Raw genomic sequence first — 72089 nt, 5'->3', positions numbered from 1 at the left:
ATAGTAAACCTTATGGCCCCTATGGCTAGAACTGGCTTACTTAGGAATGATCACGACATGAATAATCAGATAGGAGCTAGCCAAAATGCAGCAGAGTAAAATATAAGCAATCAGGGTTTTACTAGCCAGATTGGGCAAGTTGGAGGTAGCCTTGTTGGAGTTGACCAAATCAGCTAAGTTAGAGAAGGGAAAAATATAGCTGGCCAAAATGGAAATAGCCAAAGCACAAATGGTCAGAACATTAGAAATAGTAATGGCCAAAGTCACAGCAACTACGGTCAGAACAATAATGGCCAGGGGTTCGACCAGAATAGCTATGGTCAAAATCTCGATCAGAATAATTATGACCAGGGTCTTGGTTAGAATTACTATGGTCAAGGAATTGGTGAAAATCCCTATGGTCAATGTAATTACGGTCCTAGGATCGATCAGAACAATTATGGTCAAAATTTTGGCCGAAATAACTATGGCCTAAATAACAATGGCCAGAGGTATGGTCAAGGGTATGGTCAAGCTAACAATGCCCAAGGTTTTAATGGTGCAAATATTCGTTCAATTAACGTAGGAAATCAAAATCAGAGCATACCAGTAGTACCCGTAGGTATCTCATACCCTCAAGATAATATTAGAGAACAAGTAACCAAAATTCTACAGGAACAGATCGGCCGAGGATTGAGACCCACCCTTAGGCCTTCATATAGGAAACCATATCCTGATTGGATCGGCCAAGCATATCCTTTTCCTAGGGGTTTTTAAATACATGAGTTTACCCTATATAATGGATCAAAGGAGGTTTTTACGATAGAATATGTACGACGATTTACATTGCAATGTGGCGAAGTAAATGTTTATTATAAAGTTAGAATGTTTCATAGTTCACTATCAGGGGTTACATTTTCATGGTATATAAATCTGCCTGCGAATTCGGTCCAAAATTGGTCGCAGATGGAACAGTTGTTCCACACTCAGTTTTATAGGGCAGAATTAGAAGTCACATTGGCAGATTTAGCTAACCTTAGACAACTGCCAGGAGAATGGGCTGAAGCCTTTTTACAAAGGTTTAGGACAGTTAGATCCAAATGTTTCGTCCCCTTGCCCGTGTCACGACCCAAAATGAGGACACGTGACCGACGCATGACCTTAATGAACCTAGGGCACACTGAGGCCAAGCAAGCCTCTGGACAGGTGGTCTGGCAATAATATAATCAAAGAAACAAAATATACGTGACATGGAAATAACTACAACACCGTCCGTCTGGCCCATGGCCTTACATATCATTATATCTTATCTGTAGTTAACAGAGCATCTAGAGACGGTAAAATAATGGTAATACATGAGTCCAAAATAATACATAATCACACCCGCACTATATGTGCTAGGCTCACTAGAATAAGGAGGTTGAAAGTCTATCTGGCTGTAGGCAGACCTGACTCTACTGGATGAACTATATCTGAAAAAAAATATCAGCAACACAGGCGTGTGTCACTAGACTCAATGGATGAATAGTAACTCAATCAATACAGAGGGGGGGTCAAGCATGCTAGAAAAGATACGGGATATCGATAACATTAAACATGCGTAACATGATGAATAAACCAGTAGATATCTGGGAACAGTGATCAGGCGGGAGGACTTCCACATAGAATAAATAGGCAGCACAATCAGTAACGAATCAGGCAACACACTCAGTGCCGAATCATGCTTGGCACTAAGGCTAACGAATACTGTTGTTAGCACACAATATCTTGACCAATGTCGCTCCGGGAACAAACATGTGACCAAGAATCGAATAGACTAGTACAGTGTCAGACTGGAAATAAGGAACATAATAAGGAACCATAAAACATGCTTGTCCCATAACATACGAGAGAACGATGCCATCATATATCAATCACGGTAACATAACCAAAAATGTTGGATTCATCAATAAAGTCATATTGGATGCAAATCTGGAAGAAAGTGCAGGGCCATAAGAGAAAAGGAATCCAATGTATCGAACAAGTTGTCTATTCACTCACCTGATATTAGTAACCAAAACACAATCTACTTCCTCCATTACTTGCATAATTCACCGGTCAACTAGTCACCTAAACAAAACACAATTTACCTACATAGAATCTCCCAATGTGTCCCATTATTAATGACATGTTAAAAAAAATCCGACAGCATAATGGCACACCAATGCGAATCCCAAAAATTATATAACACAACCAGTTCAAGAAAAATCCAATACTTCAATAATTCCCAATCATGTCAAACTCATATCCACATCTCCAACATCCAAATCCAAAACAATTATTTTTCACAACTCAAAGGCTTATAAGATATGCTTGATCCATAAATCACACTTACCCTTGAAAGCTTTATTACTTTCCTTGCCTCCTTGATGATTTTTTTAATTCACCGGATTCACTACAAAAGATTCACATCTAACCTCATTAGGCTCCAATAAGTTCCATTTATCATTTTAAATAATAAAATCTCACATTTAGCACCACTTGGTACTTACCCGTGCGTATTTCCACCAAATCTCCAACTTCAACAAAAGTTCTAGTAGCTCATATATCTGGAATAATCTCATACTAGCTCCCACATTAAATCTCAAATTCAAATTTACAATGCTATTAAAGCCCTTACCTTAGTAAACACAAATCTTCAATTTCCCTTCAAGAACATTCTTGAGCATGGCCCTAGTCTCTATTCTTGGTAATCACAACATCACAAGCAAGAGATATCTCCATTAAAACCATCTACTTCGCCCAGAAATTTAAATCAAAAGATCAAAGATCAAAGTCTTACCTTAAAGAGTTTCTCAAACCCTCATACTTCAAATCGTCCTTCCAACACTTCATAAGAGTAAACCCAGTTGTAGATACAACATTATAAGCTTCAAACTATTTTAACCAAGCCGGATTCACTACCCAAACCACCCATCATCCACTGCTCATCTTCTCACTTGTTCTAGAAAAATCTCAAAGAAAATGGTTCTTTGATGTGGCTTACACGGGAAGCCACATCTGATTGTTAGCTAATAATAAAATTTTTTTCCAAAAGACCCTTCTACCCTCAGCACTTATCAAAATGTACCACTCCCATATTTATGATTTTGCCGTTGTTCTAATAGACTATTTAGGTTCATTTTTCATTTTTTTTAAAGTGGGTAATACAGCCCGAGAGAGAATTCGTTTAGATCGCGCAGAGTTGCTTGAACTTTGATTTAAAAAAGAAATTCCAAGATCGAGAATTCCCTGATCTTTTTCAACTTTTGCACGAATGTCATTAGATATGAGCAATTGCTAAGAGAAAAAGAGCAAATGAAAAATTTAAGGACCCAAATTATGAAATGAATAAGGTAGATATTAAAGACGACTTAGAATATGAGAAGGCTCAGGCCGATGTATGTTTGGCTGAATTAGTGTAAGGAAAGACTTACGTTTATAAAGCTTTAATTAAGGAAGAAGATGTAGACAAAGAAGAAACACCAAAAGAAAAGAAAAATAGAACGTTTTCTTTTGACTTGTCAAAAACTGACGAGATATTCGACCAAATGTACAAAGATAAACATATTAAATTGAGCGAGAAAACATAAGCTCCTCAATCCTGAACAAATTCGCGGGAAGCGATATTGCAAATGGCATAATGCATGGTCCCACACTACTAACAGTTGTTTGGTTTTTCGTAATCTCTTACAGAATGTCATTGAGTCTTGACGAATTGCATTCGACAAAGGGAAAATGAAGGTAGACGAAGACCCCTTCCCAAAGACAATTGGGATAAATATGGTCACACCTGATTTGACCAAATTGAGTCTACCGAAGTTCAAGTTAGTACTAGACGAGGAAATGGATGAGAAACGTCCCAACGTTTTGGACAGGATTGAGGCTAAAGGAAAGACCACATATGATCCTGACAAGGCAGAAGATTTGTGCATAAGATGCAGCAACAACATAAGATTAATTCAGAAGTTGAACGATTAAATGGGACGCAAAGAAGATTATGAAAAAAACAGGCAGCCAGTCGATTGGCAGCCAGGGGTGATGCAAGAAGAAATTTTTATGCCAAGGAGGCAACCACCCATGTGGCATCCAAGAAGATATTCACCAATATTTTATGGAGAGCATTCAAACTTCGTGTAGAACGTCAGTACTTTCCGACCTCAATTACATAAGGTTGACATATGGCATTCCTACGACGCTTATACACGAAAATCAATTCCCTTCGATGAGATGATATGCACTTAACAGCGAAGATATCAGAGGAATTATGGCCAAATGATGAGGAAGAAATATGGCTATGTTCGTTCTGAAGTTAGTGGTAGGTTGGATCACTCAGGAACATATAGCGGGACAGTCACTGAAACTACTAAAAACACTGCTAAGAATCAAGAAGAAGAGACTGGTATGGAAATAGACATTCCTCAGAAGTCAACCAGCGGAAAGTCTAAGTTCTATAGAAAGAAAGATGATGAAAGCGAAGATATTACCACTCCAATCACAATACATTTCGGGACAATGCCGCCTGTAGTAGCCAACAACTACCTCTTGTCTAGCAAGTTTAAGAAGACAACATCCTTAGATGAAGACAACAATGAGAGCGAACATGAGCAAGAAAGAATCGAGGATGAAGCGACTGCTTTTGTCGTAGATCAGCACACAAAAGAAGATGATGGAATGACTGATGTTGAGGAAGAAATTGATATTGTAGTAGAAGCTTAGAAAAGGAGAATATCCATAGGTCGATTGTTAAAGGAATTGTACAAGTCAGGGAATCCTGTTGTAAGACCTTTAAGAGAATTAGGTTATGTGTTCCTCGTTCTGTATGGAACACCCAAAATCACAAGGCGGGTGCCAAGGGCTAGTGCAAGGAAGAATGCAACATCAACTAGCCAGTTAGAGCCTATAGCATGGGGAGAAATCGAAGAAGCCGCTCACACCAGAATCTTTGGATGTTATGGAGATTAGAATGGAAGCAAAAGGCTTGTAGAAGAAGAGGGGAAAATAGAAATTAACGAGGCCAAAAAAAGTGGTACTTAGCAAACCACCTAGGAAATTGACCAAACACCTACGCCCTCTTTATGTACGAGCTACGATCAATGGAGTTCCTGTAACTATGGTAATGGTGGATAACAGGGCCGTCATCAATGCCATCCCATATCACATGCTTAAGAAGTTTGCAAAGTCAGAGGTCGACCTAATTTCGACCAAAGTAATGTTAACCAGCTTTAATGGGGGAGCTTCATCGGCCAAAGGGGTAGTGCCGTTGGATATTACTATCGGAAGTGCAACTAGGATGACCATTTTCTTCATCATTGATGGACCAACCAACTATAATATATTATTGGGAAGAGATTGGATACATTGCATAGATGTATTCCATCATTATTGTATCATTGCCTGATTTTTTGGAACCAGAAGGATGAAGCTGAAGTAGTTCAAGCCAACAACAAACCCTTTACTGCTGAAGCAAACTTGGCCGAATATCACATGTATAAAGGAAACTACGGGCCTATTAGATTGACCTAAGATGGGGAAAATTTTATAGTAACAACTGTAAACGAAGATTACTCAGTGGAACAATTGACTGATTTACTCAATTCAATGAGGCCAAGTTTAGTGGCCTTTGAAAGGCCAACCAATGGCTCACAGACTGAAAATATTTTTTAATGATAAGCAACCTAGCAGCAAAACAGGCCTCAATAATGGTCACTAAAGCCAGACTAATGGCTTATCACCAGGAATGTGAAGGGAAATACGAGCTGCACAAGAAAGAAGCTTGCAATGCAAGATTTCAAAGCCAGGCTCATGGCCCATCAAATGGAAGACCATCTCGCAAACTTATGTGAAATAGATTGCTTGAAGGAAAGAAGTGTTATGGATGAGATAAATTTGGCGGGTACCATGGATGAGGCAGAGAAACAAGGATTCGCCAAAGCCCAAGACCCGCTGATGGAAGTGGGAGCTTGACAAGGGAGGAGAACATCGGCCAACTTTCGTTAGCAAGCTACTCTGTACAGAGGGTCAAATATTATTGCTTTACTTAAAGAGTATATTGATTGTTTTGCTTGGGAATATGATGAAATTCCCAGGTTAGACAGACAATTGGTAGAGCATAAGTTATCAACCAGGCCGAATTTCAAAACCTTACAAACAACCTTCTAGAAGATTTGCCCCTAACGTAATCCCAAAAATAAAAGAAAGAAATTGAACGATTATTAAAGGCCAAATTTATTAGAACTACAAGATATGTAGAATAGCTGTCTAATATTGTGCCTGTGATGAAAAAGAATGGGAAATTAAGAGTATGCATAGACTTCAAAAATCTTAATTTGGCCACACCCAAAGATGAATATCTTATGCCCACAGTAGATTCTTTAATAGATGCAACTGTAGCATATGAAATTTATTCGTTCATGGATGGATACTCTGGGTATAACCAAATTTTCATTGATGAATATGATGTGCATAAAACTGCTTTTAGATGCCCACGGTCATTAGGGTGTTTTGAATGGGTAGTTATGCCATTTGGTTTAAAAAATACTGGTGCCACATACCAAATGGCCATGAACCTAATTTAAGCTTTGAGGCCAAGGAAGAGCCAGATTGGTAATTTCATTAGGCTTGGAGGCCTTGGATTTGGGCTTTGGGGAGGTTGATTTAGGGCTTCCCATTGACCTAATGGAGGTGGTCTTCTTGTTGAGTGTCGTCGATTGGAGGTTTCTTCTGTCGGAGGGTGGTCGTCGGTCGGAGATGATCAATCACAGAAAGAGGCAATGGCAGTGGGAACGAGAGAGAAGTGAACACGTGAGAGAAGTGAAACGAGAATATGGAGAGAGAAGGAATTGTGTCAACCGTACGATTCATCTAACGGTCATTAATTGATACCGTAAATTAATACCACAATTTGATACCGCATAAGAGAACCGTTGTGTATATATATATATATATATATAATTTATATTTCATTTCAATATAACATCCACAAGATTAAACATAAAATTAATGTTGGTCGATGTTGACCAAGGATTTGCGATCTTCGTCTTCTTCGATCTCAAAAGAGACGATAAGGCAGGTAGGCACGATAAGGCAGGTAGGGTCTGCGTTTCAATTTTATTTGGTCTCTGTTTGGATTAAAATATAAGGCAGATTTAAAAAAATAAAATAACGGACAAAAAAGTGTCCATAACATGTCGCACAATTAAAAATAAAATAAAATAATCGGACTCAAATTAATGTATCCTACACGTGTGGTCACGTGTCGAACATTGACACTATCCAAAACAGAGTGTCCGTGCTTCTTAGCTTAAAACTCATCATGTCTTCTGTCTCATGTTCTTCACCAGTAATATTTTATACTTTTGTAGCAAACTAGTTTCCATTCACATGATGAATGTTATGAGTTTACAACACAGACAATATTTTCATGCTAAATTTACCATAGAAGACGCACCTCATTAGGCTGACCCCATAGTCGACGAAGATAGAAATCTGACTCAGATTCAACTATACCAGGGGTAGTCTCTCAGCCCCTCGAAGGATTTGTTGTAACCCATATCTGCATCAGAACTATGGAAATAATTGGTAGTCGAAACAGAGAGAGTCAACAAAGAGATATAAACATGTTATTGATATTAGGTTTAGAGCACAAATACCATTTAAATAAAGAGAATACCTTTGTTTCATTGTACTTGTATTGAGTAACGCTGGTTCTGTTTGCCCTTTATTGAAAGACCAAGCATTGAATAAAGCTTCGGTTGAAAGACCAGAGTACTTGTCCTCAATGTATGTGAGATCAATGGAAGGTAAAAGGTTTGATGGGAGATTCATCTGTCACATTCAGAATTTTTTTTAGATGAGAAACAAAACCTTTAGCACTCTGTGTTGAACATTGTCAAGGGAAAAAAGGAGAGAAAGATGAGCATAATAGATGCAATCGCCAGACATTTAATTCAATGTTAATACTTTAAATTATTATTAGTCATTTAATTCAATGTTAAGATTTTTCATTTGATATAAAAGATTTGGGTTGAATATTATTTAAGGAAGTTTGTTTTCTTATAATATTCTCATGTTGCTCTATTTAAATTAAACTAGTATGGTTTAAGTATGCTTATAAAGTTGAGTATATGCTTGCATATACATTATTTTTATGGCACATGTTAGACTATTAGGACATTTAATTTGAAATATGAAGCAACAACATGTGATGGATGTTATACAAAATTATGAACTTGAATTATGATCTCTGACTAGATGACTGCCACAAAAAGTATAGCCGTTGACCTAAATTAAGGGAAAATTTGATTGGTAAGAATTACGATATTTGGTATCATAAAAATCAGTATTTGCTTGAAGAAGCAAGAAATACTAAAAATTGTAACAAATCCAAAGTTCAACCTGAACATGCAACCACTTGGCAGTATAAGCGCAATATGAAACTCTATCAGACATTCAAAAGCAAAGATCACATAACTCACATACTGATGTTGAGTAGCATGCGAAACGATATGATGCTTCATTTTGAGAAACACAAATCGACTTTTGCATTGTGCAGATACAATGAAGTTGCTACTTGTACTTCTAGCATCTGATTGTGCCAGTTGACCCTTAACTTGGAAAGGTTTGTAAGGCTTTCACATACTACGATGCTACAACACCTAACCATGATGGCTAATATGATTAGCTAACTAACACAGTGTGGAAGTAAAGATCGATTGGTTAGTTAACGACTAAGTCAACATAAATTGAAATCCACCAAGAAAATTGAGAGAAACCTCAAAAATATTATTAATTCATCAATCATCTCTTTTTTTATCGAAACAGCTACAACCTTATAAATACTAAACATAAGGCAATCCTAATAAAATTAAAAATATGAATTTTCCTATTGACTACTAAAACTTCTAGTCATGCTTGGTCAACATGACAAGTGACACAAAAAGTGAAGGTGTCTCAGAGAAAATCTTCCTACAGTCAACCCAGGGTGGAGTCACCCAGGAAGTCAAGTCAATAGACAAAAAGAAGATGACAGAGAATCTACATGAATCCCAATGCCTCACGAATCCTCACATCTCAACTATCTCAACGTTAAGATAAAGAATCCTAATAGTCTCAACAACAGAAAAATCCCTTAGATATGACAATCTCAACGAACCTACCATAACCCTTATAAAAGGAACGATCAAACTCAAACAAGATATGTACCGCTTGAAATAAATCCATGAGGGGAGGGTTGGAAGTCTCTTAGAGATATGCCAAAGCAGACAATACCGTGGATGCACCATATTGTATCATTTATTAAGATAAGTTTGTAGAGTTTTGACTTCAATGTAAAGCATTATGATATCTTAAAGAAGTTTTTTTCTGGCCTTTTTATCTGATAATGAAACTTATGGTGGGTGCATACAAATGAAATGGTCTGGCGAAACTAATTTTGGAAGAGCTCAAGTTGTACATTCTTTGATTGATGGTTTAAAACTAGGGCTGTGAAAATTAATTAAAAAGATCGGACCGCCTGACCAAACCGACTGGTTGGGCGGTTCATATATTAAATCTTATTGAAAACTGATTGATTGATTTTGTTGAAATAATAAAACCGAATTTTTGGTTGGTTTAAATTTTATTGTAAAGGTCTTTCGGTTAAAACCGAACTGACCGAAATAAATAGTTTTATTTAATAAATGTTGTATATAGATTATGTATTGTTTAATCTTCTATTATATGGACTATTATCTTTATATTTTAGGCAATATCTATATTATGTATAAATATATTACAAATAATCTTCTATTATCTGGACCATTGATCTTTTATGTCAATGGCCAAGATTTTAGGTTAAACCTAAAATTAAAAGGCATCTCATCTCTGATTCTCACAGCCGCACACTCTCTCTGACTCTCAAAGTCTCTCAACCGTGTTGTCTCTGTCTATCTCTCACTGTCTCTTCCTCTCACTCTCTCTCACAGTCGCCGCATGACGCCACTTCCTATCGCTCTGGCCTCCCTCCATCTCAAAGTATCTCAACGCCTCATGGTCTCTCACAATCTCAACGCATGCAATTGCTGGTACTGGCCTTTTAGGATTCAAGAAGCTATTAGCTAAAAAAAATGTTGATGCCGATGAGGTTAGGAAGTGGAAGTGGAAGTGTGAGGGCTTCTCAAGCAGTAGCAAAAGGGATGACACTGCTAAAGCAATGGCGATTGATCAAGTTTCTCATGTGAATGTATGGATTTGATTCTATCTTTTTATGGCTAATGTCAATTTGAAATTGTTTGCTTTTGTTTTTGTGTTTTGTTGATTGGTGATAAAATTGTGTATATGAAATGCTAATTTCGCTAGTTGTTTCGTGTTGCTGATAATTATAGTAAGGAGGGTTTGTTTACTTTTTGTTGATAGTGGAAAACCGAAGCCCGAACGTAACCGACCGAAAACCGAATGTCGGTTTTACATAAGAAAAATAATTTAATGGTCGGTTGTCGATTTTCCTAATGACATAAAAATGAAATTTTGGCCTGTGTAGATTCCACTGTGATAACAAACCTTTTGACAACCTTATTTAAAACTAGGAGAGTCAAAAAACAACTAAATTTTTTTTTATATTTTTTTTGTTTTTTTTCTGTTTTGATTTTTTTTGAATCATTTTAGTTTGTCTTTTTTTTCTGTTTTGTTTCACCCAAACAAGACAAAGGCCTTATTATTAGGGTTGGCTAGATCTGTGGAGCTTTCAAGTCAGAATGTTAATCTTGAAGGGGATGCCTTAGTGGTGGTGAATGTAATTAAGCAGCCCAACTTAGTTTCGAAATGGGCTATTGAGGATTTCATTATTGAGGCCTGACGCAAGCTTGATGGGTTTCATAATTGGTCCATTACCATAATTCACAGGTGCCAGAATACCTGGGTGGATTCTCTCGCCAAATGGGCCACTATTAGAGATTTATCTAGCAGCATTCCCAATCACATGTTTTGAGAACTTCAACTTTGGTTGTATGATGGTCATGAGCCTCCTGATCATAACTTTGAGACTCATGCTTGCTCGTTGTAACCCGTTCTTTGCTTGACCAAAAAAAGTGATTTCTTATTTTTCGTGTTTTCTAAAATGGCCAACAAAAGGTGTTTTCGGGGGGTTCTTTTTTGTTTCCTGAACAATAGAAACCTAAAATGCATAGAAACCAAGTATACCCTTATATTTTCTCAATGTGAATCAATCTTGTGAGTTGTATACATGATCAGCCAAAAGTCATCCTTAAAATGATACAAAGTTGGATGCATGGACAATTTATTACACACTTGAATTAAACATATAATTTCATTTTGTATGTCGCAACCTCTGTAAAGTTTTCATATACACCTTAAAGAGATAATTCACTGTGTGTTTATGCAATTTTTCAATCCCGTTTTGGTCCAAAAGTGAAAGAATAACAAATTTTCTGGTTTTAAAATATAGAAATCAAATCAGACAAAAATTCTAGAATAAACCGATATTGGACTAGATCGAAATTTTAGATTTGATTTAATTTTTATATAACTCTTCAATTTTCCAGAATATTTTCCTGCAACTTTTCTCAAATCCTCCAGATCTGTTTGTAGGGGGAGGTGGAGATCCTTCTTTTCCACTTACTCCTCCCCTACAGTTGTTTTCGATTTCCTTCTTTATACATGTTTTTATGTTTTGAGTTTGAATAAGAGTTGATTCAGGATTTTTTCTCTCCAGCTCTAGATCTCCTCCATCCATCACGGATTTTCGATCATCAACGTTTCTAGTGTGTATCGGTGATGTATATTTGATTCATAGTGATTAGACTCCCAGATCTGAGGGAGATCAACTTCTTTTGTTGTGGTCACCTAAAGATTGTCCGTATTCCAATTTGATCACTCAAAGTCAAATTGTGCCAATTTAATCGCCCAAAGTTTAATTTGTGTCAATTTGATCATCCGGGCATAATTTGCCATTTTCGATCACTGAAGTTGTGATGTGAGAGATTGACCGTTAATGCAAGTATTTTATGTGGAAAATAATTTCCTACTTGGAAGTAACTAAATTTTTTTTAAAAAAAAAATCACTTGGACAAATCACTTTCATACATATGTAATGACAAAATAAATAAATCAAAAACCAATTTTCTAAAAATTCTAATATTTCCTCTAATTTTCTAAATCCCAGATTCGAAGACCCAATATTCCCCTAATTTACTTGTTGAGATCTTCATGGTAGACTCAAGGCACATGAGCTAGTGCTCAAGATGAGGATTCACTGCACTTACTTCAGTCACCAGAGTGCTTTCTATTCTAGATGAAGAGTATCAATCACCTTGTATCAGTGAAATTTAACGGTCAACTCGCCACATTAGTAGGTTGATCGACCGCAATTGACAAATTCTGTTAGGATGATCAAATTGACATAAATTAAACTTTATAGGTGATTAAATTGGTATAATTTGACTCTCAATGATCAAATTGAAACACAAACAATGTTTTAGTAACCACTAACTCTATTAACCCCAACTTAATATGTAGGGCTGGTACTGGTACTGGGTCGGGTCGGTTGATTATCGGTCGATAATGCAATCAACCCGACCAACCGAAGTTGTCCAAATGTCAAAACTATTATCGGCCTTACCTTTATGGATCGGGTGTCGGTTGGCAAACGACCTTTTCGGGTTGGTTGATGGGTCGGTTGCAGGTATACCTACAAATGGTTTTTGGTTCGGGTCTGGGTCTGTTGCAGGTATACCGACTTTATTATGTGTTTTTCCCCTAATTTGCCTCAAAAATTAATTAAAAAATTGCTGCAATTGGAAGAAAATTACAGGAACAGAAACACTAAAATCTACAATATAAAACTTGCATATAAAAGTATAAGAAAACCTGAATATAAAATCTGCATATAAAAGCATAAAAAACCTGCATAAGTGCATGTAAAACCTGGATAAATGATAAAACCTGCATAAAAAAGTCTAAAACCTGTATAACAAAGTCTAATACCTGTTGCATACAAAACTAAAACCTTCAGGCTACAACATCCTTACATCCCGCATGACCACATGTCACATTCAACCTTTGATGATAGAGTCACATATTCAGCAAATGACTAAAATAACTAAATAACCAAGCAACCAGAAAGCAAGTAACTAAGCAGCCAGTAAACCATCTTCAACACGTTCAAGTTCAACCAAAGACCTGAAAAAATTAGCATAACAGATAATCAATATTTCATAACATCAAATAAAATTTAAAGTTTAAACAGTATAAAGTCTTACAAAGAATCAAAAATTCAAAGATAAATGGTGGCGGTGGTCCTCGTGGAAGCTTCAAAACATAAGATAGGTGGAGTTCCACCTAGTACACACACCCATGCATACAATTGGCATTCCTTGCATACCTTCATTATGAGCAAATTCCCTAAACTTTGCTAACATTTGTGGTGATGATCTTAGCCACTTAACCGCCAATCTAATTCCTTTAATTGACTCGATTAAAATTTCCATCCTGTCTTGTACAATCAAATTAAGCACATGGCAACAACATCTCATATGCAAATGAGCTCCCCTTAACACAATTCCCTTACTTCTAGCAAGCCTTCCCTTAGAAATATCAATGGCCTTGTCATTGGCTGAGGAATTATCTAACGCAATTGTAAAAATTTTCTCAACCCCCCAATCCCCCAACAAACACTTCTCCAAAGCTTTGGATATGGTGTCACCCTTATGGTTGACAATTTGACAAAAAGAGAGAATTCTTTTGTGCAAATTCCATTCATCATCTATAAAGTGAGCAGTGACTACCATGTAATTAATATTTTAGATGGAGGTCCAAGTGTCCGTAGTTAAAGACACTCTTGTACCACCACACAAAATACTTTTTAGTTTTGCCTTCTCCTCTAAGAAACTACTCATGACAACTTTAGCAATCGTCTTGTGACAAGGCACAATAAATTGAGGGTTTAGAGCTTGACAAAAGCTCTATACCTGGTTGCCTCCACCATATTGAATGGGAGCTCGTCAATGATTACCATCTCTATCAACTTCTTCCTAGCATAATCTTTGTCATAATGCAAGGGAACAAGCTCACCTTTGGGGTTATTTGCCAACAATGGTTGCTTGGGATCACTCTTGTCCTTCCTCACCGGAGATTCAGAAAATGAATGGAACACATGATGCCTCATATTAGTTGTGCGATAATTCTTTGACCCACAAGGATACTCTTTGGTCTTGCAATAATTGCAAACCGCCACCACGGGCAAGACATAGGAGCCATCTTCATTCATCTTATACTAGAAGTGATTTCATACTTCATATTTCTTCTTTCCCGGCTTAAAACTTTGTTGTATTGGTTGAGTGACACTCACTTGAGACTAAGGAAGACCTTGAGAAGGTTGAGGTTGTGGAGTTGGAGGTGGAGGTGGAGGTGGAGGTGGAGGTGGGGGAGGAGGTGGAGGACTGGAGGTGGAGGTGGAGGTGGAGGTGTAGGTGTAGGTGGAGGTCATCGCTTCGTCATTCTATGATTGAGTCAAAATGACAACAACAAAAGAAAAATCAATGAGACCCGTGCAGCTATAAAACAGAATAACAATAACAATACAATTATTCTTGATATAAATTGCTATAAAATAGATACAATCATAAAACAATAACACAGAAAGTTATAAACATGCAGGAGAAGACATATTATTCTCTCTACGGCACAATCTACACTTACCTAATTTATTCTCCAAATTTCCATTGTTACAAGGAATAATAAATATACTAAAGTAGAATCACAAAAGAAACTCACTAGCTTGATTTGAATCTTATTAGATTTTTAGAAACTGAAAGTCTGAAAGAGAAAAGGCAAATAGAAAAGGAAACATACAACAAAAGCATTGATACGAATATACCAGGAAATTTTCAATAAAGAAAAAGAGAACCAAAAGAGTGAAAGATCCAGGAATATACCTAGAAAGAAAGGCGGCGATTTAGGGTCCGCCGTTGCTCAGCGCCTCTGGCCCTCAGAATCTTCGAAGTTCGAACACGACGACTAGTATAAGAATGAACTATGGTCAGGCCGGTGGATGCGGGAGGTGGGAGTAGCGTAGATAGGATCCGTCGTTGCTCACGTGGTCGATCGATTGACGATTTTAGGTTTAGGTCTGAGAGACTGAGATTGACTGAGTCTGAGAGAGTGTGAGAGAGACGATGTAACTGTAAAAAGTAAAATAGTAAATAATAAAAATAAGTAATAAGTAACAACTATTATTTCAATAATAATTATTATTAATTAAGTACTAATAATAAGTCTAATATTTGATACTCATTTTTTTAATTTTCTTTTAAATAGTCGGTTGACTAATATTATCGGCCAACCGACTTTATAACATTTTCAAAACCATCAACCGACCCATTTATACATGGGTCAGTTGATAGTTGAGTATCGGCCTACTGATAATGGGTCGGTTGATCGATAATGACTAATAAAACCGACCAAGTCCCAGCCCTATAAATATGAGCAACCCACACAAATCCATCCATTAATTGATTCACTATAGTTGTGGGGCATGAATTGATGCCTATCATTCCGATGGTTCCCAAATAAAGAAGAGCATCAGTAGTCCACGTGTCATACTGACCTATGGGCTCACGTTTTATCGTTTCCAATCGAAACATACGCTAAGAGCTCCCATCGGAACCCGACAACACCCCCTGAACAATTGAAGAGAACCCCCTAAAGACAACTTCATTGTCCTCTCCTCGCTTCTTTGTCTCAGTCATCGGCTTATGTAATTCGTTTGAGACACCCGGTTGTTGTGGAAGCATTGGACCAGATACGCCTCTTTTGGTTTGCCCGAATTCTTCAACAAGTGATCGCTTCCTCCTTCGAGGGTTTTTTTTTGGTATTGGGGATCCTCTGTTTTCATTTCCGTGTGAGTTGATTTCGTATGCTGAAATTTGCATCATTATATATATATATATATGTATAGATTTGTATATAAATGCGAATCGTGGCTTGGATTATACAGCTGTTGTTTACACACGAGTGTCTGTTTGTGTAGTAATTATGGTAAATTTTATGAATCGATTAGCCACTGAGAAGAATCGTATGACTAGAATTTGCGTTGTGTTGGCTGCTGAGCTGTTTTGATGTTACAAAGACGTAACAGATAACGAGCATTAATTGGGTTGAAGAGGATTGAGGAGAGCATTAATTGGGTTCATGATTGGCCTTTTTTTGGGAGGTTTTCGATAGTTTGATGGTTTAATGTTTTAGTTTTCTTACCACAAGCAGATTCAAAAAAGACAATTTGGGAGTTCCATTTTTCCAATTTGTCCAAAACAGCTGAGCTGGAGTATCATACTACGCTGCAGCACAAAGATAATAAATAATTTAAAAAATGGCAAAAATCTATATTTATGCTCATTTATTTTGCGTTTTCCACTAAATTTTATTTTCCCCTCAAATCATATAAATGCCATAACACTTGCAAAATGTTTTTCTGTCAGCTGATGTGAGATTGTTTTTTATATCATTCAGGCGGTGTAACAGAAAGATCAATGAGATACAACATAAGAGACAATTGAAACTCCAAATATAGCAAGGTTTAGAGCGCCTATCATCTTCTATAACTGGCATTTGGATCTTTTCGTCCGAGAACAGACCCAGAAGCAATGTCATCTCCAGACATCACTGCAATCTTGGAGAACTCCAGGGTACTCGATCGGATAAGGAAAGATCAAGAGGAGGTGCTAGTCGAGATCAACAAGATGCACAGGAAGCTCCAAGCAAGTAAGCCTCTCTAATATAATAGTGTCCTTATTTAGAATATGCGTATTTATACTTGTGGGTAATGATTACTCATACTGATGATTGATGTGCTGCATATTGATATATGGTTATCCTAATATTTACATATAAACAGATGCTGTTTGTGGGTAGCTGTTCGGATGCACATTTGGGATTTTTCTTCCCTAGTGTATTGAGTTCCCCCCTTTTGGAGGGCTCAATTCTCTTGTATAAGCATTATTATTAATTTTCTGAACATGAATATCAGAATATATGTACGACTGTACGTCTATGTCTGACTAATTGCAACTTGATATTTTATGCATTATTGAGGTTTGGTTACTCTTAAGATTGATTGTTAGGATGAATAAATGCTGATTTTTGTTGCCGTGCAAATGTGGGTTTTTCTGGGTTCTGTTTGTTGGATATATGGTTCTCACTTTTCTTGAGGTGAATATGCTTAAATGTAGTTTGAGTTGGAGACCTACTTGATGGATTTGTGTGATAGTGTTAATTCCTAGATTACTAAATGGTTTTCACTTTCTATTGCTTGCTACTTTGCTGTTGTTGATGGATCCAGATAATTGGGGCAGCATTGATTAGTCATTGGCTGTTCATATTACAAAAATGGCTACTGATAGACTTCTCTAGTTTGTAAAGTAAAAGCATGTGGAATTATTGCATGTATAGATAGAGAAATTAGCATATTGTGTTTACACTGGATGATTGTTATTGATATATATGTTTCTCCAGTCCTCTCTTTTTCTTTCTTTTTTCTTTTGTTTGTCCAGGGTGCTTGTACAGAGGTGCACCAGAATTTTCCTAATTCTCTGCAATTTAACAACATTTATTGTTAGGGAAAAATACTAGGCGTCTTTCTTGATAGAAACTTAATTTAGTACAGTTCATAAGAGTTTGCAAGAGATCAGCTTTATTTTAAGCTGGAATTTGTTCGTTGAAATGGTGAAAGAATTTGTGGTAGGATTGCACATGAAAGGGACTGGGATGGAATATGGTAATGGTGACGTTTCTGTCTGCTTAGTTGTCCACTTGTCCTAACTTCTGAACTGTTTTTTTTTATTGTTCAGTACTACAACTATTTGCTGACTTCTATCCCTACATGCTTGTTTGTTCAAATTGAAAGTGAATTCCTGATGCCTATTCGATTGCATGTGGTCATAATATCATATGTGGAATGGTTAATCTGCCTTGGCGTAGCATGGATATCTCCCCTGTTTTTTCGAAGCAACTTAGAATCAATTAGTCACCTATATCTACACTGCAAGTGGTCCAAGAAGATTTGGGTTGCATCAGTCAACCTTCTTAGAGCATCTTGGGTTGCTGCTGAAACTTTGGAGATGGAACTAAAAGCGCGGCGTTCGATGTACACTGCCAGCAGACTAGGCAATAGGTAATGCTGTGTAGACATGGTTATTTGTGGGCACATATTGAAGGAAAGAAAAAAACAGAGCTTTTGGTGTTGAAAGTCATTTGGATAAGATCTTAATTGATGTTTCAGCACCATAAGCACTTTATGTACTTGGATGGCTCCCCCCTGGAGCCTTTGCTTTAAAATTTATTTTGCCTCGTTAAGAAATGTAAAATTGTGTTGCAAAATTAAAAAAAAAAAAAAACTACCCGTGCACAAGGCTCCCGAAGTGGGACGGGATCGGGAACAGGTAGGATGTACGCAGACCTTACCCTCACATAATATGTGAAGAGGCTGTTTCCAAGAATTGAACCTATGGCCTCTAGGTTGCACCCTGCAACTCTACCACTAGGCCACAGGCGAGACATAATATGTGAAGAGGCTGTTTCCAAGAATTGAACCTATGGCCTCTAGGTTGCACCCTGCAATTCTACCACTAGGCCACATGCTCGCCTGCAGAAGATAAACAACTCTCGTGCATAAGGTTCCCTCAGTGGGTGAAGTTGGGGATATACAGAAGAATTGTGAAACCTTGTCCCTACATAATATGTGAAGAGATTGTTTCCAGGAATTGAACCTGTAACCTTCAGATTGCACCCTTATATCTCCACTACTGGGATACATGCTTGCCTAATGAATGAAAATTTAAACCTATGCCTTGAACAAATTCTTGAGGTAAATTTTTGTTCATAAAACCCATGACGTTGTTAGCACACATACGCTACTTGAATAATCATGAGTCACTGACGATGGAGACTTGTTTTATTCTAGATCAGGGATAGCTTTGAAGAGATGCTACTGTTCCTTGTAACGTGGGAAACCCTTGTGCATCCTTTGTCCCAATCAGAAGAGCTTTTAGTGATTTGTTTCATTGGAATAGTTGCCACAATCATCTGCTTCCCGGTCAAACATCTAGTTTTGATATATATTTTCTAATTCCATGGTGTGTCCCCTTAAGGAACTAGTGTCTTGTAGTTGTATGTTTCTATTTGGTCTGAAATTACATTTGGTCAATTATCCTTTGACCATTGGTTCTAAGTTGCTTATAAACATTTTTTTGTAGCATTATCAAACATGATGGTATTTTTACCTCAGTGATATAGAAGGAATTTATATTAATATATTTATTTTTCTGTATCCTAACAAGGCTACTGATACAGATCTTTTGGGATACATGCGCAATGAAGTTGCAATATAAATGTACAAGAAATAAGAAAGAGATCATCTACTATAAATAAAGTTTAAACAGATTAATTTGCATTTAGTGGCTTCATTTCATGGGTTTTTGACCCAGGCCGAGTGTTTGTATTGTTCCAATGCAATTTCAGTTACAACTTTTTTTCAAAAAATTCTGTCGAATATGGTGTAAAGAATTGAAAGAGAAGAAAGTTTGTTGATTTCTCACAATCAAGGTAAATTTTTTCTCTTGTCTCATAAAAGACATGGACAACAGCCAGGAGTATAATCTTAATGTCATTTTTAGGTTTTCTTTCTATGAATTGTTGTATGATATTGATAGCACATCTAGGAAGCACCGACTCGGATGCGGGGACACGGGACACTGGTGCGGGGACACAGGGATTCGTAAAATCTCAAAGAATCTTGTTTTGAGTGCGGGGGGACTCGGCAAATAAAAAATATTTAAATATATTTTATATAAAATAAATATTGAGATATAGAATAAAATAAAACAACATATGAGTTTAAATAAAGGAAATTGAGCCATTTTGACGTTTGAGTGACGTGAGAATTCATATTACAAAGAATTGAGAGGCCCACAACCAGACTTTAACACACCAAAGCCCATATGAGAAGACCCAAACACAGATCTGGTCCCACGTGAGAAATAGCACAGCTGTGTTCCTGTGGACAAATGAGGCCCTAAGTCCACTGAAGGAATAGAAGGTTCTAGAGGAATCGCGATGGAGAAGAGAAGAGGTGGGAGAAGAGCAGAGGTGGGAGAAAAGAAGAGTAGAGGTGGGAGAAGAGGAGGAGATCACGAACATACCTGAGATTCAGCTGCTTCGAGGTCGCGATTTCGGCTGAGGAGAGTTCGCGATTTCAGATGCTTCGAGGTCGCGATTTTAGCTGCTTCGAGGAGGAGTCGCGATTTAGGGCTGGAAGGAGAAGTTTGTTGTGTATGTCTGTTCGCGTGGAGACTGGTTTTAAGTCAAAATCCGAGTCCGTTGCGAGTCGACAACGAGTCAGAGGTGAGTCGATGGCCTGTTGACTGTTCAGACGCGTGATGCCCGCGTCTGAGCCGTATTTCTACGCGTCCTCCACGCGGGCGCACTGAGTGCGTATGCGACGCGGACTCGGCACCCATTTTGCCGAGTCCGTGCTTCCTAGTAGCACATGCAAGTAGCATCTCACTTTATGAAACATTAGAGTAATCAAGTTGAGCATTTTTTTTTACATCAGTTGAATTTTTCTCATAGATGGTCAATCAACTCAAGGCATTATTATAAGTTATTCTTTTTGCCATGATATTTGCTTCTTACTTTACTTGCTTGTTTGTGTTTCTTCGCCAGTATGACTTGTCTGTGGTAATTTCTTCTTCTTTTATTTATTTTTAATTGATATGCAGCTCCTGAGGTGGTTGAGAAGCCTGGTGATACTTCACTAGCAAAGCTAACGCATCTATATACTCGGGCCAAAGATCTGTCAGAAAGTGAAGTAACGTATGCTTGAGTTTGTACTTAATGGAGTTTTTAACCTTTACATTAATCCTTTTATTTATTTGTTTATTTTCAAATTCTTTGTTGTTTTTTTGTCGTATTTCAACAAATAATGAGAATAGAATTTGATGGTAGTGCTTTAAGCCGTATCAGTAACTTCTTACGAAGTACGTGCAGTAGTTTGGCTTGAACTTCTTTTAAAGTTTGTCATAGGTTGATTCACATTTTACTGATTGGACTCTGTTTACCTATTATGGTTCATAATATTGATTATTGAATTCAATACCTTTTTGCCAATTATTGTCTTAATTATTTGATGCAGTTTTTCCAGTGCATTGCTGAGTCAATTGGATGCTTTGCTGCCATCTGGGCCTCCAGGGCAACAACGAAAGAGGATAGGTATGTGCTCTAATCTATGGGTTAATGAATAAAATGAGTTTTATTTGTTGTAATCTTTGAATCTAATTTTAGCATGTAAAGTCTGTATGATGCAATTCGAGCACTAGATGGAATTGATGATGTACTTGGGTGGCACTGTCTTGGTAGATGTACTTGGGAGGCACTCTCTTGGTGCATGTATAATGTTCACACCCTAGAGTTTTTTTCTAGTTCTTTGCTGGTCAGAAAATGACTGGTATACCGAGCTGTTAGATGATGCAGAATTCATGGAGGTTGCTATCTATCTGTGCCTCCTGTTACTTAAGTAAATCTATCCTCTCCTTCATAGTGAGAAGATTCCATTGCAGCTTATTTTTTGCCTCACGGGAATTGAAACTGTGTGCTAGTATTCCACCAGACGTTGATTTTTAAATTTGGTAGTGAGTTACACATATGCTAATATCATTCACTGCCTTAGTGTCTCAAATTGCTAATTGCATGTTCCATGACTTGGTTTCGACATGCTTAGCAGTGTTGATTGATAATATGCAAGTTATTAGATAAACTGGATTATTCATGTAAGTAATTGAAAATTAAGCGGAGTATAGAATGTGGGATTAATAAACTGGGCAACAGAACCTGAATGTAAAATCTTTTGCCACGTACTCCATGTCAACAACGTGCATATGTTGAAAATAACCACACTCTATAGTCACTTGATTGTTGACGGAAGTTGCAGATGGTAATGAACAGAAAAGAAAACGAATGAAGACTGATTCAGATATCTCAAGGCTCTCTCCATCAATGAGAAGTCAACTTGAGCCCTGTGCTAACCTAAAGGGCGAACAGGTATAAGAAAAGCAATTACCAAATAATTATTGAGGTTGATGTACTAAAAGTGGCACAAACCTACTTCAATGTTTTACATTAGTTTTAAACTTTTGATTCATGAATACCGTGCAGTTTCATCAAACTGAACAGTTCATTCTGATTTATGTAGGTGGCAGCTAGAGTCACGGGAGATAATTCTGAAAAGGACGAGTGGTTCGTTGTAAAAGTGATACATTTTCACAAGGATACAAAAGAGTAAGACATAACCTGGCATGCTTCATAGAACCAGTTTGGATCAATATTTATATGGATTCTATCTTCTCAAATAGAGGTATTGAGAGATGTCTTTCGTAATAACTAATTTCTAAAATAATCAAATGGTTCAGGAATTGTGAAATTTTCCCACAAAGATGACTACAGCCATATAGATGGACTATGAAAAATTTTGATTCCTCAAAAGTTATTATATCTAATTATAGAGAAATAAATCCAGATGCAGGTGGATTTGTCTGGTCAGCATAAAATCAAATTATAAAAAAACTGAAATCGTGATTATGTCAATGTCTTCTATGCAAGTGAAAATGTATGGCAAATGTACCCATTTTCCAGCGGTAAAATTTATTACTATGTGAAAAATCTTTTACACCTAGTGTTTGCGGCAGGGTACTGGAAGTTATGACTTATGATCAGCTTCCTGACTCTAATTGTTATAGTCTTGCACTGCTCATTTGATCCTAAGTTTGCATGAGTTTTATCAGTCTGGTATGAGTTTTTTTCTTGTGTAGTTTCTTTTATTTTTTCTTTTCCCACTGAGGTCATTATTATGTACTGTAGTACTTGTTCTTGGTACTGCATGACTGCTGTCATAATTCAATCAATGTTAACTTTCTCTAGATACATCATACATCTAAACAAGTATATGGGGTGAGCTCAGGTTAAGATCTTTGCTGATATATCTTCTATTGTACTTCGTAGGTGCCTTTACAATACCTTGTGTTTTCCTCTGATGCTCCATGATCGTATTCAAGCATTATATGAACCTTATCAGAGTGTGTGTGTGTGTATATAGATATCTGTGTGTACTGTGTGGCCTTGCATGAACTTCATCAGAGTTTCAAACCCAAAGAAAGAATATTTGGTATTGACTTGCCAATTATTTGGTGGTGATTTATGCTGGCCTGCTTTTATGACTTGATGAAAAGCTTCCTAGATTAGGTATCTAGGAATATCAATTTACACTAAGGCCGTTAAAAAAAAATTGCACTAGGACCTTACAAGATTTTTTGAGTTTGATTTTAAAATTTTTTGGATGGCTTCGCGTAGCCAACCCAAACTAATTGAGACAAAGGCATTGATGATGATTATGTTTTTCCCTTTGGTTGGGAAGTGTTGGTGGAGAGGGGAACCGAACCCCTGTTCTTATGGTCAATGCGGTTGGGTGTGATCATATTTAATGCTAGAGCCTGCTTTGACTCGATTTGTCGAAGAAACAACCAGCTTATCAGCATTCTTTTTTTTTTCTTTTCCCTTCTATCATCTCGTATCGAGTATCCTAATGGTGAAGGAGAATTCAAGTTATGGGTTCTCACTAATTTCTCGTATGGATTCATGTAGCTGATCCAACATATTGTTGACGATGATGAAAGAAATTCCTTCCTTAGTGTTTTATATCGTGTACCCTAAGTTATTTTTATATGATAAAGAAATTACTTTATAAATAACTCTAAGAACATAGCTGTATTCATGTATTTTTTTTCCTGAAAGAAGCACTGGGTGTATTGTAGTGGTATTAGTGATATGGATTGTATTGTGTGACTTGGATGTCTCTGTTTTTTCTATTGTACGTGTATGTATATGAAATTTGCACTTGTTGATTATCTTATAATATGTATTGAGTACTCTAGTTTGGAATTTGGATAATGGGATGCTGTGAATTAACCTTTAGAGCATCCCTTAGAGTTGGAGCCTACATGGAGATGCTCAACAGTATTGCTTGTTTCCCTGAAGTCGTAATTTGATTTTTTTCATCTTCAATGAGTGCTTAATGAACTTGGTGGTAATAGGGTACTGTTTCAACTGGCCTTATTTTGTGTCATTTATTTGTTCTTTCCTGTAACTTGTATCTGTATGTGCAGATTTGAAGTACTTGATGAGGAGCCAGGTGATGAAGAAGAAGGCAGTGGCCAAAGGTTGGTTTCTCAATTGATGCTCTGTCATTTGTTTAAAATTGAACTAACAGTGCAGTACCCGTATTTCATCTATTATTTCCCTTGATGTTGTATGGTATTGCCAATTCCTCTTGCACGCGCTTCATGCTTGTACTTAATTAAACTCACGTGGACAATGTTCATTTATCTCACAATAACTACAGGAAATATCATCTGCCTATGTCACGCATCATACCTTTTCCTAAGCGAAATGAACCTTCTAGCGTCCCAGATTTCCCTCCAGGGAGACAAGTTTTAGCTGTTTATCCGAGGACTACTGCACTTTATAAGGCAACTGTTGTCAGTCCTCAGAGGAAGGTGATCACTTTCTCATCCACCTTTTTGTGCTCGTACTGAAAATATAGCACTATGTGGAAGTTTGTTTGTTTTCGGTTGTCAGAAATTATTAATATGTTAATGCAACTGACCTTAAAGTGTATTTGTGCATGTTGCGTTGTACGCTCACCCCCATGAAACATATGTAGAGGAAGACAGATGAGTAAGTAATATCTTCCTATCATTGTCTGTCATTTGTGCTATAATTTTATCAATGTAGTGTCTCTGGCTATGTGCATTATCTGTAGTTTGTCTAATTATTTGGTGTCGTAATCTCTGAAATGAAGACAATTTAAGTGAATGATGCTATGGTTCCCTAATGCCAAATATTCTACTACTAAGCAAAGCATGTGGAACTTTGTTGTTTTGTTTATGACATGGTATGCTTTTTGGTTGTGCAGTTATTTACTGGAATTTGACGACGACGAAGAAGATGGCAAAATGCCCCAAAGGATAGTGCCTTTTGATAGGGTCGTTGCCCTGCCTGAAGGTCATCGTCAGTGAATTCTTGCTGTTTATATTTGTGTACAAATACAAAGTTGTGCAGTATCGAGAAGACTCCCTCCTAACGAGTTAGGCTCGGGTTTGGTCTATTTATGATATACAGAATACTCTCTTTAAATTTTAAATCGATGTATATTGTTAACCTCCTTCGAACTTTCGAACCTTAACATGCTATGAAGAAAGGAAATGATTGTGGAGAAGAAGAATCATCGAGAAGTGAGAACCGAACAAGAACTCAACTCCACACCGGAGAGAGGCCTCTTTTGGTGGGTTGTTGGGTCTTCTTGGAAATGTCCAATTTACAGTTACCTGTATCTGTTGTCACCAAAAAGTGGCCCAAGGTGGTGGTGATGTGCAGGTGTGTCAAGGATTATAGTTTCCTACACTAATGCAATGAAATACACCAAATGTAAATAAGACTTCTATCTAGACAATTGAACGAACTATCTTGGGACCTCAATAGTTCTAGGTTCCCCAACTCCACTGAAGTGTGCTTTGTTGAGATTGAAATGAAGAAGACTAACTAGACACCAAGAACAATTTATACAACGATGGTTGGCATTGAAACTTGACAAGAAATAAATACAAGAAAATTTGGAATGAACAATATCATATTTGCTCGAAATTAACAAGGATTTGGAAAAGTAATTGAAATGCTAGGAAGCTTAAAAGTGCCTTTTAGCTTGAGTTTTTGTTGTTTGTTTGACTGATTGTTTGTTTGTCTATCTCTGTCTATCTACCAGCTTTTATACTATGTCTTGCACGAAATTCTCTCCCATAAATCATGATCCTACTGCAGTTATCCTTCATTTGTGTCATTTCCTGTCAGTTGGAAGCCATTATCACCTCTTCATACCTGTTTTCCTCACTTCTCTCATAAGCTGTCACCTGGTCCACCTTGTGGTAACTGTCATAACCTCCTCCACTTTACATGGGCCACTCTCAACACTACTCTTTCTTGGGCAGATATACTCATCAATTGGGCTTCTTTTCTTTAACAATATGGGCTTATGGGCTGTGATTGATGATGAGTCGTATGAGCTGCAGCTTGGGCCTTGTACATGGACTAGGCTTAGCCCATAATATTTTTAGTGCCAACAATTGCCCCCCCATCTTGAATTTCAACTGTTCAAAGTTGGATTCCAAGCTAATTTTTCGGCCATTCTCAACAATCCTTCAAAAATATCAGTTACTATCAAATAAAATCCATTTAAAATTCAAACTCTTCACTTACCTCATTTAATTTGAGCTGCTGCTGCTTCTAAGGCTTCTCCCACTCCCGCACGCCTTTTCATTCCTATGGTAGTTTGAGAAAGCTCTCACTTTTTTCTTTTGTATGGCCCGTGGCCATCTAATATTTTTATTCATAATATGCGGCCACTAAGGCCGGCTCATGATTGCGGTTAAATAGCCTGCTTTTACATTCTTTATACCATTACAGATTTAGATTCCCAAATGCTTGGTAAATATGACTTTAAGTATTTGCCATTGATAAATCTCTTATGTGGCTGACCATCTAGGTCTGCCAGCCAATACGCATTGCCTTTGAGAATTCTGTGGACCTTGAAGGGTCCTTCTCAATTTGGAGACCATTTGCCTAGCTCTCTGTCCTTGATTCCTGGTGGTAGAATCACCTTCCACACCATTTGGCCTTCATGGAACACTTTCTTCTTCACTTTCTTGTTATAGGCTTTTGCTATCTTCTTCTTTTGGACTATCATCCTGTTCAAAGCCTCCATCCTGCTTTCATCCAATTGTTCCAGCTCCATGGTCATAGCTTCTGAATATTCTTCAGCAGATAGATTATATCGCTTCATGATCCTTAAAGATGGAACTACCATCTCCATAGGTAGTACTGCATCATGCTCATAAGTGAGAGCAAAAGGGCTAGTTGCAGTGTTTGTTCTCTTGGATATACGGTAGGCCCATAATGTCTCTGGTAGTATCCTGTGCTATGCTATGGGATTATCCTCTATAATTTTCTGCAAGATAGAAATGATCACCTTATTTGAAGCCTTTGTCTGTCCATTGGCCTGAGCATAGTATGGAGTATATGTGAGCAATTTGACTCCATAGTCTGTCCATTGGGATATGTCAGATGGTTAATGATATCTTTTCTCCAATCTTTCATCAGATAGTCAAGAGCTAGGCATTCAACTGCCGTGCCTCTTTCTTTGATAGATGGATGAGATCGTCTTTCCACCGTGATGATTTGTTGTATCAAACTTTCTGGAAGTATTAAACCAGAAGCTAGTTGGGTCAATCTGTTGGCCTCATGATTTTGTTCTCGTGGAATGTACTTCAACTCCATCTCCTGGAAGTCATCAAGCAATTGCAGGGTTGTACTGTGGTATGGAGCCAATGTAAAACTAACACATTTGTATTCTCCAACCAGTTGTTTTAGCATCAATTGAGAATCTCCAACCACCAGAATATTTTTGGCTTTTAGTTCATGCAAGATCTCTAAGCCAATGATCAGTGCTTCATATTCTGCCTGGTTGTTAGTACAATCAAAATCCAAAGTAAAAGCTAAGGTGGTTTTTGTACCTCTTGGGGATTGAATGACTACTCCAGCTCCAGCAGCCATTCATCTTCATTTTCAAAGATTGGTGTAGTTTGCGCATCTATCATGCCTTGTAGGGTCTCAGGAATTTCCAGGCATGGGTGGTCAGCAAGGAAATCAGCAAGTGCTTGCCCTTTGACTGCCTGTTGTGGTCTCCATTTGAGGTTGAATTCTGTCAAGGCCAATGACCATCGACATATCATTCCTATCAGCAATGACTTGGTCAGCATGTGCTTGGTCAAATCCATCTTTGAGATCACGTACACCTTAGTTTGAAGCAAGTAGTGCCTCAACTTGGTACATGCAACATATAATGCAAGACAGAGTTTTTCCACCACGGAATACCGCCCTTCAGTATCTGTCAACAATCTACTCAGGTAGTAGACTGCTCTTTCTCTTCCAACGTCATCATCTTGGGCTAGTAGGCACCCAATGGAATCATCAATAACTGATATATACAATTTCAATGGTTTGTGCTTGTTGGGTGGCATAAGAACTGGAGGTTTGCTTAGGCAGGCCTTGATGGTTTGAAAGGCCTCTTTGTGTGTTGGCTCCCATCTGAATGCATCCTGCTTCTTTTACTTCAATAACTCTGAGAATACCTTGACCTTACCTGCAAGATTGTAATTTACCTGACCAAGAAAGCTTTGGAGTTGTTGTTTGTTCTTCGGTGGTTGAGCTTGGCATATGACTGTAGCTTTGTTTTGGTCAACCTCCATGCCTCTCTGGTGAACCAAAAACCCCAAGAAGTTTCCAGCTTTAACTCCAAATGCGCATTTCAAAGGATTGAGCTTTAGTTGGTACCGCCTCATCCTTTCAAATGCAAGTTTGAGATCGGCCATATGGTCATTGGCCTTGACTGACTTGACAATGATATCTTCAATATAAACCTCCAGTTTCCTGCCCATTCATAGGTGCCCAATGCTCCTGGACATCTAAATTCCGTTTTTGAAACATCTTCTTCTGCAATAAATATCTGGTTGTATCCAGAATAACCATCCATCATAGATAATAGCTCATGTTGAGACACACTATCTATCAGCATATCAGCAATTGACATAACATACACATCTTTAGGTGTAGCAGTGTTTACATCATGAAAATCAACACAGATACGAATTTTGCCATTTTTCTTAACTATCGGTACAATATTGGATAGCCATTCAGCATACCTGGTTGGCTGTATATAGCCAGCCTTAACCAACTTTTGTATTTCTTCTTTGACACGCAACTCCACTTCTAAAGACATTCTTCTAGATGGTTGCTGGTATGGTTCCTGGCTTGATAGGCAGTTTGTGTTCTATCACCTTTCTATTCAATCCTGGCATTTCCTGGTAATCCCAAGCAAAACAATCACGAAACTCGTGAAGTAAAGCTATTAGTTTTACCTTGATAGATGGATACAAGGTAGAACTAATGTAAGTGACTCTAGACTCTTCTTGCCCCCCCCCCCCCCCAAGTTCACTTCTTCCAAAGGATCTTGGGTTTCGGCCTTCAAATCATCTAATTTGGCTGGTGCTACCTTCAAATTATTTCAGTTCAACTCCTCTTCTTTATTAGTGGCTAAACAACCATCATCTTTTACTATCATTTCTTTTTCACTAATTTCTTCTGTTACAATTCTGTCAATGGCAGCTTGTACTATAATTTTATTTATTGCAGCCGCCACTATCTTCTCTTCTTCCTTCGACCACCTCATGGAACTTCTTCAATAATTGGTTCTGACCTCCTCGACCTATAAGGAACAATGGCCGTTGATTGCAATAATTGTCTTGCAATTTCCTGCATCTCTTCCTTTTTGTTTGCGAACCGAATTGGTCCACATTGGGCATGGTAGTAGTGAGCTTCCACCTGATCTGATGTGGTCTTGAATGGCTGGTTGTCTGGCCGAATGATTTCTACATCATTTCCTCTCCAGCACACCAAGAGTTGATGTAGTGAAGATGGAATGCACCAATTGGAATGAATCTAATCTCTTCCTAGTAGAGCTTGATATTTTGCTTGACTGTCAATGACAAAGAAAGCTGTCATGGAAGATTTTTGCCCGACAGTCAACTCCACTGGCAGTATACCAACTGCCTTAGTAACTTCTCTTGTAAAACTTGTCATAGTCAAGTCAGTTGGAATTAAATCATATTCTTTCTTACCCAGCAGCCCGAGAGCTGATCGTGGAATGGTATTGACTGCAGAACCGTCGTCCACCAAGACTCTGTCTATCGGTTTGCCATTCATCTGTGCTCTGACATACAATGGCTTGATGTGCTGTGACATTTGGATTGAAGGTTTCTCCAAGATCACCCTTTTGGGAGTCTCTTCATCCACTATTTGCATTGTTACTGAACTGAAAGGTTGATCACCTTTCCCTAGCCGATCAAGCTTTGGCATTTGATTTTCTTTTATGTACTTCTTAGCCTGCCAAGCAGCTGGCAAAACTAAAGTAGTAGTAGAACATTCATATGGTACCTCAATTGCTCCCACCATGAATTCCTTTGCAGGTGGTTGATCTTTTTTCACTTGATGATTATCCTCTTGCTTCTTCTCTTTGTGAATCCATGTCCAGCTTCTACGCTGAATCACTGGAGGTTTGTAGTAACTCCTCATATAGGCAGCATACTGCCTTTGCTTTCTCCTCAACTGAGTTCTGGTTAGAGGTGTTGGAAACTTCTTATGTTTCACCAACTGTCATATGTTGGTAATGGTGCTGGCTGGTGGTTGCACATAGCGTGGTTTACATCCCTTCTTCTCCTTGTGGACCTGAGAATTTTGAGAATTATGAGCTTTTGGTTCCTATACCTGAGATTTTTTCTTCAGTTTCCTTTTAAGCTCCAGGTAGTCACGAAGATCTACATCAATTGCATGCATAGTGGTTGCCACTAGAGGAAATGAATCTTCATCTACCAGCATCGACTCCTTATCAAGGAATCACAAGACACCCTTGTCTATTTTCTCCTGAATCATGTTCTTCAGAGTCCAGTAGTTGTTGGTGGTATGGGACCATAGGTCATGGTATTTGCAGTACTCCTTCCCTTTCGTATCCTCCTGAGATGGTATTTTGTGTCCAGCTGGAAATGTAACATTCCTACCGTAAAAATAAAAAATCTCCTCCGTTTTGGTCATATCAAAAGTGTAATTGATGTTACTATCCATGGGTTGTTTCTTTGCTGGCTCAGTTGCTTTCGGTTTGGATAATGTGGGACAAACCTACACTTTCTTTTCTGAAGTCACCTCCGCAGCAGCCATCTCCATCTCCTAATAGTAAGTTCCCATAGAAGATTTCTTTCTCCTATTTTATTCTTTCAATAATTCTTCATACTCTGCTACCTTTGTTGCCATCTCATAAAAGTCATAAAATTTCATACCTTGGAACTTTTTACGCAATTTAATGTCCAATCCTCGCTGGGCCATTTTGACAAATTCTGACTCAGGCAGATAGATGCGGCATCTATTCCTTAGCCTTTTAAAATGAGCAATATAAACATCGGTGGTTTCTCTTGCCTTCTGCACCAATCTGGATAGGTCAACCACAGACACCTCTGGTTCAGCTCTAAAGAACTGAATGTGAAATGACCGTTCCATCTCCTACCATGTGTTGATGGAATTTCTTGGTAATGTAGAATACCAAGTAAAAGCAGCTTCTGTCAAAGAGTTTGGAAATAACCTAAGACGAAGGTTGTCAAAGTTGTCATAGTTCACCAATTCGCCACATTGCACAGTGAAACGACCAATATGCTCCACGGTGGATAGCCCTTCTTCTCCAGAGAATAAAGTGAAATCAGGTACTCTAAATCCTCTTGGATAAGGATTCTCCCTATCCACAACAGCTGGATAGGGTTTGTGATACTCTAGCCGACCAACCTGTCTAAAGCCGTGGCCATATAAATCTTGGACTAACTGTCTGAGAGTCTCCAGATCAACAGGTGGTGTTTGTGGTGGAATAATAGGTTGAACCCTACGAGCAGTACCCACCTCTGCAGCGACATTGCCTCCTGGTCCAGCAGGTTCAGTGGTTGCATAGATTGGGTTGTTCATAGGATTAGTATTTCCATATGTAACAGGCCTGAAATTCTGACCATTACCAGATGGAGACTGCATTGGAGGAGGAGTGTACTTGCTGTAACCACCATCAACCTGGTAGTTTGTTCCTTTTTGTGATGGGAATTGCCCCCCCGTAGTCTTATCTTCAAACTTCTGCTCCAACTTCCGCTCCACCTGTTTCATGGCATCTTCAATTGTTTGGTTAGAACTTATCTCTAGATTTTTGATCGTTTTGACCAAATGTTCAAACAAAATGGCGGCTTCATCAAATAAGCCTGCTGGTCGTTCAATGAGCTCTTGCTTTTCTTTAGTGCTACCATCATTGGCAGCCTCTTCCATTTCTACCAGTGGGTTTTCCTCATGCGGATTCTCCCCAGCGATTGGTTCTTTTCCTGACAAGCGAGTGCGCGGTGCCATGATAGTTTTCAGATGCTTCTTCTCCAGTCCCACCAGGTATGCCAAAAAAGGTTGTTGTCACCAAAAAGTGGCCCAAGGTGGTGATGATTTGCAGTTGTGCCAAGGATTATAGTTTCCTACACTAATGAAATGAAATGCACCAAATGTAAATAAGACTTCTATCTAGACAATTGAACGAACTATCTTGAGACCTCAATAGTTCTAGGTTCCCCAACTCCATTGAAGTGCGCTTTGTTGAGATTGAAATGAAGAAGACTAACTAGACACCAATAACAATTTACACAACGATGGTTGGCATTGAAACTTGACAAGAAATAAATATAAGAAAATTTGGAATGAACAACATCATATTTGCTCGAAATTGACAAGGATTTGGAAAAATAATTGAAATGCTAGGAAGTTTAAAAGTGCCTTTGAGCTTGAGTTTTTGTTGTCTGTTTGACTGATTGTTTGTTTGTCTATCTCTGTCTGTCTACCAGCTTTTATACTCTGTCTTGCATGAAATTCTCCCCCATAAACCATGATCCTACTGCAGTTATCCTTCATTTGTGCCATTTCCTGTCAGTTGGAAGCCATTACCACCTCTTCATACCAGTTTTCCTCACTTCTCTCATAAGCTGCCACCTGGTCCACCTTGTGGTAACTGCCATAACCTCCTCCACTTTACATGGGCCACTCTCAGCACTACTCTTTCTTGGGCAGTTATACTCATCAATTGGGCTTCTATTCTTCAACAATATGGGTTGTGATTGATGATGGGCCGTATGAGTTGCAGCTTGGGCCTTGTACATGGACTAGGCTTAGCCCATAATATTTTTTGTGCCAACAATATCTTTTTAAAACACTTGTTCCTGGTTCTCTACTCATTATGTGGATTAATAAAGCAAATGTTAACAACCCATAAAAGATATTCTCCAAATAAATAGACAAAAAAAAGAAAAAGAAAAAATAACTACCCAAAACAAAAGAAAGAGTAACACAAATATAGGGAATGGAACTCAAGGTCAATGTTTTATGAGAACACTAAAAGCTAAATACACCAAGGGGTGAAACTTAAGACAATATAGTTGTAATAGAGAAATTGAAAGAATGAGGTTAGAAGAGTAGGAATGCCAACATGTCTATTGTTTTTGAGTGATCAACAAATCAGATCTAGATGGAAATACAAAGCTTGATGTAGATTGCAAAAAAATTTTGCTGGCAACAAGCCCAATAGTTGAAAGCTAGGGAACTGATCAACAAATCAGATCTAGATGAAGCTCTTTTGGCAAGGTTGAGGATCGCTATCAAATTAGAAGTCAAAAATAAGGTTGTCCACATCAATTCTAAGCTAGTAATCAAACAGGTTAAAGGAGAGTACAAAGCCAAAGGCCGTAACATGGTGAAGTACCTCTTGAAAGCTAGGGAATTGATGGCGAAAATTTCTGAAGTTGACCTGAAGAGAGTGGTTTGAGAAGAAAATCAAAAAGCGGATGTGTTAGCTCGATTAGCTTTAGCAAACAACACCGAAAAAGCTACCTTAGTAAACCTAGAAGTACTTCAAAAGTCAAGTATTTTGATTAAATCGGTTGCCGAAATACAAACAAAACATACTTGGATGGACCCAAATATGAGAATACATGTCCGAAGGAAAACTCCCCGAATATAAAAACTAAGCCAAAAATATCCGAGCAAGAGCAGCGATTTATGCTATCATTTAAAAAAGGTTATACAGGAGGTAACTTACACTTCCATAACTCAAATGCCTTGCACCTCGGGAAGCATACTATGCGTTGAGTAAAGTCCATGAAAGAATTTGCAACAGTCACGTAGGAGCAAGAACCTTAGCCAACAAGGTATTGTGCTGCGGCTGTTGTTGGCCCATAATGGAAAAGAATGCCGAGTAACTCATGCGTAAATGTGACAAATGCCAAAGACATTATGACTATAATTCAAAACCTTTGTCCTTCCACACAATGGGGATTTGACTTGCTATGACTCTTTCCTCAAGCACCACCTCAACGAAAATTTCTCATCACTACAGTTGATTATTTTACTACGTGGGTAGAAGTCGAGCCACTTACTATCATTACCGACCATAAAGTCAAACAATTCTTCTGGAAAACAATCATATGCATGTATGGGATTCTTGAGATCTTAATAACCAACAATGGGAGACAATTCGTGAACAACGCCATCAAAAAATTATGCGAAGAACTAGGCATCAACCTCTGAGTTGCCATTGTAGCTCATCACAAGCCAACAAATAAGTTTGAAGTGACAAACCGAATCATCCTTCGAGGACTGAAAGCTCGGCTTGACAAAGCTAAAGAACTTTGGGTTGAATGATTGCCACGTGTCTTACGATCCTACAGAACAACTACCCGAACCTCAACAGGAGAAAACTTTTTCTCTCTCACTTTTGAATCCAAAGTTGTTGTCCTGCTCGAGATCGGGGTTCCTCCACCTCAGATCAAAAAGTACAACAAGCTAGAATATATCGAGCTACTTCTCAACAATCTTGACTTATCAGAAGAATCACGAAGGGTAAGAATCGGAACTACTGCCCATAAACAAAGAACTAATCGATACAAAAATAAAAGTGTCTGGAAAAGGAAATTCGCTATTGGAGATTGGGTACTCAGTATGGCGAAGCTTCCATGAAACACTAAGGAAAACTCAGAGAAATTTGGGAAGTTTCCTACCGAGTAATAAAAGTTTTAGTTGATGGGACTTACAAGATAGAAGATACCGAGAAATTGGAAGAAATGAGGTCATGGAACGCTATAAACCTCTATAGATATTATATTTAAATTTTTTCAAATGCATGTTTGTTCGTTAGACGTTAACAAATTATGTGCTATTTCATATGAAACATTTTTCATAATTAAATTTTCTTGATTTGAATATTACAACTTATAAATCCTTCTACATTACAATGGCCAAGCAATCACTAATCTTTCTCGGTTTGAACAATACAACTTATAAATTCTTCTAAGTTACAAGGCAGAGGAATCATTAACTTTTCTCGATTTGAACATTACACTTAGAAATCCTTCTAAGTTGGCCGAGGAATCATTAACCTTTCTCGGTTTGAACATTACAACTTAGAAATCCTTCTTACAATGGTCGTGCAATCATTAACCTTTCTCTGTTTGATATTACAACTTAGAAATCTTTCTAAGTTACAATGGCCGAGCAATCATTAACATTTCTCGGTTTGAACATTACAACTTAGAAATATTTCTAAGTTACAATGACGATCCTTGTCAATTAATTCTCGGTTTGATCACTACAAATTAGAAATCCTTCAAAGTTACAAAACCATTAAGCTTTTCTTAGTTAAGCTCTACATCATAGGAAAACTTTTCTAAGTTATGACATCCGAGGAAGGCATGCGTACAAAAGGATAAAAGGAAAACTTCAAACGGAGCGTGTCTAGCTTCCTCAGCTACTTTGGAGTCTTCATAAGTCTCTGCCTTATGAGTTTCTTCATTGTCCATTCCTGCCAAGGTCGGGCAAAGAAAACTCATCATCTCAGCATCTAGGCTTGCTTGATTAGTACTCTCCTCGCCTATTACAAGGAAAATCGGATGCCAAAGAAGCCTTCTTATCGAATTATAAGCCCATATTCATAAGAATTCTTAAACTCTTTCACCCCGACCTTCAAGCCATCCTGGAACATTTGAGCTTCCACCCTGACTCTTCTCACCATTACCATATTTGTGAGCCACTGAAAAATATTAGCCACTGAAAATTTGCCAAAAGTCTCCATCGAGTTTATGTATGTCTTGATGCTAGTGAAGAACTCGTTTATGTTCTATGGAGGCCTCTTCGAGATGGAGTTTAAGAACCCCTATTAGCAGACTGTTTGGATAAGTACCACGGTTTCCACTAAGGCTTGTAGATTTGAGACATTCTGGCTTTCTTTGGTGAATATGGTGAGGAACTTTCAAAGTCCTTATCGTGATTGATGCTTATCAAGCTGTGATATATCTTTCTCGGCTTTCTTGTACGTGTAAAGTGGGTTACAAAGTTCTGGGATAAGTATCCAAAATTGGTGATGTTGTGGTGAGGCAAGTTTAATAATCATGTCCTCGTTTCTCTAGTAAGAGAGGTTGGAAAAGCCTTTCAGTTAGCTACATTGATCATTCCTCAAAACTCCATCATGATTTTGAAACTCATGATGTGATCGATGGGGTCACTTTTCCCATCGTACTTCTCCAAGGTTGGAACCCTGAAGTTGGTAGATATCTTGACATATTATAACTCGGGTGACTGTGGTGTCAGTGAGCTATCCCAGACTGTACCCAAAAGTACTCGCCCTTGTATATCTATGATCTTCTGGTACTTCATACCTTCTAACTGCTTTCTTATGTCTCTTCCTTATAGTCCTCCAAGATAGGTCTTCTTGGGTGCTCTAGAGTCCCTGGCTCAAGTATTTTGTCTCATATTTTCCAAACTAAAGTGCCTATTCTCATCATCTAAAAGGGGAGCGGGGTTATCTTGTTAAGGTTACTGTGGTGCATTCACCATTGTAGCTAGGGCTTCCACCTATTCCAAGAGCTAGATGAACTACTCTTTAGTGATGGAAGCATTATGCCCCTCTAGGTTGTTCCCTTGTGGGTTATTCCCTTGTAGAAACCTTACATTAGTATCTTGCTAGTTTGTTGATATCTAGTTCATACCATTTTCAGTTTGGGAAGTTAGTTGATTCTCATAGACGGTGCCAAACTGATGACTTCCAAAAGTTGTCGATCTTGCTAACATATCAGGTGGTCGACCTGGCAATAAGAAAGTGAATTCTCAACTGTGCTTTGGTTACCTGTATAGGAAAAAGAGTGAGATATGGGGTCATCGAGGTGAATCCTTAGGCGAAATGTTCTGATTCTTAAGTTAGACGAAGTGCTATTGAAAGAGGTGAGTGTGCCCGATGCTCAAAACACTCTTTTAACAATCAAGAGTTGAGAGTTCAAGATCGTTTAACTGGCACTAAAGGGCTTATATGAGTCCAAGTAATCTAATTTTGGTAAGATTATATCTCTTTCTTCATGATCTTTAGGAGGATTTTTCGGAGAGTGAATCCCAACTTGATTTCATTCCTAATAGGAGTCTGTCTTCCTCAAAATTCTCAATTTCCTATGGTGTTTGGTCAACTAAATTTTTTGAGATGATGTTGCTCGGTCTATTACTGAGTTGTCTTCTCTTCTCGAGTGCAGTGTTTGTTGACTCTTCGGGTACCGTTTGCTTGGCTCGGCTTGCTCAACAGCTCAGCAGAAACTTGTTCGGTTCCTCTGTAATATGTTTGCTCGACATCTTTGAGCCACGTGTTGTCATTCTAGTGGATGTTATTTTTTGATATTATCATGTGTAAATATTTAATTCACAACTCAATTTGAATTTATGATTATCACCTTATATCATGTTGAAAAGCTGGTCATATATTCCAATGGATCAACCGTTCTATGAAAAGTTGGATACAAAGAGAATTGGAGTGACAGCCCTTATGAAGCATTGTAAACACGTGAAAAAATATGTTCACATGATGAAAAAGCTATGTTCATCTATAAAATATATGTTTTTAAAAGTTTATTTCTAAAATATGGTTTTAAAAAACATGTAAATTTCTATCAGAAGTGATAGGGATCTCAGTCATCCCAGTAGTGGATGTGTCACTCTCTGGTTCAAACACTAGGTTTTGTGGCCCTTACACTTACATCATGTTGGACATAACATAAAAACATAAGGGCCACGTGGCAAAATAGTCCATTTGAATAAAAGAGCAATGATTGGGTAAAACAGCCAGATCTTTGATGGTCAGGCCTGAACGAACGAAGAATCATAAGCAAAGACAGATTGGCCAATTAACTCCGTAATGGCAGAAAAGCATGTGAGAGAACATGGGACATTTAGGAGTAACTGATTAAAGAAACCTAGTAATGACAGGATGTGGGAAGTGTGTAAGGTAGAGATGAAGCGGTTACTCCACACTACTCCACAATTGATGGGAACATGGGACATGTGGCAATAATCCAACTGTAAATATCAGTGTTGACAGTTTTGTAGAACATGTATATAAGCCTAGAGTTTATATTGTATAAGGTCTGATCAATCAAAGACTCAATTGAGAATTTAATTTTCCTTTCACAGCTTTTAACATAATTCCTTTTTTTTCCTTTTATTTCCTTACTCGTGTGCTTGTGCCCCTTGGAGACCAATCTCTTTCTCGTTTTCGTGCCCCTTTTTGGGACTTTGTTCCAAAAGGTTTGTTCCTGCACACATCGTCTAATCTTATTTGTTCACAACACTCAAATTCCGTTGCAAACAAATTGGCACACCCGGTGGGACCATTGGTGTAAGAAGTGAGAGATGCCTCCGAAATCAAGCAACGAAGCTGTTGGTAATGTCAGAGAAACTGAAGAGAGTCGATATGACAACATGCAAGTGCACAATGCTGATAGAATTATGCGTAGTAATAATGTGCATTTCAAAGAATTAGCCAAGCATTTAAATACATTAAATGAAGGAGTGGCTAAACTAGTGAATGTGTTCGATAAATTTGCCTAGAATTTACCCGTAGGGGGTACGGGAAGTTATCAACACAAAGGAATAGATGCGCCTATAGGCTCTTTACCATCAGGTATAATAGGGTCTATATTCGAACATGGCCAAACTAGTAACCAGATTACTACAGCCCAAAATGCTAGCAACATGGGTCGAAATATAGTAAACCTTATGGCCCCTATGGCTAGAACTGGCTTACTTAGGAATGATCACGACATGAATAATCAGATAGGAGCTAGCCAAAATGCAGCAGAGTAAAATATAAGCAATCAGGGTTTTACTAGCCAGATTGGGCAAGTTGGAGGTAGCCTTGTTGGAGTTGACCAAATCAGCTAAGTTAGAGAAGGGAAAAATATAGCTGGCCAAAATGGAAATAGCCAAAGCACAAATGGTCAGAACATTAGAAATAGTAATGGCCAAAGTCACAGCAACTACGGTCAGAACAATAATGGCCAGGGGTTCGACCAGAATAGCTATGGTCAAAATCTCGATCAGAATAATTATGACCAGGGTCTTGGTTAGAATTACTATGGTCAAGGAATTGGTGAAAATCCCTATGGTCAATGTAATTACGGTCCTAGGATCGATCAGAACAATTATGGTCAAAATTTTGGCCGAAATAACTATGGCCTAAATAACAATGGCCAGAGGTATGGTCAAGGGTATGGTCAAGCTAACAATGCCCAAGGTTTTAATGGTGCAAATATTCGTTCAATTAACGTAGGAAATCAAAATCAGAGCATACCAGTAGTACCCGTAGGTATCTCATACCCTCAAGATAATATTAGAGAACAAGTAACCAAAATTCTACAGGAACAGATCGGCCGAGGATTGAGACCCACCCTTAGGCCTTCATATAGGAAACCATATCCTGATTGGATCGGCCAAGCATATCCTTTTCCTAGGGGTTTTTAAATACATGAGTTTACCCTATATAATGGATCAAAGGAGGTTTTTACGATAGAATATGTACGACGATTTACATTGCAATGTGGCGAAGTAAATGTTTATTATAAAGTTAGAATGTTTCATAGTTCACTATCAGGGGCTACATTTTCATGGTATATAAATCTACCTGCGAATTCGGTCCAAAATTGGTCGCAGATGGAACGGTTGTTCCACACTCAGTTTTATAGGGCAGAATTAGAAGTCACATTGGCAGATTTAGCTAACCTTAGACAACTTCCAGGAGAATGGGCCGAAGCCTTTTTACAAAGGTTTAGGACAGCTAGATCCAAATGTTTCGTCCCCTTGCCCGTGTCACAACCCAAAATGAGGACAAGTGACCGGCGCATGACCTTAATGAACCTAGGGCACATTGAGGCCAAGCAAGCCTCTGGACAGGTGGTCTGGCAATATTATAATCAAAGAAACAAAATATACGTGACATGGAAATAACTACAACACCGTCCGTCTGGCCCATGGCCTTACATATCATTATATCTTATCTATAGTTAACAGAGCATCTAGAGACGATAAAATAACGGTAATACATGAGTCCAAAATAATATATAATCACACCCGCACTATATGTGCTAGGCTCACCAGAATAAGGAGGTTGAAAGTCTATCTGGCTGTAGGCAGACCTGGCTCTACTGGATGAGCTATATCTGAAAAAAAATGTCAGCAACACAGGCGTGAGTCACAAGACGTAATGGATGAATAGTAACTCAATCAATACAGAGGGGGGACAAGCATGCTGGAAAAGATACGGGATATCGATAACATTAAACATGTGTAACATGATGAATAAACCAGTAGATATCTGGGAACAGTGATCAGGCGGGAGGACTTCCACATAGAATAAATAGGCAGCACCTATAGTGTAGTAATAGGCAGCATAATCAGTAACGAATCAGGCAACACACTCAGTGCCGAATCATGCTTGGCACTAAGGCTAACGAATACTGTTGTTAGCGCACAATATCTTGACCAAAGTTGCTCCGGGAACAAACATGTGACCAAGAATCGAATAAACTAGTACAGTGTCAGACTGGAAATAAGGAACATAATAAGGAACCATAAAACATGCTTGTCCCATAACATACGAGAGAACGATGCCATCATATATCAAGCACGGTTACATAACCAAAAATGTTGGATTCATCAATAAAGTCATATTGGATGCAAATCTGGAAGAAAGTGCAGGGCCATAAAGAAAAGGAATCCAATGTATCGAACAAGTTGTCTATTCACTCACCTGGTATTAGCAACCAAAGCACAATCTACTTCCTCCATTACTCGCATAATTCACCGGTCAACTAGTCATCTAAACAAAACACAATTTACCTACTTAGAATCTCCCAATGTGTCCCCATTATTAATGACATGTTAAAAAAATCCGACAGCATAATGGCACACCAATGCGAATCCCAAAAATTATATAACACAACCAGTTCAAGAAAAATCCAATACTTCAATAATTCCCAATCATGTCAAACTCATATCCACATCTCCAACATCCAAATCCAAAACAATTATTTTTCACAACTCAAAGGCTTATAAGATATGCTTGATCCATAAATCACACTTACCCTTGAAAGCTTTATTACTTTCCTTGCCTCCTTGATGATTTTTTTTAATTCACCGGATTCGCTACAAAAGATTCACATCTGACCTCATTAGGCTCCAATAAATTCCATTTATCATTTTAAATAATAAAATCTCACATTTAGCACCACTTGGTACTTACCCGTGCGTATTTCCACCAAATCTCCAACTTCAACAAAAGTTCCAGTAGCTCATATACCTGGAATAATCTCATATTAGCTCCCACATTAAATCTCAAATTCAAATTTACAATGCTATTAAAGCCCTTACCTTAGTAAACACAAATCTTCAATTTCCTTTCAAGAACATTCTTGAGCACGGCCCTAGTCTCTATTTTTGGTAATCACAACATCATAAGCAAGAGAGATCTCCATTAAAACCATCTACTTCGCCTAGAAATTTAAATCAAACGATCAAAGATCAAAGTCTTACCTTAAAGAGTTTCTCAAACCCTCATACTTCAAATCGTCCTTCCAACACTTCATAAGAGTAAACCCAGTTGTAGATACAACAATTATAAGCTTCAAACTATTTTGACCAAGCCGGATTCACTACCCAAGCCACCCATCATCCACTGTTCATCTTCTCACTTGTTCAAGAAAAATCTCAAAGAAAATGGTTCTTTGATCTGGCTTACATGGGAAGCCACATCTGATTGTTAGCTAAAAATAAATTTTTTTTTCCAAAAGACCTTCTACCCTCAGCACTTATCAAAATGTACCACTCCCATATTTATGATTTTGCCATTGTTCTAATAGACTATTTAGGTTCATTTTTCATTTTTTTTAAAGTGGGTAATATAGCCCGAGAGAGAATTCGTTCAGATCGCGCAGAGTTGCTTGAACTTTGATTTAAAAAAGAAATTCCAAGATCAAGAATTCCCTGATCTTTTTCAACTTTTGCGCGAATGTCATTAGATATGAGCAATTGCTAAGAGAAGAAGAGCAAATGAAAAATTCAAGTAAGGACCCAAATTATGAAATGAATGAGGTAGATATTAAAGATGACTTAGAATATGAGAAGGCTCCGGCCGATGTATGTTTGGCTGAATTAGTGTAAGGAAAGACTTACGTTTATAAAGCTTTAATTAAGAAAGAAGATGTAGACAAAGAAGAAACACCAAAAGAAAAGAAAAATAGAACGTTTTCTTTTGACTTGTCAAAAACTGACGAGATATTCGACCAAATGTACAAAGATAAACATATTAAATTGAGCGAGAAAACATAAGCTCCTCAATCCTGAACAAATTCGCGGGAAGCGATATTGCAAATGGCATAATGCATGGTCCCACACTACTAACAGTTGTTTGGTTTTTCGTAATCTCTTACAGAATGTCATTGAGTCTTGACGAATTGCATTCGACAAAGGGAAAATGAAGGTAGACGAAGACCCCTTCCCAAAGACAATTGGGATAAATATGGTCACACCTGATTTGACCAAATTGAGTCTACCGAAGTTCAAGTTAGTACTAGACGAGGAAATGGATGAGAAACGTCCCAACGTTTTGGACAGGATTGAGGCTAAAGGAAAGACCACATATGATCCTGACAAGGCAGAAGATTTGTGCATAAGATGCAGCAACAACATAAGATTAATTCAGAAGTTGAACGATTAAATGGGACGCAAAGAAGATTATGAAAAAAACAGGCAGCCAGTCGATTGGCAGCCAGGGGTGATGCAAGAAGAAATTTTTATGCCAAGGAGGCAACCACCCATGTGGCATCCAAGAAGATATTCACCAATATTTTATGGAGAGCATTCAAACTTCGTGTAGAACGTCAGTACTTTCCGACCTCAATTACATAAGGTTGACATATGGCATTCCTACGACGCTTATACACGAAAATCAATTCCCTTCGATGAGATGATATGCACTTAACAGCGAAGATATCAGAGGAATTATGGCCAAATGATGAGGAAGAAATATGGCTATGTTCGTTCTGAAGTTAGTGGTAGGTTGGATCACTCAGGAACATATAGCGGGACAGTCACTGAAACTACTAAAAACACTGCTAAGAATCAAGAAGAAGAGACTGGTATGGAAATAGACATTCCTCAGAAGTCAACCAGCGGAAAGTCTAAGTTCTATAGAAAGAAAGATGATGAAAGCGAAGATATTACCACTCCAATCACAATACATTTCGGGACAATGCCGCCTGTAGTAGCCAACAACTACCTCTTGTCTAGCAAGTTTAAGAAGACAACATCCTTAGATGAAGACAACAATGAGAGCGAACATGAGCAAGAAAGAATCGAGGATGAAGCGACTGCTTTTGTCGTAGATCAGCACACAAAAGAAGATGATGGAATGACTGATGTTGAGGAAGAAATTGATATTGTAGTAGAAGCTTAGAAAAGGAGAATATCCATAGGTCGATTGTTAAAGGAATTGTACAAGTCAGGGAATCCTGTTGTAAGACCTTTAAGAGAATTAGGTTATGTGTTCCTCGTTCTGTATGGAACACCCAAAATCACAAGGCGGGTGCCAAGGGCTAGTGCAAGGAAGAATGCAACATCAACTAGCCAGTTAGAGCCTATAGCATGGGGAGAAATCGAAGAAGCCGCTCACCCAGAATCTTTGGATGTTATGGAGATTAGAATGGAAGCAAAAGGCTTGTAGAAGAAGAGGGGAAAATAGAAATTAACGAGGCCAAAAAAGTGGTACTTAGCAAACCACCTAGGAAATTGACCAAACACCTACGCCCTCTTTATGTACGAGCTACGATCAATGGAGTTCCTGTAACTATGGTAATGGTGGATAACAGGGCCGTCATCAATGCCATCCCATATCACATGCTTAAGAAGTTTGCAAAGTCAGAGGTCGACCTAATTTCGACCAAAGTAATGTTAACCAGCTTTAATGGGGGAGCTTCATCGGCCAAAGGGGTAGTGCCGTTGGATATTACTATCGGAAGTGCAACTAGGATGACCATTTTCTTCATCATTGATGGACCAACCAACTATAATATATTATTGGGAAGAGATTGGATACATTGCATAGATGTATTCCATCATTATTGTATCATTGCCTGATTTTTTGGAACCAGAAGGATGAAGCTGAAGTAGTTCAAGCCAACAACAAACCCTTTACTGCTGAAGCAAACTTGGCCGAATATCACATGTATAAAGGAAACTACGGGCCTATTAGATTGACCTAAGATGGGGAAAATTTTATAGTAACAACTGTAAACGAAGATTACTCAGTGGAACAATTGACTGATTTACTCAATTCAATGAGGCCAAGTTTAGTGGCCTTTGAAAGGCCAACCAATGGCTCACAGACTGAAAATATTTTTTAATGATAAGCAACCTAGCAGCAAAACAGGCCTCAATAATGGTCACTAAAGCCAGACTAATGGCTTATCACCAGGAATGTGAAGGGAAATACGAGCTGCACAAGAAAAGAAGCTTGCAATGCAAGATTTCAAAGCCAGGCTCATGGCCCATCAAATGGAAGACCATCTCGCAAACTTATGTGAAATAGATTGCTTGAAGGAAAGAAGTGTTATGGATGAGATAAATTTGGCGGGTACCATGGATGAGGCAGAGAAACAAGGATTCGCCAAAGCCCAAGACCCGCTGATGGAAGTGGAGCTTGGACAAGGAGGAGAACATCGGCCAACTTTCGTTAGCAAGCTACTCTGTACAGAGGTCAAATATTATTGCTTTACTTAAAGAGTATATTGATTGTTTTGCTTGGGAATATGATGAAATTCCCAGGTTAGACAGACAATTGGTAGAGCATAAGTTATCAACCAGGCCGAATTTCAAAACCTTACAAACAACCTTCTAGAAGATTTGCCCCTAACGTAATCCCAAAAATAAAGAAAGAAATTGAACGATTATTAAAGGCCAAATTTATTAGAACTACAAGATATGTAGAATAGCTGTCTAATATTGTGCCTGTGATGAAAAAGAATGGGAAATTAAGAGTATGCATAGACTTCAAAAATCTTAATTTGGCCACACCCAAAGATGAATATCTTATGCCCACAGTAGATTCTTTAATAGATGCAACTGTAGCATATGAAATTTATTCGTTCATGGATGGATACTCTGGGTATAACCAAATTTTCATTGATGAATATGATGTGCATAAAACTGCTTTTAGATGCCCACGGTCATTAGGGTGTTTTGAATGGGTAGTTATGCCATTTGGTTTAAAAAATACTGGTGCCACATACCAAATGGCCATGAACCTAATTTAAGCTTTGAGGCCAAGGAAGAGCCAGATTGGTAATTTCATTAGGCTTGGAGGCCTTGGATTTGGGCTTTGGGGAGGTTGATTTAGGGCTTCCCATTGACCTAATGGAGGTGGTCTTCTTGTTGAGTGTCGTCGATTGGAGGTTTCTTCTGTCGGAGGTGGTCGTCGGTCGGAGATGATCAATCACAGAAAGAGGCAATGGCAGTGGGAACGAGAGAGAAGTGAACACGTGAGAGAAGTGAACGAGAATATGGAGAGAGAAGGAAATTGTGTCAACCGTACGATTCATCTAACGGTCATTAATTGATACCGTAAATTAATACCACAATTTGATACCGCATAAGAGAACCGTTGTGTATATATATATATATATATATAATTTATATTTCATTTCAATATAACATCCACAAGATTAAACATAAAATAATGTTGGTCGATGTTGACCAAGGATTTGCGATCTTCGTCTTCTTCGATCTCAAAGAGACGATAAGGCAGGTAGGCACGATAAGGCAGGTAGGGTCTGCGTTTCAATTTTATTTGGTCTCTGTTTGGATTAAAATATAAGGCAGATTTAAAAAAATAAAATAACGACAAAAAAGTGTCCATAACATGTCGCACAATTAAAAATAAAATAAAATAATCGGACTCAAATTAATGTATCCTACACGTGTGGTCACGTGTCGAACATTGACACTATCCAAAACAGAGTGTCCGTGCTTCTTAGCTTAAAACTCATCATGTCTTCTGTCTCATGTTCTTCACCAGTAATATTTATACTTTTGTAGCAAACTAGTTTCCATTCACATGATGAATGTTATGAGTTTACAACACAGACAATATTTTCATGCTAAATTTACCATAGAAGACGCACCTCATTAGGCTGACCCCATAGTCGACGAAGATAGAAATCTGACTCAGATTCAACTATACCAGGGGTAGTCTCTCAGCCCCTCGAAGATTTGTTGTAACCCATATCTGCATCAGAACTATGGAATAATTGGTAGTCGAAACAGAGAGAGTCAACAAAGAGATATAAACATGTTATTGATTTAGGTTTAGAGCACAAATACATTTAAATAAAGAGAATACCTTTGTTTCATTGTACTTGTATTGAGTAACGCTGGTTCTGTTGCCCTTTATTGAAGACCAAGCATTGAATAAAGCTTCGGTTGAAAGACCAGAGTACTTGTCCTCAATGTATGTGAGATCAATGGAAGGTAAAAGGTTTGATGGGAGATTCATCTGTCACATTCAGAATTTTTTTTAGATGAGAAACAAAACCTTTAGCACTCTGTGTTGAACATTGTCAAGGGAAAAAAGGAGAGAAAGATGAGCATAATAGATGCAATCGCCAGACATTTAATTCAATGTTAATACTTTAAATTATTATTAGTCATTTAATTCAATGTTAAGATTTTTCATTTGATATAAAAGATTTGGGTTGAATATTATTTAAGGAAGTTTGTTTTCTTATAATATTCTCATGTTGCTCTATTTAAATTAAACTAGTATGGTTTAAGTATGCTTATAAAGTTGAGTATATGCTTGCATATACATTATTTTTATGGCACATGTTAGACTATTAGGACATTTAATTTGAAATATGAAGCAACAACATGTGATGGATGTTATACAAAATTATGAACTTGAATTATGATCTCTGACTAGATGACTGCTACAAAAAGTATAGTCGTTGACCTAAATTAAGGGAAAATTTGATTGGTAAGAATTACGATATTTGGTATCATAAAAATCAGTATTTGCTTGAAGAAGCAAGAAATACTAAAAATTGTAACAAATCCAAAAGTTCAACCTGAACATGCAACCACTTGGCAGTATAAGCGCAATATGAAACTCTATCAGACATTCAAAAGCAAAGATCACATAGCTCACATACTGATGTTGAGTAGCATGCGAAACGATATGATGCTTCATTTTGAGAAACACAAATCGACTTATGCATTGTGCAGATACAATGAAGTTGCAACTTGTACTTCTAGCATCTGATTGCGCCAGTTGACCCTTAACTTGGAAAGGTTTGTAAGGCGTTCACATACTACGATGCTACAACACCTAACCATGATGGCTAATATGATTAGCGAACTAACACAGTGTGGAAGTAAAGATCGATTGGTTAGTTAACGACTAAGTTAACATAAATTGGAATCCACCAAGAAAATTGAGAGAAACCTCAAAAATATTATTAATTCATCAATTATCTCTTTTTTTTTATCGAAACAGCTACAACCTTATAAATACTAAACATAAGGCAATCCTAATAAAATTAAAAATATGAAATTTCCTATTGACTACTAAAACTTCTAGTCATGCTTGGTCAGCATGACAAGTGACACAAAAAGTGAAGATGTCTCAGAGAAAATCTTCCTACAGTCAACCCAGGGTGGAGTCAACCCAGAAAGTCAAGTCAATAGACGAAAAGAAGATGACAGAGAATCTGTACGAATCCCAATGCCTCACGAATCCTCACATCTCAACTATCTCAACGTTAAGATAAAGAATCCTAATAGTCTCAACAATAGAAAAATCCCTTAGGTATGACAATCTCAACGAACCTACCATAACCCTTATAAAAGGAACGATCAAACTCAAACAAGATATGTACCGTTTGAAATAAATCCATGAGGGGAGGGTTGGAAGTCTCTTAGAGGTATGCCAGAGCAGACAATACCGTGGATGCACCATATTGTATCATTTATTAAGATAAGTTTGTAGAGTTTTGACTTCAATGTAAAGCATTATGATATCTTAAAGAAGTTTTTTTCTGGCCTTTTTATCTGATAATGAAACTTATGGTGGGTGCATACAAATGAAATGGTCTGGCGAAACTAATTTTGGAAGAGCTCAAGTTGTACATTCTTTGATTGATGGTTTAAAACTAGGGCTGTGAAAATTAATTAAAAAGATCGGACCGCCTGACCAAACCGACTGGTTGGGCGGTTCATATATTAAATCTTATTGAAAACTGATTGATTGATTTTGTTGAAATAATAAAACCGAATTTTTGGTTGGTTTAAATTTTATTGTAAAGGTCTTTCGGTTAAAACCGAACTGACCGAAATAAATAGTTTTATTTAATAAATGTTGTATATAGATTATGTATTGTTTAATCTTCTATTATATGGACTATTATCTTTATATTTTAGGCAATATCTATATTATGTATAAATATATTACAAATAATCTTCTATTATCTGGACCATTGATCTTTTATGTCAATGGCCAAGATTTTAGGTTAAACCTAAAATTAAAAGGCATCTCATCTCTGATTCTCACAGCCGCACACTCTCTCTGACTCTCAAAGTCTCTCAACCGTGTTGTCTCTGTCTATCTCTCACTGTCTCTTCCTCTCACTCTCTCTCACAGTCGCCGCATGACGCCACTTCCTATCGCTCTGGCCTCCCTCCATCTCAAAGTATCTCAACGCCTCATGGTCTCTCACAATCTCAACGCATGCAATTGCTGGTACTGGCCTTTTAGGATTCAAGAAGCTATTAGCTAAAAAAAATGTTGATGCCGATGAGGTTAGGAAGTGGAAGTGGAAGTGTGAGGGCTTCTCAAGCAGTAGCAAAAGGGATGACACTGCTAAAGCAATGGCGATTGATCAAGTTTCTCATGTGAATGTATGGATTTGATTCTATCTTTTTATGGCTAATGTCAATTTGAAATTGTTTGCTTTTGTTTTTGTGTTTTGTTGATTGGTGATAAAATTGTGTATATGAAATGCTAATTTCGCTAGTTGTTTCGTGTTGCTGATACTTATAGTAAGGAGGGTTTGTTTACTTTTTGTTGATAGTGGAAAACCGAAGCCCGAACGTAACCGACCGAAAACCGAATGTCGGTTTTACATAAGAAAAATAATTTAATGGTCGGTTGTCGATTTTCCTAATGACATAAAAATGAAATTTTGGCCTGTGTAGATTCCACTGTGATAACAAACCTTTTGACAACCTTATTTAAAACTAGGAGAGTCAAAAAACAACTAAATTTTGGGATCATTTTAGTTTGTCTTTTATTTTCTGTTTTGTATTTCTTTTTAAGAAAATATATTTTCTTTGTTTTCTGTTTTGAAGTGATTTCTTGGTTGTTTCACCCAAACAAGACAAAGGCCTTATTATTAGGGTTGGTTAGATGTGTGGAGCTTTCAATTCAGAATGTTAATCTTGAAGGGGATGCCTTAGTGGTGGTGAATGTAATTAAGCAGTCCAACTTAGTTTCGAAATGGGCTATTGAGGATTTGATTATTGAGGCTGACACAAGCTTGATGGGTTTCATAATTGATCCATTACCATTATTCACAGGTGTCAGAATACCTGGGTGGATTCTCTCGCCAAATGGGCCACTGTTAGAGATTTATCTGGCAGCATTCCCAATCACATGTTTCGAGAACTTCAGCTTTGGTTGTATGATGGTCATGAGCCTCCTGATCATAACTTTGAGACTCATGCTTGCTCGTTGTAACCCGTTCTTTGCTTGACCAAAAAAAAGTGATTTCTTGTTTTTCGTGTTTTCTAAAATGGCCAACAAAAAGTGTTTTCGGGGGGTTCTTTTTTGTTTCCCGAACAATAGAAACCTAAAATGCATAGAAACCAAGTATACCCTTATATTTTCTCAATGTGAATCAATCTTGTGAGTTGTATACATGATCAGCCAAAAGTCATCCTTAAAATGATACAAAGTTGGATGCATGGACAATTTATTACACACTTGAATTAAACATATAATTTCATTTTGTATGTCGCAACCTCTGTAAAGTTTTCATATACACCTTAAAGAGATAATTCACTGTGTGTTTATGCAATTTTTCAATCCCGTTTTGGTCCAAAAGTGAAAGAATAACAAATTTTCTGGTTTTAAAATATAGAAATCAAATCAGACAAAAATTCTAGAATAAACCGATATTGGACTAGATCGAAATTTTAGATTTGATTTAATTTTTATATAACTCTTCAATTTTCCAGAATATTTTCCTGCAACTTTTCTCAAATCCTCCAGATCTGTTTGTAGGGGGAGGTGGAGATCCTTCTTTTCCACTTACTCCTCCCCTACAGTTGTTTTCAATTTCCTTCTTTATACATGTTTTTATGTTTTGAGTTTGAATAAGAGTTGATTCAGGATTTTTTCTCTCCAGCTCTAGATCTCCTCCATCCATCACGGATTTTCGATCATCAACGTTTCTAGTATGTATCGGTGATGTATATTTGATTCATAGTGATTAGACTCCCAGATCTGAGGGAGATTAACTTCTTTTGTTGTGGTCACCTAAAGATTGTCCGTATTCCAATTTGATCACTCAAAGTCAAATTGTGCCAATTTAATCGCCCAAAGTTTAATTTGTGTCAATTTGATCATCCGGGCATAATTTGCCATTTTCGATCACTGAAGTTGTGATGTGAGAGATTGACCGTTAATGCAAGTATTTTATGTGGAAAATAATTTCCTACTTGGAAGTAACTAAATTTTTTTAAAAAAAAAAATCACTTGGACAAATCACTTTCATACATATGTAATGACAAAATAAATAAATCAAAAACCAATTTTCTAAAAATTCTAATATTTCCTCTAATTTTCTAAATCCCAGATTCGAAGACCCAATATTCCCCTAATTTACTTGTTGAGATCTTCATGGTAGACTCAAGGCACATGAGCTAGTGCTCAAGATGAGGATTCACTGCACTTACTTCAGTCACCAGAGTGCTTTCTATTCTAGATGAAGAGTATCAATCACCTTGTATCAGTGAAATTTAACGGTCAACTCGCCACATTAGTAGGTTGATCGACCGCAATTGACAAATTCTGTTCGGATGATCAAATTGACATAAATTAAACTTTATAGGTGATTAAATTGGTATAATTTGACTCTCAATGATCAAATTGAAACACAAACAATGTTTTAGTAACCACTAACTCTATTAACCCCAACTTAATATGTAGGGCTGGTACTGGGTCGGGTCGGTTGATTATCGGTCGATAATGCAATCAACCCGACCAACCGAAGTTGTCCAAATGTCAAAACTATTATCGGCCTTACCTTTATGGATCGGGTGTCGGTTGGCAAACGACCTTTTCGGGTTGGTTGATGGGTCGGTTGCAGGTATACCTACAAATGGTTTTTGGTTCGGGTCTGGGTCTGTTGCAGGTATACTGACTTTATTATGTGTTTTTCCCCTAATTTGCCTCAAAAATTAATTAAAAAATTGCTGCAATTGGAAGAAAATTACAGGAACAGAAACACTAAAATCTACAATATAAAACTTGCATATAAAAGTATAAGAAAACCTGAATATAAAATCTGCATATAAAAGCATAAAAAACCTGCATAAGTGCATGTAAAACCTGGATAAATGATAAAACCTGCATAAAAAAGTCTAAAACCTGTATAACAAAGTCTAATACCTGTTGCATACAAAACTAAAACCTTCAGGCTACAACATCCTTACATCCCACATGACCACATATCACATTCAACCTTTGATGATAGAGTCACATATTCAGCAAATGACTAAAATAACTAAATAACCAAGCAACCAGAAAGCAAGTAACTAAGCAGCCAGTAAACCATCTTCAACACGTTCAAGTTCAACCAAAGACCTGAAAAAATTCGCATAACAGATAATCAATATTTCATAACATCAAATAAAATTTAAAGTTTAAACAGTATAAAGTCTTACAAAGAATCAAAAATTCAAAGATAAATGGTGGCGGTGGTCCTCGTGGAAGCTTCAAAACATAAGATAGGTGGAGTTCCACCTAGTACACACACTCATGCATACAATTGGCATTCCTTGCATACCTTCATTATGAGCAAATTCCCTAAACTTTGCTAACATTTGTGGTGATGATCTTAGCCACTTAACCGCCAATCTAATTCCTTTAATTGACTCGATTAAAATTTCCATCCTGTCTTGTACAATCAAATTAAGCACATGGCAACAACATCTCATATGCAAATGAGCTCCCCTTAACACAATTCCCTTACTTCTAGCAAGCCTTCCCTTAGAAATATCAATGGCCTTGTCATTGGCTGAGGAATTATCTAACGCAATTGTAAAAATTTTCTCAATCCCCCAATCCCCCAACAAACACTTCTCCAAAGCTTTGGATATGGTGTCACCCTTATGGTTGACAATTTGACAAAAAGAGAGAATTCTTTTGTGCAAATTCCATTCATCATCTATAAAGTGAGCAGTGACTACCATGTAATTAATATTTTAGATGGAGGTCCAAGTGTCCGTAGTTAAAGACACTCTTGTACCACCACACAAAATACTTTTTAGTTTTGCCTTCTCCTCTAAGAAACAACTCATGACAACTTTAGCAATCGTCTTGTGACAAGGCACAATAAATTGAGGGTTTAGAGCTTGACAAAAAGCTCTATACCTGGTTGCCTCCACCATATTGAATGGGAGCTCGTCAATGATTACCATCTCTATCAACTTCTTCCTAGCATAATCTTTGTCATAATGCAAGGGAACAAGCTCACCTTTGGGGTTATTTGCCAACAATGGTTGCTTGGGATCACTCTTGTCCTTCCTCACCGGAGATTCCGAAAATGAATGGAACACATGATGCCTCATATTAGTTGTGCGATAATTCTTTGACCCACAAGGATACTCTTTGGTCTTGCAATAATTGCAAACCGCCACCACGGGCAAGACATAGGAGCCATCTTCATTCATCTTATACTAGAAGTGATTTCATACTTCATATTTCTTCTTTCCCGGCTTAAAACTTTGTTGTATTGGTTGAGTGACACTCACTTGAGACTAAGGAAGACCTTGAGAAGGTTGAGGTTGTGGAGTTGGAGGTGGAGGTGGAGGTGGAGGTGGAGGACTGGAGGTGGAGGTGGAGGTGGAGGTGGAGGTGTAGGTGTAGGTGGAGGTCATCGCTTCATCATTCTATGATTGAGTCAAAATGACAACAACAAAAGAAAAATCAATGAGACCCGTGCAGCTATAAAACAGAATAACAATAACAATACAATTATTCTTGATATAAATTGCTATAAAATAGATACAATCATAAAACAATAACACAGAAAGTTATAAACATGCAGGAGAAGACATATTATTCTCTCTACGGCACAATCTACACTTACCTAATTTATTCTCCAAATTTCCATTGTTACAAGGAATAATTAAATATACTAAAGTAGAATCACAAAAGAAACTCACTAGCTTGATTTGAATCTTATTAGATTTTTAGAAACTGAAAGTCTGAAAGAGAAAAGGCAAATAGAAAAGGAAACATACAACAAAAGCATTGATACGAATATACCAGGAAATTTTCAATAAAGAAAAAGAGAACCAAAAGAGTGAAAGATCCAGGAATATACCTAGAAAGAAAGGCGGCGATTTAGGGTCCGCCGTTGCTCAGCGCCTCTGGCCCTCAGAATCTTCGAAGTTCGAACACGACGACTAGTATAAGAATGAACTATGGTCAGGCCGGTGGATGCGGGAGGTGGGAGTAGCGTAGATAGGATCCGTCGTTGCTCACGTGGTCGATCGATTGACGATTTAGGTTTAGGTCTGAGAGACTGAGATTAACTGAGTCTGAGAGAGTGTGAGAGAGACGATGTAACTGTAAAAAGTAAAATAGTAAATAATAAAAATAAGTAATAAGTAACAACTATTATTTCAATAATAATTATTATTAATTAAGTAGTAATAATAAGTCTAATATTTGATACTCATTTTTTTAATTTTCTTTTAAATAGTCGGTTGACTAATATTATCGGCCAACCGACTTTATAACATTTTCAAAACCATCAACCGACCCATTTATACATGGGTCAGTTGATAGTTGAGTATCGGCCTACTGATAATGGGTCGGTTGATCGATAATGACTGATAAAACCGACCAAGTCCCAGCCCTATAAATATGAGCAACCCACACAAATCCATCCATTAATTGATTCACTATAGTTGTGGGGCATGAATTGATGCCTATCATTCCGATGGTTCCCAAATAAAGAAGAGCATCAGTAGTCCACGTGTCATACTGACCTATGGGCTCCACGTTTTATCGTTTCCAATCGAAACATACGCTAAGAGCTCCCATCGGAACCCGACAACACCCCCTGAACAATTGAAGAGAACCCCCTAAAGACAACTTCATTGTCTCTCCTCGCTTCTTTGTCTCAGTCATCGGCTTATGTAATTCGTTTGAGACACCCGGTTGTTGTGGAAGCATTGGACCAGATACGCCTCTTTTGGTTTGCCCGAATTCTTCAACAAGTGATCGCTTCCTCCTTCGAGGGTTTTTTTTGGTATTGGGGATCCTCTGTTTTCATTTCCGTGTGAGTTGATTTCGTATGCTGAAATTTGCATCATATATATATATATATATATGTATAGATTTGTATATAAATGCGAATCGTGGCTTGGATTATACAGCTGTTGTTTACACACGAGTGTCTGTTTGTGTAGTAATTATGGTAAATTTTATGAATCGATTAGCCACTGAGAAGAATCGTATGACTAGAATTTGCGTTGTGTTGGCTGCTGAGCTGTTTTGATGTTACAAAGACGTAACAGATAACGAGCATTAATTGGGTTGAAGAGGATTGAGGAGAGCATTAATTGGGTTCATGATTGGCTTTTTTTTGGGAGGTTTTCGATAGTTTGATGGTTTAATGTTTTAGTTTCTTACCACAAGAAGATTCAAAAAAGACAATCTGGGAGTTCCATTTTTCCAATTTTGTCCAAAGCAGCTGAGCTGGAGTATCATACTACGCTGCAGCACAAAGATAATAAATAATTTAAAAAATGGCAAAAATCTGTATTTATGCTCATTTATTTTGCGTTTTCCACTAAATTTTATTTTCCCCTCAAATCATATAAATGCCATAACACTTGCAAAATGTTTTTCTGTCAGCTGATGTGAGATTGTTTTTTATATCATTCAGGCGGTGTAATAGAAAGATCAATGACATACAACATAAGAGACGATTGAAACTCCAAATATAGCAAGGTTTGGAGCGCCTATCATCTTCTATAACTGGCATTTGGATCTTTTCGTCCGAGAACAGACCTAGAAGCAATGTCATCTCCAGACATCACTGCAATCTTGGAGAACTCCAGGGAACTCGATCGGATAAGGAAAGATCAAGAGGAGGTGCTAGTCGAGATCAACAAGATGCACAAGAAGCTCCAAGCAAGTAAGCCTCTCTAATATAATAGTGTCCTTATTTAGAATATGCGTATCTATACTTGTGGGTAATGATTACTCATACTGATGATTGATGTGCTGCATATTGATATATGGTTATCATAATATTTACATATAAACAGATGCTGTTTGTGGGTAGCCGTTCAGATGCACATTTGGGATTTTTCTGCCCTAATGTATTGAGTTTTCCCCTTTTGGAGGGCTCAATTCAGTCGTATAAGTATTACTATTAATTTTCTGAACATGAATATCAGAATACGACTGTACGTCTGTATGACTAATTGCAACTTGATATTTATACATTATTGAGGTTTGGTTACTCTTAAGATCGATTGTTAGGATGCATAATGCTGATTTTTGTTGCCGTGCAAATGTGGGTTTTTCTGGGTTCTGTTTTGTTGGATATATGTTTCTCACTGTTCTTGAGGAGAATATGCTTAAATGTAGTTTCAGTTGGAGACCTACTTGATGGATTTGTGTGATAGTGTTAATTCCTAGATTACTAAATGGTTTTCACTTTCTATTGCTTGCTACTTTGCTGTTGTTGATGGATTCAGATATTTGGGGCAGCATTGATTAGTCATTGGCTGTTCATATTACAAAAATGGCTACTGATGGACTTCTCTATTTTGTAACGTAAAAGGATGTGGAATTATTGCATGTATAGATAGAGAAATTAGCATATTGTGTTTACACTGGATGATTGTTATTGATATATATGTTTCTCCTGTCCTCTCTTTTTCTTTCTTTTTTCTTTTGTTTGTCCCAGGGTGCTTGTACAGAGGTGCACCAGAATTTTCCTAATTCTCTGCAATTTAACGACATTTATTGTTAGGGAAAAATACTAGGCGTCTTTCTTGATAGAAACTTAATTTAGTACAGTTCATAAGAGTTTGCAGGAGATCAGCTTTATTTTAAGCTGGAATTTGTTCGTTGAAATGGTGAAAGAATTTGTGGTAGGGTTGCACATGAAAGGGACTTGGATGGAATATGGTAATGGTGACGTTTCTGTCTGCTTAGTTGTCCACTTGTCCTAACTTCTGAACTGTTTTTTTTTTTTTTTTTTCAGTACTACACTATTTGCTGACTTCTATCCCTACATGTTTGTTTGTTGAAATTGAAAGTGAATTCCTGATGCCTATTCTATTGCATGTGGTCATAATACCATATGTGGAATGGTTAATCTGCCTTATTTTACGATTTACATATTGCATCTGAGTTATGTAATCATATTGTAGATCCCCTTTAAGTATTTGAAGAGTTTAAGAATAGTGTATGATTAAATCTTAATTATGCTGTTTTTTCTTGATCAATAAATTGCTTTCTTGAGCTATTTTGTGTCTTAAATTGCACGTCTTTACTTAAAAGGAGCCACAAAAGTAATGGTTAGTTCCTTAGGTCCTAATTTCCAACTATGTATGGGCTCGTGTTTATTTAGATGCGCACACACACTCACACAATTGCAATATGATTTGATCAAAGACTAAGGCTATGAAATTGAATGATTTGGTTGGGTAGAATTCCTTTTGTATCAATTGAAATTTGAAAGCTTCATCTGCTTTAGAAATTGCCTGAAAGTTGTGGTTGCTAAATATGGTTTTCACACGTATGGTTGGAATGCAAAACCACTGAGAGAATCTTATTATGGCTGGTAGTATAAAAAATACTCTCAAAGTTGGGGGTCAATGGGGTGATAAATGGATTTCAGATGTTTGCTTCAATATTGAAAGAGGGGCTAGGGTCAGTTTCTAGGATGATGTTTCAGATTACTTTCCAGGATATTTATAGAATTCCAAGAAATGAGGTCAGGAATCAATAATACGTAAATATTTACCGCAATAGATGGACTTTAAAATTCTAATCAGTGGCGTAACATGGATATCTCCCCTGTTTTGCGAAGCAACTTAGAATCAATTAGTCACCTATATCTACACTGCAAGTGGTCCAAGAAGATTTGGGTTGCATCAGTCGACCTTCTTAGAGCATCTTGGGTTGCTGCTGAAACTTTGGAGACGGAACTAAAAGCGCGGCATTCGATGTACACTGCCAGCAGACTAGGCAATAAGTAATGCTGTGTAGACATTGTTATTTGTAGGCACATCTTGAAGGAAAGAAAAAAACAGAGCTTTTGGTGTTGAAAGTCATTTGGATAAGATCTTAATTGCTGTTTCAGCACCATAAGCACTTTATGTACTTGGATGGCTCCCCCCTAGTGCCTTTGCTTTAAATTTTTTTTTCCTTGTTAAGAAATGTAAAATTGTGTCGCAAATTTTTTTTTAAAAAAAACTCCTATTCACAAGGCTCCCGAAGTGGGGCGGGATCGGGAACAGGCAGGATGTACGCAGACCTTACCCCCACCTAATATGTGACGAGGCTGTTTCCAAGAATTGAACCTATGGCCTCTAGGTTGCACCCTGCAACTCTACCACTAGGCCACAGGCAAGACATAATATGTGAAGGGGTTGTTTCCATGAATTGAACCTATAGCCTCTAGGTTGCACCCTGCAACTCTACCACTAGGCGACATGCTCGCCTGCAGAAGATAAACAACTCTTGTACATAAGGTTCCCTCAGTGGGTGAAGTTGGGGATATGCAGAAGAATTTAAAACCTTATCCCTACATAATATGTGGAGAGATTGTTTCCAGGAATTGAACCTGTAACCTTTAGATTGCACCCTTATATCTCCACTACTGGGATACATGCTTGCCTTTATTATAAAATTAATGAATGAAAATTTAAACCTACTCCTTGAACAAATTCTTGAGGTAAAGTTTTGTTCATAAAACCCATGACGTTGTTAGCACACATACGCTACTTGAATAATATCATGAGTCACTGACAATGGAGACTTGTTTTATTCTAGATTAGAGATAGCTTTGAAGAGATGCTATTGTTCCTTGTAACATGGGAAACCCTTGTGCATCCTTTGTCCCAATCAGAAGAGCTTTTAGTGATTTGTTTCATTGGAATAGTTGCCACAATCATCTGCTTCCCGGTCAAACATCTAGTTTTGATATCTATTTTCTAATTCCATGGTGTGTCCCCTTAAGGAACTAGTGTCTTGTAGTTGTATGTTTCTATTTGGTTTGAAATTACATTTTGGTCAATTATCCTTTGACCATTGGTTCTAAGTTGCTTATAAACATTTTTTTGTAGCATTATCAAACATGATGGTATTTTTACCTCAGTGATATAGAAGGAATTTAGATTAATATATTTATTTTTCTGTATCCTAACAAGGCTATTGATACAGATCTTTTGGGATACATGCGCAATGAAATTGCAATATAAATGTACAAGAAATAAGAAAGAGATCATCTACTATAAATAAAGTTTAAACAGATTAATTTGCATTTAGTGGCTTCATTTCATGGGTTTTTGACCCAGGCCGAGTGTTTGTATTGTTCCAATGCAATTTTAGTTACAACTTTTTTTCAAAAAATTCTGTCGAATATGGTGTAAAGATTCGAAAGAGAAGAAAGTTTGTTGATTTCTCACAATCAAGGTAAATTTTTTCTCGTCTCATAAAAGACATGGACAACAGCCAAGAGTATAATCTTAATGTCATTTTTAGGTTTTCTTTCTATGAATTGTTGTATGATATTGATAGCACATGCAAGATTTCACTTTATGAAACATTAGAGTAATCAAGTTGAGCATTTTTTTTACATCAGTTGAATTTTTCTCATAGATGGTCAATCAACTCAAGGCATTATTATAAGTTATTCTTTTTGCCATGATATTTGCTTCTTACTTTACTTGCTTGTTCGTGTTTCTTCGCCATTATGACTTGTCTGTGGTAATTTCTTCTTCTTTTGTTTATTTTTAATTGATATGCAGCTCCTGAGGTGGTTGAGAAGCCTGGTGATACTTCACTAGCGAGGCTAAAGCATCTATATACTCAGGCAAAAGACCTGTCAGAAAGTGAAGTAACGTATGCTTGAGTTTGTACTTAATGGAGTTTTTAACCTTTACATTATTCCTTTTATTTATTTGTTTATTTTTAATTTCTTTGTTTTTTTTTTTGTCGTATTTCAACAAATAATGAGAATAGAATTTGATGCTAGGGCTTTGAGCTGTATCAGTAACGAAATAGGTGCAGTAGTTTGGCTTGAATTTCTTTTAAAGTTTGTCATAGGTTGATTCACATTTTACTGATTGGACTCTGTTTACCTATTATGGTTCATAATATTGAATCCAATACCTTTTCGCCAATCGTTCTCTTAATTATTTGATGCAGTTTTTACAGTGCATTGCTGAGTCAACTGGATGCTTTGCTGCCATCTGGGCCTCCAGGGCAACAACGAAAGAGGACAGGTATGTGCTCTAATCTATGGGTTAATGAATAAAATGAGTTCTATACTTTGTAATCTTTGAATATAATTTTAGCATGTAAAGTCTGCATGATTCAATTCCGGCACTAGATGGATTGATGATGTACTTGGCTGGCACTCTCTTGGTAGATGTACTTGGGAGGCAATCTCTTGGTGCCTGTATAATGTTCACACCCTAGAGTTTTTTTCGAGTTCTTTGCTGGTCAGAAAATGACTGGTATACCGAGCTGTTAGATGATGCAGAATTCATGGAGGTTGCTATCTATCTGTGCCTCCTGTTATTAAGTAAATCTATCCTCTCCTTCATAGTGAGAAGATTCCATTGCAGCTTATTTTTTGCCTCATGGGAATTGAAACTGCATGCTAGTACTCCACCAGACGTTGATTTTTAAATTTGGTAGTGAGTTACACATATGCTAATATCATTCACTGCCTTAGTGTCTCAAATTGCTAACTGCATGTTCCATGACTTGGTTTTGACATGCTTAGCAGTTGATTGATAACATGCAAGTTATTAGATGAACTGGATTATTCATGTAAGGTAAATGAAAATTAAGCGGAGTATAGAATGTGGGATTAATAAACTGGGCAGCTGAACCTGAATGTAAAATCTTTTGCCACATACTCATTGTCAACAACATGCATATTTTGAAAATAACCACACTCTATAGTCACTTGATTGTTGACGGAAGTTGCAGATGGTAACGAACAGAAAAGAAAACGAATGAAGACTGATTCAGATATCTCAAGGCTCTCTCCATCAATGAGAAGTCAACTTGAGCCCTGTGGTAACCTAAAGGGCGAACAGGTATAAGAAAAGCTATTACCAAAGAATTATTGAGGTAGATGTTCTAAAAGTGGCGTAAACCTACTTCAATGTTTTACATTAGTTTTAAAATTTTGAGTCATGAATCATACACCGTGCAGTTTCATCAAACTGAGCAGTTCATTCTGATTTATGTAGGTGGCAGCTAGAGTCACGGGAGATAATTCTGAAAAGGACGAGTGGTTCGTTGTAAAAGTGATACATTTTCACAAGGATACAAAAGAGTAAGACATAACCTGACATGCTTCATAGAACCAGTTTGGGTCAATATTTATATGGATTCTATCTTCTCAAAATAGAGATATTGAGACATATCTTTCATAATAACTAATTTCTAAAATAATCAAATGGTTCAGGAATTGTGAAATTTTCCCACAAAGATGACCACAGCCATATAGATGGACTATGAAAAAGTTTGATTCCTCAAAAGTTATTGTATCTAATTATAGAGAAATAAATCCAGATGCAGCTGGATTTGTCTGGTCAGCATAAAATCAAATTATAAAAAAACTGAAACCGTGATTATGTCAATGTCTTCTATGCAAGTGAAAATGTATGGCAAACGTACCAATTTTCCAGCGGTAAAATTTATTACTATGTGAAAAATCTTTTACACCTAGTGTTTGCGGCAGGGTACTGGAAGTTATGACTTATGATCAGATTCCTGACTCTAATTGTTATAGTCTTGCACTGCTCATTTGATCCTAAGTTTGCATGAGTTTTTTCAGTCTGGTATGAGCTTTTTTCTTGTGTAGTTTCTTTTATTTTTTCTTTTCCCACTGAGGTCATTATTATGTACTGTAGTACTTTTTCTTGGTACTGCGTGACTGCTGTCATAATTCAATCAATGTTAACTTTCTCTAGATACATCATACATCTAAACAAGTATATAGGCTGAGCTAAAGTTAATATCTTTGGTGATATATCTTCTATTGTACTTCGTAGGTGCCTTTACAATACCTTGTGTTTTCCTCTGATGCTCCATGATCGTATTCAAGCCTTATATGAACCTTATCAGAGTGTGTGTGTGTGTATATATATCTGTGTGTACTGTGTGGCCTTGCATGAACTTCATCAGAGTTTCAAACCCAAAGAAAGAATATTTGGTATTGACTTGCCAATTATTTGGTGGTGATTTATGTTGGCCTGCTTTTATGACTTGATGAAAAGCTTCCTAGATTAGGTATCTGGGAATATCAATTTACACTATTAAAAAAAAATTGCACTAGGACCTTACAAGATTTTTTGAGTTTGATTTTAAAATTTTTTGGATGGCTTCGCGTAGTGAACCCAAACTAATTGGGCAAAGGCATTGATGATGATTATGTTTTTCCCTTTGGTTGGGAAGTGTTGGTGGAGAGGGGAGCCGAACCCCTGTTCTTATGGTCAATGCGGTTGGGTGTGATCATATTTAATGCTAGAGCAAGTGTGAATTGCCACCAGTACTTTTATCTCTAGTTCTTAGTTTATGCATACGTTGTATCTACATGTTTGAGTTCAAGTAGAGCTTGAACCTGAGTCTGCTTTGACTCGATTCGTCAAAGAAACAACCAGCTTATCAGCATTCTTTTTTTTTTTTTCACTTCTATCATCTTGTATCGAGTATCCTAATGGTGAAGGAGAATTCAAGTGATGGGTTCTCACTAATTTCTCGTATGGATTGATGTAACTGATCCAACATATTGTTGACGATGATGAAAGAAATTCCTTCCTTTAATGTTTTATATCGTGTACCCTAAGTTATTTTTATATGATAAAGAAATTACTTTATAAATAACGCTAAGAACATAGCTGTATTCTTGTATTTTTTTTCCTGAAAGAAGCACTGGGTGCATTGTAGTGGTATTGGTGATACGGATTGTATTGTGTGACTTGGATGTCTCTCTGTTTTTTCTATTGTATGTGTATGTATATGAAATTTGCACTTGTTGATTATCTTATAATATGTATTGAGTACTCTAGTTTGGAATTTGGATAATGGGATGCTGTGAATTAGCCTTTAGAGCATCCCTTGGAGCCTACATGGAGATGCTTAACAGTATTGCTTGTTTCCCTGAAGTTGTAATTTGATTTTTCGTCTTCAATGAGTGCTTAATGAACTTGGTGGTAATAGGGTACTGTTTCAACTGGCCTTATTTTTTGTCATTCATTTGTTCTTTCCTGCAACTTGTATCTGTATGTGCAGATTTGAAGTACTTGATGAGGAGCCAGGTGATGAAGAAGAAGGGAGTGGCCAAAGGTTGGTTTCTCAATTGATGCTCTGTCATTTGTTTAAAATTAAACTAACAGTGCAGTACCCATATTTCATCTATTATTTCCCTTGATGTTGTATGGTATTGTGAATTACTCTTGCACGTGCTTCATGCTTGTACTTAATTAAACTCACATGGACAATGTTCATTTCTCTCACAATAACTCCAGGAAATATCATCTGCCTATGTCACGCATCATACCTTTTCCTAAGCGAAATGAACCTTCTAGCGTCCCAGTTTTCCCACCAGGGAGACAAGTTTTAGCTGTTTATCCAGGGACTACTGCACTTTATAAGGCAACTGTTGTCAGTCTTCAGAGGAAGGTGATCACTTTCTCATCCACTTTTTTGTGCTCATACTGAAAATATAGCACTTTGTGAAATTTTGTTTGTTTTCGGTTGTCAGAAATTATTAATATGTTAATGCAACTGACCTTAAGTGTATTTGTGCATGTTGCGTTGTACGCTCACCCCCATGAAACATATGTAGAGGAAGACAGATGAGTAAGTAATATCTTCCTATCATTGTCTGTCATTTATGCTATAATTTTATCAATGTAGTGTCTCTGGCTATGTGCATTATCTTTAGTTTGTCTAATCATTTGGTGTCATAATCTCTGAAATGAAGACAATTTAAGTGAATGATGCTATGGTTCCCTAATGCCTTAATATTCTACTACTAAGCAAAGCATGTGGAACTTTGTTGTTTTGTTTATGACATGGTATGTTTTTTGGTTGTGTAGTTATTTACTGGAATTTGATGACGACGAAGAAGATGGCAAAATGCCCCAAAGGACAGTGCCATTTCACAGGGTCGTTGCCTTGCCTGAAGGTCATCGTCAGTGAATTCTTGCTGTTTATAATTGTGTACAAGTACAAAGTTGTGCAGTATCGAGAAGACTCCCTCCTAACAAGTTAGGCTCGGGTTTGGTCTATTTATGATATACAGAATACTCTTTAAATTTTAAATCGATGTAAATTGTTAACCTCTTTCGAACCTTAACCTAGTCTGATGAAAGGAAATGATTGTGGAGAAGAAGAATCACAGAGAAATGAGAATAGAACAAGAACTCGACTCCACACCGAAAGAGAGGCCTCTTTTGGTGGGTTGTTGGGTCTTTTTTGAAATGTCCAATTTATATTTACCTGTACATTTTGAAAACCCAAAATGATATATGTTCATAATTTTTCATCCCATAAACTTACATAATCTATGTGGTTGTACAACTCAGTATGTCACATAGATATCCAATTAAGTAATCAAATTACCAATTAAATAAAGATGTAATTAATTTTGGAATTCCCGCTTCTCTCTAATCTAGGGTCTTTTTTTTTTGTCGTTTACTCCTATTTCTAGTCGTCCATTCTCTCTCTCGCCAACCTGCAAACCAACCTGCGAACTAGGTTTTGATCGTTTGAAGCTCCAGAAACAATCAATGGCAAGTTGTCTTTGTAAACGTGTTTGATCTACAAGTTTACGGTGGTGTTCAGAGCTTCGTCTTTCTTGTTGTTTGGTGCCAGGAGTTTCCAAAAACAGTCAATAGCACAGAATTGAAGCTGCAGACATTCAATGCTTCGTTTAGGTTAGTTTGCATTAGTTTAGGGGTTCCATGAATGAATGAATGCTATTTCGTGTATGAATTTATGTACAATTATCTGCGATTTTGATATGCATACGATTTTTTTTTCTTTGTCGCTATGATGCTCAGATCTCACAAATGCAATTGTTTGTAGGTTTTTAGTTTTGGTATTTCTTTACTTTTTATGTGGATGAGTGGTGAATGTAGTTTGGGATTATGTTTACAGTGGCTTATTACACTGTTGAATTATTAATTACATTGTCTTAGTGCTTAATTACACGGTGCAATACTCACTGTAATTAAATGGCAATTTTGCAGTGACGATATGGAGTTCACTCCGGAATATAACCATGACCAATTAGATCATGTGGACAGTGTAGATGTTTTTGTTGAGGATGTTGCTTCACTCACACCGATGAACGGGATGTTATTTGATTCTGTGGATGACTTGTTCAATTTTTAGAAAGATTTTAGTCAACACAACGGGTTCTCCTTTAAGAGGAGATCCATAAGTAAGGATAGTAGTGGGATGTACAAATATTTGGTATTTACATATGGAAGGTCTGATAAATTTTATAGTTATTCGAAAAATTTTGTTTGTCATAGTGCATTCTCTAAGAATGAATGCAAGGCAAGGATTGCTGGACAGCTTTTTGCTGATGGTAAGTGGGAGATAACTCAATTTAACAATAATCACAACCACGAATTAAGTCCAAGCCAATCAAGATATTTTAGGTGCAATAGGGAAATTAACCCATGCGTGAAAAGGCAGCTGGAGATTAATGATATTACAGGGATTAGGCCGAACACGAGTCATAATGCTTGGGTTATTGTAGCTAGTAGTCATAAAAATTTACCGTTTCTTGAGGGAAATACTCGTAACCTTATTTATAAAGTAAGATGTATGCGTCTTGGTGAAGGTGATGTTATTGCAGTTTAGAATTATTTCCTTAAAATGCAATCTAACAACGAGGGGTTCTTTTTTTTGATTGATTGGGATGGCGATGGGAGATTGAAGAATGTTTTCTGGGTCGATCCACATAGCAGGGCAGCATACAAAGAATTTGGTGATGTTGTGACGTTTGATACAACATACCTCATCAACAAGTTTGACATGTCATTTGCTCCATTTGTTGGTGTTAACCACCGTGGTCATTCTATACTTCTCGGTTGTGGTCTCATATCTTCGAAAGATACAAAAACATTTGTTTGGTTATTCAAGACATGGCTAGCTTGTATGGGAGGTGTTGCTCCTCAAGGTATAATAAATGACAAAGATAGGACAATGAAAAATGCTATAAGAGTTGTATTCCCAGATACCAAGCATAGATTGTGCCTAAGACATATAATGAAGAAAATGTCGGAAAAGTTGCGTTCTCACGTAGAGTATGATGGCATAAGACGGTTGTTGGTTGGAGTCATTTATGATTCTCAAAGCATATACGAATTCGAAGATGGGTAGAACAATATAATTAAAAAATATTCAGTGTAATTAATTATCCTATCCGTGCAATTAAATATTGTAATGTAGTTGAAGTTTTTTATTTTGCAAAATAATTGTAACTAAGTATTACCTATTTGTTTTGCAAATTCTTGGCATATGTTGATGTCATTTTATCAGTTGGAAGATAATGTTTGGTTGTCTTCTTTGTACACCGAGAGGGAGTTGTGGGTACCTATCTTTGTGAAGAAATATTTTTGGGTTGTAATGTCTACAACAGGGCGAAGCGAGAGCATGAATCAAAATGGATACGTGAATTAGAAGACGATATTGAAACAATTTGTGGAGCAATACAGTAAAGCTTTTAGGAAAAATATTGAGAAGGAAAGTCAAGCTGATTTTAATTCCTTCCACAAGCAACTATCTTGTGCTACATTCTACTATATGGAGAAGCATATTCAAAAACTGTACACTGCACGAAAGTTTTTGCAGTTTCAAAAAGAATTGACTGGAATGATGTATTGTGGATTTAAATCAATTGACAGAAGGGAATACTTGACTCATTACGTATTATATGGTGATGTTGTCTTTGGTGAAGGTGGTAAGAAGAATGTTATGTTTGATATGATGTATGATGGTGAGGATATTAGTTGTTCATACTTGGGTTTTGAGTTCAGGAGAATTGTTTGCAGGCATGCGCTAGCTGTGTTTATTGCTAGAGATATTTGTACTCCCAGATAAATACGTGCTTACGCGGTGGAGGAAATATGTAAGGAGATGTAATTCACATGTGAAGATTAATTATGATGGTTGGACATTATCCAATGAACAACGCCGTTACGATGACATGTGTAGATCTTTCTCTCGGTTGGCTAATGTGGTTTTTGACAATGAAGGTTATTTTGTCAATGCAATGTAGTGGATTGAATTTTCATTAAAGAATATGACACTAAATTCAGCTGTGTCATTGGTCCCAGGATCCTCTAATTCAAATGATTCAATTGTCAGAAGAGGGAAAGGACGTCCACGTAGTGTAATGAAGCGGAGGATATTCAAAAAGAGGAGCATGGGGAGTAGCAGTGGCGCTGCTGGATCGTTAAGAACAAATGATATTTCAGAGTTTTGAGAATTCGATAAATTGGTGTTATGTAATTTTTTATACATTGGATTTGTTATTATTGAGTTTTTGACTCGTATTAATTTTTAATTATGGAAATGAGTTTGACATTTTGTAGTAATTTGTGTTGTGTGACATTAAATGTAGCTTTGCAATTTGTTCCAGGTATCAAAGACATTAATTAAACGGTACACAGTTTTTAATTATTGCACACTGTAATTACTTACATTATAGTGTAAATAAGTACATTGTAGTATGTGCACAGCGTGCTTAGCTACTGTATCATACATAATCTAGCAATCACAATTACTAATCCGTTTACTTAAAGACACTTTGTTCAATTTATAGTTTAATGAACTTGGATGGCCTAGATGGTTATAGATTTGGGCCAAAAAAGTACACATGCTAAATTTTCATAATCATCTAGAACTTAATGTAATATATTATGCAAAAAGTGTAAATATTTACATTGTATAACAACTACCATTAAAGAATAGGTTCACAATGTATTTAGATGCATCAAAATCCCAAAACATTTACAAAAAGAACCACATTGGTATTCTAGCAGATAAGTAGGCATCATTCTAATAGGATTGTCCCACATCGGAAGATATGGGAGCTAAGGTGTTGTTTATAGGGGGAGGTATGGGTCTCCCTTAATAAGACTCGGCATCGGGCCGGGCCGGCCCGACTTTTCTAGGCCCAGGCCCAGCCCGGGTCCGGGCCCGGTTTAGATCTTCAGGCCTCGGGCATGGCTTGGGCCGGGCCGAATTGGGAATAAGAGGCCCAGGCCCGGCCTGAGCTCATAAAGCTCGGGCTTCGGGCTCGGGCCTCTGGTTTCGGGCCTTGACTTTTTTTGACTTTTTTAAAAAAATACATATTACTTACAATTGATTAATGCCATAATTGTACTTTAATTTTTATACAATTGAACAATATTTTATAGAGGGTGAAATATAGACGTATTATGTGTGTATATATATAAACATACATTGCAATAATATATATATACACACACATATATATTATATATTATATATACATATACATATATATTACATATATATATATGTATATATATATGCGGACAGTGCATGCACTGTCTGCATATGTATATATATATACATATATATGCATATATATATATATATATATATATATATATGTATGTATATATATAATATGTAAATATATACATATTATATATATATATGTGTATATATATACACATACATTGCAAAATTGGCCCGAGGTTTCGGGTTTCGGCCCGTCCCCAAAAATGGAGCCCAGGCCCTCCCAAGGGGTCTGGCCGAGCTGCCCAAGCCCGGTCTACTTTCGGGCCAGGCCAAATGGTGAGCCCTATCCCTTAGTACCCAAGGTTTTCTAGTATGGATTGAGAGGCCTTCGGTACAGTCAGCCCATATGGGTGGGTGTCGGTTGAGCCTTGGGTGCTGAGCGTGTATGGGCGCGACTCTATCAATGGTATCGGAGCGTACGATCTTGTTTTGCCTTCAACTTGGGGCCGCACCTACGGAGTGGCCGGCCATGGTGCTCAACCCACGGGGGCAAATGCCTTGCGGAGGGGCTGGCCATGGTGCTCGACCAATGTGGGCGTTGGTCTTGAAGGGGAGGGTATTGATAGGATTGTCCCACATCGAAAGATGTGGGAGCTAAGGTGTTGTTTATAGGGGGGAGGTATGGGCCTCCCTTAATACCCAAGGTTTTCTGGTATGGGCTGGGAGGCCTTGGGTATAGTCGGCCAATATGGGTGGGTGTCGGTTGGGCCTTGGGTGCTTAGCATGTATGGGCGCGACTCTATCACATTCTTTGTAAGTTGGACACTCTTCTTTGCTAGGACAAAAGCTCCCTTTTTGTCATCATACATACTTATAATATCGACAAAATAGTACTTTTCATCCCTCAACTATTGGTCGGGTTTCATTTTCGTCCCTTGATGTAATAATTCTCGCAAGTGCACAAGAGTCTACGAATAGTACAATGTATGCAAGTACGAGGTCGATCCCACGGAGACTAGTTAATCTAATTTATGTACCTAACGTGATGAATGATTGAGATGAAAGGAGAGCTTCAACCTTACATAGACGACATTGACAGTTTGTTGAGGAACAAGAATCAAGGTGAAAGTAGCGAAGAATCCTCAACCAAAGACAAGAAGATGGCGGCAATAGTTCCAGCTGAAACAATGGGTGATCTTGACATCCCCACTATTCCGGAATCTCCGTCTTGCATCGTACTTCCGACGGCAGCTAGGAACTACGAGCTTAAGACCATACACTTTAACATGATGCCTTCTTTTCATGGTCTAAGTTCGGAAGATCCACTTAGTCACATTCGTGAAATTTTTAATATGGTTTCTAGCATGTCTTTGTCTACAGGAGTTGCTGAGGAGCACTTGAGGTTGAAGATCTTCCCTTACACTATGAAGGACAAAGCAAGGAAATGGCTTAATGGTTTGAGGCCGGGTTCACTGGCGACATGGACTGAGGTACAAAATAAATTTTTAGAAAAATTTTTCTCAACTCAGAAAACTGATGCTCTTAGGGATAAGATCATGCAATTTGAACAACAACTTGATGAGTCGTTTTCTGAGGCATGGGAGAGATTTAATAATTTGTTAACTCAGTGTCCCCATCATGCCTTGCCTTTATTAGTGTTGATGCGCATCTTTTATAAGGCACTGACAGTTTATAGCAAAGCTGCAGTTAATAATTATGCAGGGGGATCGATTAGGAATATGACCCCAACAGAATGTCAAAATTTATTTGAGAGACTAGCTATTGAGACGCAACATTCGGAAGTCAGAGGTAAGCGAGCTGGTGTTTATGAACTTAATAATTCTGACACTTTTGCACCGAGATCGCAGGTTGACGCCATTGCTAGTAAGTTGGACATGCTTCTAGCGATGAATGGGCGTACAATTCAACAAGAGCTATGTGCCATATGTCATGTTCCTGGCCATGCCACCATTACATGCCCTCAAGGAGTGGATTTCCCAGAGTTTGTGCAAGAGCAAGCAAATATGATGAACTCCTACAACCGGAATCCAAGGTTTGATCCCTACTCTAACTCCTATAATCCAGGTTTTCGGGCACATCCAAACTTTTCTTGGAAAAACACCCAAAACCAAGCCAATCCACCTACCACCACATTGGAGGACATGGTGCGGCAGTTGGCAATTAACCATCAGAAACTGGAGGCACAAGTGGGTCAAATCGCTGAAGCATTGAGTCAAAGGGAGGCTGGAAAGTTTCCAAGCCAAACTGAGATCAATCCGAACAATAGGGAGCATGCCATGGCTATCACACTTTGTGATGAGCAACAAAGCCGAGTTGCTACAAAAATGGAAGAGCAGAAAGTTCAAGCACAAGAGCAGCCGCTTCAACAGTCGCGTCGTGCAATCATGTATGGGTTGCCTGACCCCGATAAACCTGCTCCACCTGTGAGACCTTATGTTCCCCCAATTCCGTTTCCAGGGCGTCTTAGGAGAAATAAAGAAGAAGCCTCATCAGTGCAAAAGACAACCCCAAAGACGGATGTGGAACCTTCTGTTGTGCAAGAAGAGAAGAAATTGGATGAGAATAAGGTGGTTCAACTGACTGAAGAGTGTAGTGTCATATCACAAAAGAAGTTGCCGCCAAAGCTTAAGGATCCAGGGAGTTTCACTATACCTTGTTGCATAGCCAATAAAAACTTTGAACATGCTTTATTGGATTTGGGTGCATCAACTAATCTAATGTCTCTTTCTGTCTTTGAATCTTTGAATGTAGGTGCGCTCAAAAAGACCTCTGTGGGCATACAATTGGCTGATCGATCTATTCGATATTCTAAGGGAGTAGTAGAAGATGTTTTGGTTAAGGTACATGGACTGATTTTTCCAGCTGACTTTCTAGTGCTTGATATGCAAGATTGCCAAGGTCATGGAGAAGAGTTTCCACTGATTTTGGGACGACCATTCATGAAGACTGCAAGGATGACAATTGATGTGTATGAAGGCACCCTGACAATGACTAATAACGAGGAGACAGTGACCTTCAAGCTCATGGCAGCACAAGGTGAGAAATCAATGGAGAAAGTGCTCACCATTAAAGATTACATTGTGGAGAAAGAAGGACATCCAACTAAGGTTGAGTCTGTGAATCTACCTAGAGTCATGCCATACGAGAGAGGTAAGCATACTCCCGTCTTTGAGTCCATTCCTTTATCCACTAACAAGTTGTTTCCCTCTATTGTGAAAGCACAGCAAGCTAATATCCTCCAACAAGTGGTTTTCGGTAAAAGAGAAAAGGGATATTCTGATCTTCTTGAGGATGCAATTGCTCATGCAACTATGAAGGACGGAAGTTATGCATCAGGTGTTGATGTGGGCATGGCTAGAGGAAGACGATTGCTACAACCCAATGAATTGAAAGTGGGCTTCCAAGTTCACTAATTTAACTATTTGAAGAGTTACGTCTTGCCTAGACGTTAAATAAAGCGCTTGGTGGGAGGCAACCCATCCGAAAGAAAAAGTTGTGCCAAAGCGCTGAATTGAAACAATTTTCTGGGACAACTCAGGATGAACCAGAATGCAAGCCATATATGTACAGAAAGATACGGACGTCTAGTTTCTGCAGAATTTTACGGTTCGTGAATCCGAGCTCATATGAAGGAGAAATTGATGATTTTACAACAGCTGTGCAGTGCAGAATTCTACGCGGGAATTACTTCCCGAATGTTTTCGCAGTCAGGTTGTATCACTCTAACTCATTACTTTTTCTTCGTGTTATTTTTCACATTATTCCATGCACTGAGGACATTGCATAATTCAAGTGTGGGGGTGAGAATAGCTTGTTTTGAAAAAAAAATTTTGAACAAATTTATTTAGTTCCTTCCAATGCGATGATGAGACATAAATTGTTTAGGTCT

The 72089-nt window shown here is 37.6% G+C and overlaps 3 protein-coding genes, 2 long non-coding RNA genes and 1 other non-coding gene across 14 annotated transcripts; 3 read left to right on the top strand and 3 right to left on the bottom strand.

Annotated features, from left to right (window-relative positions):
• Window positions 1-1690: 1690 nt before the first annotated feature.
• Window positions 1691-3051, bottom strand: LOC120010727. Of its 2 annotated transcripts, none has more exons than XR_005470908.1 (3): window positions 2801-3051; window positions 2511-2703; window positions 1691-2413 (listed from the first exon to the last, which is right to left on the bottom strand). It is a non-coding gene; the product is annotated as an uncharacterized LOC120010727 (long non-coding RNA). The 2 variants fall into 2 exon arrangements; XR_005470907.1 differs by having other exon boundaries at window positions 2511-2698; window positions 2801-3049.
• A 12669-nt stretch (window positions 3052-15720) lies between these two features.
• On the top strand, window positions 15721-25254 carry LOC120010721 (SAGA-associated factor 29 homolog A-like). 3 transcript variants are annotated; one of them, XM_038861532.1, is made up of 10 exons: window positions 15721-15862; window positions 16501-16752; window positions 20766-20859; window positions 21179-21255; window positions 21968-22083; window positions 22235-22320; window positions 24201-24254; window positions 24437-24590; window positions 24758-24771; window positions 25010-25254. In XM_038861532.1, exons 2-10 carry the CDS (start codon window positions 16635-16637, stop codon window positions 25110-25112), a joined length of 816 nt encoding a protein of 271 aa, XP_038717460.1. In that variant the 5' UTR covers window positions 15721-15862; window positions 16501-16634; the 3' UTR covers window positions 25113-25254. The 3 variants fall into 3 exon arrangements, with proteins under 3 accessions (XP_038717460.1, XP_038717461.1, XP_038717459.1); XM_038861533.1 differs by having other exon boundaries at window positions 15754-15892; window positions 21974-22083; XM_038861531.1 differs by having other exon boundaries at window positions 15754-15892.
• Window positions 15796-64210, top strand: LOC120010722 (SAGA-associated factor 29 homolog A-like). Of its 6 annotated transcripts, none has more exons than XM_038861536.1 (10): window positions 15796-15892; window positions 55350-55601; window positions 59455-59548; window positions 59855-59931; window positions 60641-60756; window positions 60913-60998; window positions 62960-63013; window positions 63196-63349; window positions 63516-63529; window positions 63769-64188. In XM_038861536.1, exons 2-10 carry the CDS (start codon window positions 55484-55486, stop codon window positions 63869-63871), a joined length of 816 nt encoding a protein of 271 aa, XP_038717464.1. In that variant the 5' UTR covers window positions 15796-15892; window positions 55350-55483; the 3' UTR covers window positions 63872-64188. The 6 variants fall into 6 exon arrangements, with proteins under 6 accessions (XP_038717464.1, XP_038717466.1, XP_038717463.1 ...); XM_038861538.1 differs by lacking the exon at window positions 15796-15892 and adding an exon at window positions 54500-54740 and having other exon boundaries at window positions 59864-59931; window positions 63769-64210; XM_038861535.1 differs by lacking the exon at window positions 15796-15892 and adding an exon at window positions 54502-54710 and having other exon boundaries at window positions 63769-64210.
• LOC120010726 lies at window positions 40021-41847 on the bottom strand. The gene is made up of 4 exons (XR_005470906.1): window positions 41653-41847; window positions 41363-41550; window positions 41205-41265; window positions 40021-40280 (listed from the first exon to the last, which is right to left on the bottom strand). It is a non-coding gene; the product is annotated as an uncharacterized LOC120010726 (long non-coding RNA).
• Window positions 64211-65560: 1350 nt separating the features above from the next.
• On the top strand, window positions 65561-67172 carry LOC120010544 (protein FAR1-RELATED SEQUENCE 5-like). The gene is made up of 5 exons (XM_038861330.1): window positions 65561-66016; window positions 66227-66277; window positions 66368-66683; window positions 66784-66942; window positions 67024-67172. Exons 1-5 carry the CDS (start codon window positions 65561-65563, stop codon window positions 67170-67172), a joined length of 1131 nt encoding a protein of 376 aa, XP_038717258.1.
• Window positions 67173-69717: 2545 nt separating this feature from the next.
• LOC120011608 lies at window positions 69718-69824 on the bottom strand. The gene has a single exon (XR_005471060.1). It is a non-coding gene; the product is annotated as a small nucleolar RNA R71 (small nucleolar RNA).
• Window positions 69825-72089: the final 2265 nt, after the last annotated feature.

This window comes from Tripterygium wilfordii, chromosome 12, assembly GCF_013401445.1.
Source record: "Tripterygium wilfordii isolate XIE 37 chromosome 12, ASM1340144v1, whole genome shotgun sequence".
NCBI lineage: Eukaryota > Viridiplantae > Streptophyta > Magnoliopsida > Celastrales > Celastraceae > Tripterygium > Tripterygium wilfordii.
Note: the sequence above shows the minus strand (reverse complement) of the source record. Positions and strands in the feature narration are given on the sequence as shown.

What these genes read in the sequence shown, in the direction of transcription:
- LOC120010721 (XM_038861532.1), top strand. Translation starts at nt 16,635, where the DNA reads ATGTCATCTCCAGACATCACTGCAATCTTGGAGAACTCCAGGGTACTC. An exon ending in CTGTCAGAAAGTGAAGTAAC is followed by an intron (nt 20,860 to 21,178) that starts GTATGCTTGAGT and finishes TATTTGATGCAG; the next exon opens with TTTTTCCAGTGCATTGCTGA. An exon ending in GCAACAACGAAAGAGGATAG is followed by an intron (nt 21,256 to 21,967) that starts GTATGTGCTCTA and finishes TGTTGACGGAAG; the next exon opens with TTGCAGATGGTAATGAACAG.
- LOC120010722 (XM_038861535.1), top strand. Translation starts at nt 55,484, where the DNA reads ATGTCATCTCCAGACATCACTGCAATCTTGGAGAACTCCAGGGAACTC. An exon ending in GCACAAGAAGCTCCAAGCAA is followed by an intron (nt 55,602 to 59,454) that starts GTAAGCCTCTCT and finishes ATTGATATGCAG; the next exon opens with CTCCTGAGGTGGTTGAGAAG. An exon ending in GCAACAACGAAAGAGGACAG is followed by an intron (nt 59,932 to 60,640) that starts GTATGTGCTCTA and finishes TGTTGACGGAAG; the next exon opens with TTGCAGATGGTAACGAACAG.
- LOC120010544 (XM_038861330.1), top strand. Translation starts at nt 65,561, where the DNA reads ATGCAATCTAACAACGAGGGGTTCTTTTTTTTGATTGATTGGGATGGC. An exon ending in ACACCGAGAGGGAGTTGTGG is followed by an intron (nt 66,278 to 66,367) that starts GTACCTATCTTT and finishes TACGTGAATTAG; the next exon opens with AAGACGATATTGAAACAATT. An exon ending in GTTTGATATGATGTATGATG is followed by an intron (nt 66,684 to 66,783) that starts GTGAGGATATTA and finishes TTGTACTCCCAG; the next exon opens with ATAAATACGTGCTTACGCGG.